The sequence below is a fragment of the Ammospiza nelsoni genome, chromosome 3, assembly GCF_027579445.1.
Source record: "Ammospiza nelsoni isolate bAmmNel1 chromosome 3, bAmmNel1.pri, whole genome shotgun sequence".
Classification (NCBI taxonomy): Eukaryota; Metazoa; Chordata; class Aves; order Passeriformes; family Passerellidae; genus Ammospiza; species Ammospiza nelsoni.
The window spans coordinates 93,797,353-93,869,441 of NC_080635.1; the positions used below are offsets into that span (position 1 = coordinate 93,797,353).

General features: G+C 39.7%; 1 protein-coding gene and 1 long non-coding RNA gene across 2 annotated transcripts in view; one reads left to right on the forward strand and one right to left on the reverse strand.

The window, feature by feature from the left end:
• Nucleotides 1–6,996: 6,996 nt before the first annotated feature.
• LOC132071723 (uncharacterized) lies at nt 6,997–41,720 on the reverse strand. The gene is made up of 3 exons (XR_009418181.1): nt 41,660–41,720; nt 38,513–38,632; nt 6,997–7,065 (listed from the first exon to the last, which is right to left on the reverse strand). It is a non-coding gene; the product is annotated as an uncharacterized LOC132071723 (long non-coding RNA).
• An 11,370-nt stretch (nt 41,721–53,090) lies between these two features.
• The window catches only part of HMGN3 (high mobility group nucleosomal binding domain 3), a 22,841-nt gene continuing 3,842 nt past the window's right edge, over nt 53,091–72,089 (forward strand). Inside the window, exons 1-3 of the mRNA XM_059469103.1 lie at nt 53,091–53,282; nt 67,688–67,738; nt 71,783–71,812. Coding sequence (XP_059325086.1) covers nt 53,268–53,282; nt 67,688–67,738; nt 71,783–71,812 — 96 coding nt within the window. The 5' untranslated portion in view covers nt 53,091–53,267. The remainder of the gene's footprint in view (nt 53,283–67,687; nt 67,739–71,782; nt 71,813–72,089) is intronic.

Below are 72,089 nucleotides of genomic sequence, written 5' to 3' on the forward strand. Positions count from 1 at the left end.
GGTCATTCCTTAAGCTGAAGGTCATTCCTTAAGCTGAAGGTCATTCCTTAAGCTGAAGGTCATTCCTTACTAGAAGAAGAGATTTTCAAACACCGTCTGATATGCTCCCTCTGAGCCTGATTCAAAACACACTAAAATACAGAGAACTCTTATGATTTAAAGATGCATTGAGTCAAGATTTTTCTGAACACAGTGGCTCTTCTGAAGAGAAAGGCTGGTGTCTTCATCATGCAGTAACTCTCTTTGCTCCTCCCTTTCAGAAAGAAAATTAGTTCCAGATCCAGGGTGTGGGACAGTTCTCACCAGGTGCCCAGTAGTGAAGAGCAGCTCATGTTCACCTGCATGCTTACAATCCCAATTACATTCATTGTGGTACTACAGAACTTACCTGGCTCGTTTTGCCTGCAGATGGTCAGAATATCAGAAATATTTTAACCAACAACAGTGAATTTAACTCTGTGTTGCTTTCCTGCAATGACTTTTTGGGGTAAATACTGTGGTGTAAGAGGTAGGAGAGGGCTGTGGGTAAACACTGTGGGTGTTTGTGACTGGGTACTTACTTGTCTTGTCCTACCTGTGGGTGGTGTTGTCTGTTTGGAAGCAGGTGCTTTGCTCCTGAGGATGACATTCAGGTGGATTGTTTATTTCCTGTGGTTGAGGATTATAAGGCATAAAACAATCATGTATCTGCTGCAGGTATTAAGGAGGGGACTATTGGTTTTGTTTCTTTGGAAGTCAGCTCATTAACAACTGACAAATTCCAGCTATTGAACTGAACTGGTGTGCTGAACTGATGTGCCCTGCTGTTTCAATTACAAATGTACAGTTTCTAAGCTGTTTTTTATTATCAGCCCCTTTTTAACCTCACAAATATTCACATCCTGTTACCAGCCTCTTCCTAAAGCAAATACTGTGGTGACTCACACCAAAAATAAAAGATGTATTTGCATGAGGAAGGTGAAAATAAGTTGATCTGCTGGAAACAGTGTCACAGATATAATTTCTCTTTTCCTCTCATGTCTGTCTATCTCTACAGTTTATTCTTTTCTCTTGCTGCATTTTCTAGTTTTAGAGTTACTGGCAAAAGTACCATTACAGATACAATGTGTGAAAGCACAGATAATCTTCTGATTGTGGGAGGAAATGTTTGTGTCCTTGTAACATCTGTAAGCAGCATTTCTTCTGTGGAGTAACAGTTTTCTGCTCACTAGAAGAAACTTTTGCAAGGTCTTGGAAGGCTCTGTACACCTTACAAATGGGCACATTGATCCCCTGTAGTCCTTTGGACCCCTGGTCTCAGCTGCTGTAGCTGGACAGTCTGCATGTTTTAGTGTTTTTTAGTGGGGGCAGTGTCTTAACAGCATTTGATTGACTGCAAAAAAAAAAAAAATTCCAGCTTTTGCAGTAAAAAGTAGGTCACAAAAGTTTTGATGACAATTTGTGTATGATTTTTTTGTCCAGTTGTAGGTTCTGTTTGATGTTTAGACTGTATGGCTATTACATCTGTTCTTGCTTTCCTTCTGAACCATCAAAGGTGATGGAAGAAATTCCTCCATTCCAACAGGGAAGGATCATTCAATTTTGATTAACAGTTTTAGTGCAATATTCAGGTTCATTATTACTGTCCTGGAAAAAATGGTCTTGCAGCTCTGATTCCCAGGAGAGTGGTCATCAAACAAAAGTATCTGAAGAGCATCTGATGAGGGTGGTCAGGTGTCAGGGCTCACCTGACAGAGAAAACAGGAAGATTTAGGAAGGAATATTTTTCTCTTTGAAAGAGAAAATGAACTGGTGAGTGTGTCAGGGCAGGTATAATAGATGTTCTGTAATCCAGAAGAAATGTAAACCACTGGAGGAGAACTTGGGAGACCCTTCACAACTTTGAACTGAAGCCTCTCAGCTGAGGTAAGAAAAGGAAAGTGGGAAATGTTTAAACACCTTTAATATTTTTCCCAGATCTGTGGAATATTTGGGCTAGCTAAAAAGTGGGAGTGGGGGGAAAGTGATTTTCTATAACCTTATGGGATCCTCTGTTTGTCAGTTTGCTTCTTCTATTGCAACCGTGCCTAAAGAGGTGAATTGCAAATCTGATGCTTCCAAAACGAGGACACTTAGAGAGGATGAGCTTAGGCTACTTGGTGGCCTCAAGTTCATTGCTGGTCCTGAGACAGAAGGTTCTATCCAGCCAAGCCTGGGCCTATTTGCACTGTCAGGAGGTGGGACAGAATATCTAATCTGGCATGTTAGGAGTTCCAATTTGATTTTGGGGCTGGTGGCTACAGGAGCATCAGCAGGGCTTTCACTGATACTTGTGGTCTGCAAAGTGTTTTGGGTGAGCCTTTGCTATTCAAGAGAATAGTAATAAATTCTGCATAGTGCTCTGAAGCAGAGACCAGCACAAACCAGTGTGGCAGACACAAGTGCCTTCAGGAGAGTCATGGTTCCAGCAAGGGAGGTTTTGTTCCCAGCATCGCATGGCTCCGCTGAGCCTGACCTACTCTTGTTCCAAAATGACAACTTTAAGCATAAGAGATGCCCCGGGTGACATTGCTCATTTATAAAATTCCCTTTTGTTGGATCAAATTTAATGTGGTCTCCTGTTTCGAATTATCTCTTTGATTAGCTGCAAAGTTTTGATGTCTGCAGGAGGAGAACAATTGCATCAGTGTGTGCTGTCAGCCGGGACTCGTGGCTGCTGGGGAGTTGCTAGGATACCTCTCTAAAAGGTACGATTCACTTGATTAACCACCAACCCAGTTTGCATGAGAAATATTTTTCCTATCTTTGTTTTGTGCTAGCATCAACTGTGCATTAGATGTGCACGTGTGTTTAGAGCAAGCTACAGGTAGATTTTCATGTGTGTCCATTTCCTCCTTTTGATATGCAATAAAACCCTCTCTGCTTCACCTCAAAGAATCCAGAGCAGTTATAGTAGCAATTCCAGTAATCTGTAAAATGAGCATTGCTTCCAGAGGGGAACATCAGCCTAGAGAACCAAGGAAAGGTTTGACTTTGGATATGCATCTTTGGCATGACAGCTAAAGCTTCACTTTATATGTGTGAAGATGCAAGGGAATTTTAGTCTCCTATGTATTATTTTCTTCCCCCACTCTGAGCAGGGGGTTAGACCAGGTGACCTGCCACTGTCCCAGCCAAAACTATTCTATGATTCTGTCATCCTTTCCACATTCCTCTGGTATTAATGCTCCCTTCCAGTGGAAATGCCTTGCACAAAGCTACTTTGTTACACTTGCACAAAGTTGTCTCAGAATACCTCCTGTATGCCCAACTGTTCCTGAATATGGGAGTATTGTATTCAGGATGCAAACCCGAACTCAAGTCTCTCTCTAGTAGCTGCTTCCTACATGCTTACCTTTCCAATGCCTTCTTTTTACCTCCATTTTCCTGTTTCCTGAAACAAATTGTTCAAACATTAGAACATCTTGCCATCATTTCTGTGAATCCTCTTTTGTCCCACAGCTCTCTTTCTGCATTTTCCCTCAGACTTCCATAAACTCCTTTTGCTGCTTCCACCATGTCTTTCCTCTGATGGACCATCATTCCTTCTTTCTGTCTGAACTGACTTCTGCTTTTCATCCCCTGAAGGATGAAGAAAAGGCATGACAGGGGATGTTCTCCCTATGTTCCCTTTATCTCCTATCCCACGGTTTCTTTCCCCACTCTCAAGCTCCCTAGGAGCTGTGTTGTGCTGTGTTCCCTCTCACCTGTGGGTGGAAGTAGTGTTGCAAGAGGGTAGGAAAGACACTGGAAAGAGATGTGACCTTGTTTTGGAGCTGAGTTGCCCACACATGAGCACTAAGAGGCAGGTGCTGGAGCACTGCCCAGCAAGCAGGTACCAAGACATGGATACTACCAAGAAGTTCTCCTCAACCTTAATTGGGGAGAGTGGCTGGCTTTGGAAGTGCCATTTGTGTCCTTTAGGAGCTGCCTATCTTATCCCACCTCTGCAAGTCATTAGGATTTCCTCACTGTCCTTTCTTGCCTTCGCAAAACTGCCAAGTGCTGCAGGCTGTTCTTCCCAACATCCTCCCTCAATGGCATGTCTGTTTTAGTCTGGGTATAGATCACCCCTGCTGTTCCAAGTAGCCAAAAAAGCTGCACATTGCTGTGCTAGGATCTTGATGACCTGCTAATCTGAGTGCCTCTGACAGCCCTTCTGCCAAACCTCCTGCTGCTCCCACATCCCAGCCTTCCCAGTCGTTTTTCCTTTTTGCTGTCTTCTTGTCTCCACTGCTGTGATATATTGGGAGTCATGGGACTGGGGCTGTGTGCTGCTGTGCTGTGCAGAGCTTCTAACGAGCTGTGAGCTTCACAGTTTGCTGCTTAATAATTCTCATGGTAGCAAGGATGGGTAACGCAGGTGCTGTTATTCACTGGAGATCACTTAATTACTAGTACTCAGCATGAAAAAATCGTGTTCAGATTGGCAAAGGGCACACACTGAACTCCCATACCTGACCTTCCTCTTGCTGTAAAGCTAACTCTAGCTTTGAATTCTCCGTTGAAACATCTTAAACTGCCTGTGTGAACCAAGCCCCTGAGCCTTGGGGAATGATCTTTGTTTAACAAGTAAGCATTAGTTTGACTGGTACACGGTTTTCCTTGTCTCATAACCCATCATGTACAGTAACAACAGCAGCACCTGCGTTTCAGAGACATTTTGACTCAACATTCTCTCTAAACTTACAGGTCTCATGCCACCCATGTGAAAACCCTGAGGAGATGAGAGGCCTTCTCCGAGTCACAGTGGCCAGTGGTGGAAGTCAGACTACGAATTTCCACATTGTCATGCATTATAAGTCACTGTCCTCAATTTTCTTTGTGTATGGGCATCCTCTATCCAAGTCTCACGTATAGTGCAGTTCTGGAATGAGTTGTGTTCAATTTTTTTTTTTTTTTTTGCAGAAAAGCATAAATCTAAGATGGAAACATGCCCAAGATTATTCTAATGTCTTCTGAAAATCATGTCTCTCTGATATTTTGTTTGTTTCTCGTGACTAGATCACAAATGCTGGCACCTGTAACATTTGTGAGCAAAGGATGTGGCTTCACCTTATCTGCTAAATCACAGCATCCTCCTACTACACCTGCAATCCAGTGGAGAAAAAAGCATGGTTAAAAATTGAGCATGATCAAAATTTAGAAGACTCACTGGAAATACTTAATTTTAAGCAATATTAATATTTTTATCTTCTCATCAGTTATAAATTACACTCAGGGTCTAGAGTTTCTCCAAAATGTAATCAAGTAAATCCTGATTTTAATGAGTGGCAATCACTAAACCTGGGAATAATTGTCCTGACTTTCTTAGCAGCGAAGCATTGCAGCACCTCTTGAATTCAACACAAGATTAATCTTCCTGGGGGAGCAGACTCTTGTCCTGGAATAATGTATCCCCATGTATAAGGTCTGCACATCAGTACATTGGAGATCAATAGTTCTTCTCCTGATTTGGCCAAATGATGGTGCAATCAGCCAGAGCTCAACTAGGAGATTGAGACAAAGTGTGTGTTGCTGTTCAAGGTACTTCATACTTCTTGGAAGGGAACATGTTGAGTTTCATAAGTGAATCACAAAGTAATTGCAGGCTCCTGATGGCTAAGGCTGAGACACAGCATTGCTTACAGTGCTCTGGTTGCTCTCTGGTGCTTGTTCACTCACATGTTTCATTCCTGAGTAGCTCTTGTAATCACTGGCTGTGTACCTGCTGCTGTGCTGTGTTATCACACACTCACACAAGGAGCAGGCTTGGAAGGCACCCCAGTGGGTAACTAGGTCCAACCTCCCGGCTCAGGCTGGGTCATCCTACACCACACTGCACAGGATTGCATCCACGTGGTTCTCAAGGAAGGCTCCACAATCTCTGTGCAAGAATTGTTAACTCAGATTAAAGTTTTATGAAGTATATCAGGGTCTGCTTTCACTTGTGCAGACTGTCCTGGTAGTTTGATGTGCCTTTCTTTCCCTAGCCATGATCTGAGGTCTTGGTCCCAACATTTATGTTGCCTGGGACAAGGATACCTTCTCACCATAAGCAATAAATGTTTGAAAAAAACTTTCCACATGTTTTGTTCCCAAATTCAGAAGATATATTTATGACTCTGCATGTTATCATCTTGCAGATTATTTAAGTTATTGCACATAGGCTGTTGCTGGGCTGTTCCATGGCTGCATGAGCAGTGGATCCCACAGCTGAGAAGCTTTCCTGTGTATCACACGAGCTCCCTTTAGAGGGCACCATTGACTTCCCTGAAGCCTACGTTGATGCTTGAGCTTGCTTTTCACGAGACTTGTTACCCCTCTCATGTAGGTTTCAATATAGTTTTGCTCTAAATATTTTGGATGCTCTAGGCTACTGCACATTATCTACCATGTGCAAATAATTGATATAAAATTCACTTTGTCTTAGACTTCTGAGGCCTTGGCTATGATCATTTTCTCAGCCACCAAGTAAAATGCTGGAAGGAACATAGACTCCAGGATGCTGAACTGTGTCTTCTCACAAAGACCTTAAGAGGACTAAAAGGCTCAGCTTCAAAACATAGAGGCCAGCACAAAAGTGAGACTTCACTTCTACTGTGTGGTCTGGGAGATGCAGGTTCTCCTGTCACATCTGTGTGACTGGATCTGCAGAGATGTAGTGGATTCTCCTTCCCTACAAATGTAGTTGTGTTAGAGCAGACAGGATGTTTCTGCCGACAGATGTTTCATTTCATCTTCCTCTCTCCCACACTCAGTTTCTTTCTTTGTCTGCTGTCCCCAAGGTGGGCAGGACGTGGCTGCAGGGTCATCTTACTTCATAAAGTGGTACCAAATGAGCACAGCCTTTGGAGGCTGTTTGTGACATGAGTTCCTTGCTAGAATGAAGGAAGTTGCTTTTAGATTTTTTAATCTACATTTCTGCTTCTTGTCTTTAATGAAGAAGTATGGATATCAGGGAGGTATAGAAAGGGCCTACAGCAGCCTCACAGCTTCAGGCAATGCATGGTTCAAGGGAAGTCCACAGTGATGTAAGCAGGATAATTGTGAAAATAAATGTCTTCTCTGCAACAAAAAATGAGATTTAATTTTAGAATTGAACACTCAAAAGGATGTAACTCATTTTTACAGACAATTATTGTAATTTCATGAAGAACATCCAACAAAGTAGTCATTGAGATGCCTACCTGGTCTCTCACTCCTTATTACTGCTTATATCCTCTTCAGTGCAATTGCATCAACATGGTCCTCATACATGGGTTTATATTTTCTCTTTGTGCAGTTAATTAACTGCAGGGCTGCCTGAGCCTTTCTCTAATATTGCAGATGACTGAGGACTGTTCAGTGTTTGCAGCACCTGAGCTGGGTTTTTGATTGTGCTCACAACATTGTCTTCTTCATTGGCTTGAGAAGTGCCCTGGCCCCCAGTGGGAGCAGCTGACAGGCACAGGCAGAGGGGCAGGGCTGGGTGCAAGGCTGAAGAAGAGCGTAGGTGAGGGTGTAACAGCCACCCTTTAAAGAACTGCAAGGGGGTATGGCAAGCACCACAGAGCTCTCACAGGGCAGAGGCAGCAGCTGGAAGGCAGCCCAGAAGATGTCCCCAGGTGTGTAATCCTGGGAATCTCACCAACCCATCACTTACCTCTTCTTCCATCCCTGTCACGGGTGATTTTCATAACACCTAGCAGATTAAACCTCTTATTCAGCAAACTCAACATAATTTTCTTTTGTGTTAGTGGTACTTACTGTTACACTGTTGCACCTCTATCCCCAAAAGCTTTTCAACCTCACTCTTGCACCACACTGAAAACACCAAATTTCTTCTGAAATATTACAAACTGTCTTTTTTTTTTCCCTAGTTAAATCATCAGACCCAAGTTGGAAGAAAAATCTAGTTGTACCAAACTTCTAGTTTATTTATGTAGTCATTGATGGCAGGCATGTTTACATCTCTGTGATCCTAAACCTTAGGGAATTACATTTCATTTCAAGGCTGCTGGGTCTGCAAAATCCCATGAGATTTTTGGCTTTGACTTAAAAATAAACAGGATGGTTTTTTCCTATGGTTGTGGAGCAAACCTTGAAAGACAGAAGTTGGGGACCTCAAAGAAAAAGAAAAGAAAGCACATTTAAGAGATAAAAATGTATGATTAAATAATAAAAGTTTCCAAATGCATATTTCATCTTGTGCCTTTCTTAGAAAAACATTTTCATTTTCATGACAGAAAGTGACAATGTATGATTTTGGATTACCTTGAAGGAAGGTTTCTTCAAGTGCCTATCAAGCAGACCATGAGTTTCAGGATGGAATACACCATAACACTGAACTCCGTGTTCTTCCTAAGTAATAGAGGATGTATCCTCTTTTAATTAAATAAATACTTATTATTGGTATCTCCACCTTGCAGGAGAAGAATACACAGAATCTGACTCTTCCACAGCTCCTGGCTCCCAGGTACATTAAGGGAGCCATGCAGTTACTGCACCCACTTTGTCCAGTTTCAGACTTGAAGGGCCATGTTTTAATCCTCACTCATATGGGAGCCAGTGGGGTTGGTGACAGCCTCTCTGAAATCACAGGTCCTTTGTACATTTATTCTTCTCTCTTCAAAAAGGTGAGAACAGTGGTGTGTCTCAAAGCATTACCAGTTAACTTTGTAATAATTGTAACCCTTTCTGTGATCTTCTCTCACAGTTCAATGGTCTGAGACACCTCAGAGTTGAAAACATTCCAGTTTGTACAACCCAAATTGAAATGAAATCAGCTACCTGGTGATCTCAGATGTTTCACCTGCTCTGTTTCAAAACCATTGATAAAACACTTGACTCTCAAACCAAGTTCAAGAGCACTCAGGCTCCTGATCTGCAGGGAAAGCAGTGGACAGCAGGTCTTGAAACACTCCTGAGGCCACCAAGAGTGGAGCACCTCTGGGTGAGAAGGGCCCAGTGGGCTGCAGCAGTGTGTGGGTGGATGGAACATGGGTTGATATCTCGTGTTTATGTGATATCTGGTGTTTATCTCATTGGCTTGCTGCTCATAGTGATCCTTCATGGGATGAGCTGGTGCCCAGCTGTCAAAAAACAGAACTAGCAAAGCAGAAGGTGGCCACAGACACAAACCAAACCTCAGCCTGGTGCTGGTTCTTGCACTTTCTAAGCAGTTCCCTGCCACAGGCTTAGCCATAGCATAAAACCAGAAAAATACCTGGCACCCTGGATACCTTGTAGGTTCCAAATTCTCCTTTCTACTACAAATTGCATGGGTAATCCTAGTCCTCAAGTGAGTTAACACAGCAGTTGAGAGAGAGGCTTTCAGCAGCAGAGGAGGATGCTTCTGTTCTCACAAGTACACCCTTGGCTCTCATCTTTCTGGAGGCTTGTCCCAAAGAGAGCAGCACTTCACCTGCCTCAGCCTGAGACAGGCTTTCTACAAAAGGTGTGTTCTCCTGATCTTCCTCTTCTGAAGGTCAGTCACTGTCAGTGCTGCCCTTGGATGGTCTGCAGCCATTGATGCCAAAATTATGAAATTGTTCCTCTGTCACTACATCTATAATGGGTTCTGCTTGGATTTTAAGCTAGACTTTCCCAAACACAGTTGGCTTACTCCATGAAAAGTCCCAATTCAAAAGTACAATTTTCTTTATTTAAGTGGAGGCTGTAAGTAATACAGCAAGAGAGTTGCATGCTTCACATTCTTGTAAAGATTTCCTTTTTACTCCATTTTATGGTCTTTTATAATTTTCATGCAATGTTTAGATGACCAGCACATGGACCTCTGTTTCAGTGTAACAGCAGAGAAGCAGAATGCACCTCTTCATCATAAAACCCAGTCCTGCAGAGAGACAAAGGAACATGGCATCTCCTCCTTAGCTTAAGCTGAATTATCTCAGTCTTAAGACTGAGTTGTCTGGGTTGCTTGTGCTTCCTTCTAGAAAGCTATTCTCACAGCTTTCTCAAGCCTCTGATTTTCAAAATTACCTAAATCGTACTCTTCTGTTTTTCTATATATATATAGATATACATATATATTAAAAAAAAAAATATATATATATATAAAATATATATATATAAAAATATATATATAAATATATATATATATATATATATATATATATATAAAAATACTCTAAGGTATTTTTATCTCCTCTAGAAACACGGCTCTGTGTCCCCTTTACTGTCCATATACCCTCCAAATTTGTATGAAGTCCTTTCCCTATGAGCTTCTCAGGCAGAGGTAAATTGGAGCAGGTGACTGCTAGAATCATTATTAAATATTATTTTGAGTTGAATTTGATACATGGATGTGACCAGCTTCAAAACTAAGGCAGCTAAGACCCAGGCATATGATCTGTGCTTCATCTCTTAATAGTGAATAATTATTATGTATTATTGATTTCTTATCAGTTATTGTACTTTACAGTATTTTGCTCAAAACACTAATGAAAATGTGGCTGCAGCTATATTAAAATTCTGTGACAGTTTTTCAAATATAATTGAATTTGTCATCCAATGTATTGCTGATAACTGATGGGACCTAGACAATCCCTGTAATTTCAGCTTTGTGGGCTAACTGCCTTTCACACCTAGCAAGCACAAAGGATGGTTATGAGGACAATTTCCCATTGTTTCTGTTGAGGGGCAGGAATACTATAATTTAAGCAACTGGTTTTAAATACAAAAGGCATGAAAGCTCTTGCTCCTACTCAGGGTGTCATGCCTTACACATTTAAAGACAGTGTTAATCTTTTAAGCCATCACTTTGCACTGAAGCTTCAGGATTAGCTCACCATCTAGTGTGACTCCTCAATTTCTTTTCCCTTCTCCAGGATGCAATCTCTGCTCCCATAAGCACAAATGTTCTTTTTCCAAGTATTTAACTGTTTGGCTTCACTGTAAATTAATTCTGTTTGCTTGTTTGTGCTCAGTTTATTGCATCTGCTAGAGGGAACACCAGTCTCTCTTTTCTTTTTTTTTTCTTTTTGCTTAACAATCCCCCTGGTTTTGTTGTATGTACAAACTTTATCAACAGTGTATGCTCCCAATTCACTGATACAAGTTAAATAATGGGAAGACACAGGGCAATGCACTAAAAATATGCTTCCTTAGTAAGGATTTTCCAGGAATGCTTAAATTTGAGATCAGTCAGTTGACTGTTTTTATCATCTACTACCTTAGCGACGATTCAGCAAAGGTGTAATCTACAATAATCAAAATTCCATACACACACACACACACACACACACACACACACATATATATATATATTTGTATTTGATATATTGAAAGGATATTGAGTTGCTTTGAAAAAAGACTTTGTTCTCTTATTTTCTCACTGGTATTGATTGCATGCCTCTCCTGTAATTTTTTTAATAATGAAATACCATATATACTCTTCTGTTAAATTTGCCAGAACTGATATTAGGCTGACAGAAGAATTGTTAATTTGGTAATCCTTTCAACATCTTTGACATACAATAACACATTGAGAGCAGCGCTGTGGAGAAAGATTAGGTGGTTCTCATTAATTAAAAACAGGACAAAAGCCAACAGTGTGGACTTGCCACCCTAAAAGCCAACCACATCCTGGCTGCATCAAAAGAGGGATGGACAGCAGGCTGAGGGAGATGATTCTCCCCCTCTACTTTTGATACCCTCCCTGGAGTGCTGCATCCAGGCCTGAAGTCCTCAGCACAAGAGAGACATGGACCTGTCAGAGCAGGTTCATAGAAGGGCCACAAAGATGCTCCAAGGGGTGGAACTTCTATGTGGACAGGCTGAGAGATCTGGGACTGTTTGGCCTTGAAAAGAAAAAGTTTCAGGGACACCTTATAGCAGCCTTCCAGTACCCAAAGGGGGCTTATAAAAAAGACTGAGTGACTTTTCACAGAGGCAGTTAGTGATAGGACAAGTGGGAAAAGTTTTAAACTGAAAGAGAAAAGATTTAGATTAGATGTTAGAAAGAAATTCTTGACTGTGAGGGTCGTGAGGCAGTGGAACGGGTTGCCCATTGAAGCTGTGGATGCCCCATCCCTGGAAGTGTTCAAGGCCAGGTTAGACAGGACTTGGAACAACCTGATCTAGTGGGAGGTGTCCCTGCCTATGGCAGGGAGGTTGGAACCAGATGATTTTTGAGGTCCCTCCCAACCCAGACCATTAAATGATTCTATGATTCATTCTTATATGTAGCTACATTTTCTTTTCTTCTTGCCTGTCTTACTTTTAAAGGCAAAAAATATGCTCCGAAATACAGTTTCTCTTGGCATAAACCAGCATATTTCCTATTGCCTTCTTTTCAGTTTGGGACTAGATGAGACTATCTAAAGTCTAAAATCAGATGCAAAACACATTAATGAATCATCCAGAAAAGAAAGAGCAATATGTATTTGTATATTAAGTCCATCTATTTCCAGGGAGCATCCTTTAATGATGAGAGAATTGCTTCTTTTCATCCTGTAGGTACAATCACTGCTGCTGTGCTTTTACACTTATGCTTCTCCACTGTGACACACTCTTCTTTCTTCATTAATTTCAGGTGACTGCTGCTCTTGTCTCTGCTCTCAGCATCTTTTGTAGCTATTTACAGACTAGGAAGGTTGGTTTGCTCTCTTCAGATTACTTTGGCTACTCCTGGCAAGATTCCAGACTTGTTTATCTGAGGAAGTAGTTGGGATCTCATTGCTTTTCTCATCAAACCATAGTGAGGTTTCCCTTTCACACAGAAATGTCTCAGACACATGAGAAGCTGAGAGCTAGAGATGGGTAGAAGACAGTTTCCCTTTGATGCAAAATTATTTCAGATTTCAAAAGCTCTCCTATCCTACTCTGGGACAAATATTTTTCCAGACAGACAAGCTGAGAGAGCTGGAGGTGGTTAAGTGTATGCAGACTCTGCCACCCTCTGCCAGGGCAGGAATTTGGTCTGTCCTCTGCAAGGCCCACAAGGCAGCTTTGAGGAGAAGTAGGTATAGGTAAAGAAACCTAAGTTTAGGAATCTGATTGTAGGTTGTAGAAGCATTTCAGGCATCTGAGCTTCTCCAGCTGGTAGGTGTCAATGGAGCCAGTTCAACTCCCTCTGAGGCAGGTGCCCTGTGCCAAGTAGACAAACTGTGCTGATTCACTGCTTGATTCAGTCACCTGCACTTTGAAATGCTCTCTGCTGCCTTGCCTGGCTTTGCAAGGGGCACAGCTCTCCTGCTTCCTGTGTAACCCTTGCATGAAATAAACATCCCTATCCTATTGGGCAGGGACTTGGACCCGAATCCATCACCTCTAAGTAAAGAACAAATTTCTTTCTCTGGTTGGTAGATATGTCATTTATACAAAGTGGAACAGCCTGGATAGCTAAGGAGAATTTGTTAGAGTGGGAGAAGAAGAAGGATCAGAGTGAGCAGTGCCTGCATCCCAAAAGTTATTGAGTATTGCCAGAGGAGCTATTACCATAGTTATTAGTACTAGAATACTTTAGGAAAAAAAAATGTTTGATAGCAGACACATTCAAAAAAAAAAAAAAAAAGCTACATAGAAAATTTATGACCTGATGTTCCTAATCAACACACTTGGAGTACAGTTCATGCTCAGAGCAGTGCTGAGAGTCTGGTTTATCTGCCTGCCTGGAGTGCAGCTCTGCCTTTGGGGGAATTGCTGAGCTGTGTCCCTTCGTGCAGCTGGCCCTGCAGCAGGGAGCTCTCCTGCAGAGGGGCCCCTCCAGGCAGGCAAGAAAGGAACAAATACAGGCAGTGGAGGATGATGGGGTGAGTCTGCTGTGGCACACAGGTGTTCTGTCAAGGAGATAAGAATGCTCCTTTTGAAAGACCAAGTTGGACTGCTCGCCCCTGTGTCCCTCACAGCTCCATGGCTGGCACCTTTGCAGGGACCATTTGAAGCCTTTTTCTGCTTTGAGTCTCCATTTTACAACTGAAGATGGAATTTTGGAGATAAAGCTTATGCTTCTAAAATCTCACTTCATGTATTATGATCCTTAGAAATTTTGGTGGTTTTTTTCTGGCTTAATTACACTATGAAACACACAAGACCACTTCTCACATCCTCTATTATAGCATGATTTTTTTTTTCATGGACAAGGAGAAAATGCAAATACTTTGCTTGGATTGACAGGGTGTTGAAGTGATGTCATATTTTCTCTGTTGTGATTTTTTTATTAATTAAGCAGTATTTCTGGATGTAATTCCTCAAGTTCAACATGATTCTTCATCTTCTCTTGAAATTATGCTGCTTTTGAGGCTTGTGAGTCCAAAATGGCCTGGATGCTGCAAGTTATGATACACCCTTTTTCTTCTTTTTTCTTTTTTTTTTTTCCCCTCTCCTTTCTTGTTGTCTGGGATAAAAAAGTCTAGGAAGTTATCAGCCCAAATACAAATCAGCTATTATATATCCACCCACCCCAGTGCAAGTTCTTTCAGTGTTACTGTTTGGCTTCAGTTCTCTGTTACCCAAAAGGACACAAGGACAGTTTTGGTTTTGTGTTTTTGAGGGTTGAATAAACTTGTCATCTTCCTACATCTATCCCCCAGCAAATCTGGAGTTTCCGCTTCCAGAAATTCTTTTGACATATTTTAGCTAACAAAACTGCCTAATTTTTGATTTTATTAACAGGAAATATTTACAGAATGCCAAATCTCTACTGAGGTCCTTCATTGAGGCTCTTCTTTATTACTGGGGCTTGGAACCCTGCATGTGTCCCAGGTCACCCAGTGTTCAGAGTAATTGATAGCCTTTGGAAACCAGAATTTTAGGAGCTGTTGGTCAGTGTTTCTAACAGAAGTATGAGCATTTTTTCATGCACAGACACTACTAGTTAAAATGACTCCTGGGAGGTATTCTCTTTTGGGTTGTGGGTGGCTGACAAGAAGGTACTATGGTTTTGGCAACTGTTTTCTGCATGGTATTTTTCCCCTTCCTTTAAAAAGTATGCTATCTAGGTATAGCCTAGGGGCATATCCTCTGCACTAAAATGAGTTGAATTTTTCCAACTGCTTTTCTTTTTTCCCTGACCCCATTCTATGTAGAATTTATCTTAAGAGCAGTAACCATCAGACTGTTCCCTATTGGTGAGCCAGTCCATAATGACAAGGACAAACCAGCATCCCTGCAGATCCACTGGGAAAAGGGAGAAGATTCAGCAGCTGCAGGACTCAAACAACTCTCTCTGCAGAACAAATACTTCCTTCCTTCCCTCTACAGAGAAAGAGAGAGAGAAAGAGAGAAAGAGAGAGAGAGAGAGAGAGAGGCAGAGATATACTTTTCTTCTTTCTTCTTCTCTCCCACCTTCCAGACCTATTCCTAAATGCCTCTCCATCTGTTTCTCAACAACCTTAACATAATTTCAGGCTGTCTTCTTCAACCACTTCTCTTTCTGGGATGCCCCAATGGAGCTCCACTTCTGCTTCTTTTCTCTCCTTGTGTAACTGCTGGCTGTTCTCTTATACAGCAGATATTTCTATGCAGGTGATAGAGGGGGTTTAACTTCTGTTCCTCTCTCCTCTACTCAATCCTGTCCTGCTGGCAGCTCTTGAATAATTATCAGCTCCCAGAGTGATTAACACAGATCTCAGCCAAGCCTTCTCCCAGGCTTCTTTCTTTGTGGGGGAAGATTGTGCTGGTCATCCCATGCTGCTGACATTAAGAGCCTAAAACGAGGGATATGCTTTAAGTCACACCTCCCATCTTCAGGCTCTTTCTGTGACTTTCATAAATACAGATGTTTACATGCCAAACATCGTATGTATCAAATAGGTTTATTTGTGGCTTTACTCTTCTAGGAGATGCAGTTTCACTATCCACCAGCTGGTAGAGAAGTCACAAGCAGGTGCCAAATGTGACAGCCCTTTCTTCCTGAGGCCATTGCAGACAACCAGATACCTTGGTGCTTTCTCACCACTTACAAACACTGTGCAAGTGGCATGGACCAGGCAAGGCTGGGGGATGCTCATTGCTCTTCAGGGGCTGTGAGGTCACAGGCAGAGGAGCACCTGGGGAGTGACACTGCTGTGAGCTGTGTGTGATGGGAGTCCCTCAGCCAGCTGAGTGGGAATGGCTGCTCCAACAGCACTGATCCCAGCAGCACTGATCCCACACAGATGCTGCAAGTCAGTTTGAACTGGTCAAACAGCATTGCTCAAGTTTTGGAAAGGTGAAAATTCAAAGTCAGGCTCTACCCATGCCATGCCACCAACAATCTCTGAGTTTTAAAAATTAATGGCCTTGTTATTCTGGCTTTGTGCATCATGCAATGAGATCATGATCCATGACTACAACTCCTATGCAATAAAATAATACAAATAATTAATAATAATAATAATAATGAGTTGAGTTTCATTACATGTCTTGCACTGCTTAAAATCCCCTGTGAGCAGTTACTGTCAGTGAGAATATTTAATGTCTTGATGCAATTTGAAAATGTAGTGCAAATGACAGTGTAATAAAACAAAGAACTTCATCAACTTCGAATTGAAATTAATGAGGACAGACCTTCTATTTTGTGCATAAAAGAAGAGACTTTTCCCCCGACCTTAAAAGCTGTTGGCTCCATCAGGGGCATGACTCAATTTGAATTATCTTCCTTTTCTACCTCAAAAAGATTTTACTGCAGAAAACTAGTCTTATTTCAGACAACCAGTAAATATCATTTGGATTTAAAAGTTAGACTTTTCTCTCGATTCCTGCAGAAATGTTTTCCCTATGTATTAGCAGATCTGTAAGAAATCATAACCATCTGTATTTTGTGACACTAGGAGCTGAAAATACATTCCTTATCTAAGAGACTATTTTCTACAATACTATTTCAGAAATTTATACATAGACCAAATCTTAACAAAAAAGACTCTGTTATTTCAAGGTCATTTTGAACCTCCATGGCAGAGGTTTGAATATTAGTAATGTCATCAGGCAGAAGCACAGTGCACTGAGGCATGCCAGCGTGTTTGTCAAAATGGCTGTGGAAGCCCTTTTCCCATCCCCTGGCAGCAGAAGGGAATAACAGAGCTTGCTGGAACTGGCCATTGCATTTTATTACCATGCAATAAGACAGGCAAATATAATTCTCCATGCTAACATTTGGCACTGGTACAATTTCACAGACCCCTAATGACTGCAGTGGAGCACAGTTCAAGCCACTCAGGTATCTGAAGTGTTCCTTGTCTTCCAAGTTTTCCAAGTTATATGTAATATCTAATTTTCTTGTAACTTTTTTGCTATAAAACTGGCTAAACCAAGAATTAATATGTTCTTTTTATTTTTTTTTTCTTTACTAGTTTGTACAGCTTTGCAGAGCTTTAAGAATGTCTAAATTGCTGCAAGCTTTAGCACAGCCATTTAGGTCATTCCACATTGCTATACTGCAGCTGTTTGCATTACATCTTGTGGACCACTTGTGAAGGGAAGAGTTGTTGTGATGTGCTGCACTGGCCAACAGCAGGCACAAATCAGGAGAATTGTACTTGGAGGCATATCATTAAATTTCAACAAACAGGCTAACTGGAGAAGTCATTCTTCCTGTGAGATCACTAAAGCTGCCATTGCCCATAAACTATTTAGAAGACCCGAGTAAAGGGCTACTTAAAGTCTTCAGCTGATAAGGCTTAATCCTGTGTTTTCTTATTCCTTTGTTTATGATTCTCCTGCTTGCCAGTGGTTTCTTCTCAGTGCCTGAATAATTTGTGTTCACAGGCACCTACTTTCAGGAATGTTGGAAAGACAGGATATTTAAAAACTACCTCCATCTAGTACCTACAGAGAGAACTAAAAGTCTGTAAGTTTTTTGATGCCACAACATAAATGGATGTTTATCTTGTGATAAAAGTATGCCACACAAGCCTCTAAGAAGGTGAGTTCAGGCGACAGTTTTTACCTCAGATACTGTTGGTTTGTTTCTTTTCATAGCAGTTACATACACTGCTTCTAAAAATAAGTTTTTTTATACCATCAGCCTGCATTCTGGGTCTAATTCAAAGACTGTGAAGAAAATTGAGATAATTCTAAGCAAAGATTTAAAAAATCTCTATAAATAGGATAGAACTTGTGATATTTTGTTCCATTTTACTTTAACCAAATGTGACGATATAAAAACTAAAACTTCTGTTTTCTGAAAATGTAATTAGTCTGCACCTTCCAGAGACAAAGGAAGCAGTGCCCAGAATCCACAAACTCGTCTCCAAAATGGTAACCCTCTTGGAACAAGAAACAGCTTGTCAAAATCCCATCTTTCATAATGGAATTTGCTACTTCTTGATGGAGAAGGATGCTTCCTGCAGCAGCATTATACACTTACAAGACATGAATCAATTTACATTTTAATCATGGGGGGCCCATACCATCAATTGGTGAGAGTGCTTTTAATTTACCTGAACTCAGTCATTGGGTTGATCCCAGCAGATTTGCTTCTACGGCAACACCTGCTTTTATCATATCATCTCTTGAGTATTCAGCCTCCATAAAAATAAATAAATTCTCCTGAAACTGTGCTAAATTCCTTACCAATGAATCTCCTTTCACTATATGAAATTCTAAATAAAAAAAAGACAGGTTTATTTTAAGCTTTTAACAGACTGTTGTAGTTAATCGTGTGTATCAGGCAAGAGGCTTGGTTGCTAAGAAAATCTTTGGCATGTTTCCATGGGATTTGTGTGTTATTGACAGAAAAAGTACCAATGATAGGAAATGCATCTGCTAATTTGAATAGTGAAACAAACAAAAAAAAAGAATAGAACAATTTTCTGCCCAACTTTTGAGTTAATGCAAGCTCAGGCCAAAAATAACATACTCCCCATCAATTTACAGAGAAGATTTTTGGCTTCAAAGACTTGATTAAGATTATAAAAAATAGAATACCCATTTCAATGTGGATAGAACATATGGATCTCTGGTTGTCAGTGGTTTCCCTTACACTGCTGCACAGAGTTTCCTAGGATGAGCTCAAAGCTAAAATACATTCTGGAGGTGATCTGCAGAAACACCCGGTGTGTTTGTTACTTCCAGAAGAAATATCAGCTGTATTTACACTGAACGTTCTCCCGTGTGCAGTTGTCTGCCATGTGATCAGGCAGACCTTTCTCCATAGTTTTTCCAGCTGTCCCAATTATCATGGTTCAGAAGAGAGGGAGAAAAACAGCCAGAGATGGGGAAGACAGAGTGGGGCCTCCTTTAAAAATCCCTGACAGTGTTTGCCTCAGGAAAGGACACAGCAGTAGGCATCCAGGGCTTTAGCTGAGCAAAGCCTGCCTAGAGGAACAGATGCCTAGTGCTGGGCCATAGCCTGGAGCTCAAAATGCTGCCAGAGAAGTATTGCCAGGTGCTGGAGCAGCCAGTTGCAGAGAAAGCCAGCAGCCCCAGTGTGGAGATGGAGCCCTGCACAGGCCAAGTTTTAAAGACTGGCTGACCATGAAAAACATACTTATTCCACTTTGAAACTTTTTATTTTTTGTAAAAATATGGGCCAGAGTCATCTGGAAGTCAAGAATCAAGCAATGGGTTAGATCTTATTGATGTATTCTCAGAAACCATCATTTTAATTGCTCTGTATTTAGACCCTTGGCTGCACTCCATAATCAGTGCATGACCCCATAATTTAGGATTTTGGAAAAGGAATGAGTCCCTCAGGTCTACAAGCCAAAGAAAACAGTGGATGTATTGTGGGAGGATATATTGTTTAGCAGGATAACATAGTTCAACAGAGTAGTGTGGTGGCCAAGGAGACTACTCTGAGAACAAAGTTCCTGGGCACCCTGAGAGCACTGATCTACAGTGTAAAGTTCATAAAATCTTGTGGAAAGTTAGTTATTCTGTGGGGTAATAATTTTATTTTGACTTCTTGAATTCCTGCTGCTTTTAGGCATCATTTTTTATTCCTGGACAAGGAAAATCAACTGTAGAGCTGAACTCTGTAGCCACATAAGGCATGTGTGGGGCTCAGTGGTTGCTACCTACAGTGTTCTTTTACCTTGTGAATGAAACCTGGATTTTTTGTTCTCTCTCATTTAAAATAATTATTTCTTATTTCAGTTTAAACATGAGAGGATTTTAAAGGCCAAGGAACAGGGTTTATGCCTCTAGTTACCATTGAGCTAATTAAGCAGCAAAGCAGTAGTGGGCAATGAGAGAATCTTATGGAGGCAAGAAAATTGAGAGTATAAGACTCCCTGTTACAATGCAGTAATAGCATTGGAGAGAATGCTTCATTTGTTGTGGATGATAAGCAGCCAGGAAAAATCTTTTCTGCTTTCTTTCTGCTTCTCTTTTTTTATCCACTCTGTGATTTTGGGCAAATCCTCCCAACTTCTTGGTCCCTTGGTTTTCCCTTTCTGTAAAACAACAAATCAAACTACTTTGCTAGAATTTTGGAGGAATGGATGTAGTGCTTTATAAATATGTAACGAGTTCTATTTTTGCTAGGAGGCAAAATGGACTACTATATATATAAATTTAATGTTTGCCACTGGCTTTGGAATTTTTTCAAGACATGCCAGTAAGAGAATATACTTAGAAGCTAGTCTGACATATCTCATTGAGTGTCAAAGGTTTGCATCAAATATTTGATTTGAGCTTCTCTATGAGTCTGTTTTTAAAACAGCACAGAGACAAGGCACATTTGCTTAGCCTACATATCCCTAGAAAGAAAAGGGATATACATTTTTATACCATTTTCATTTACTTATGAGAAGAATATCTATCTGCAATACTTCATGTATAAAATGCTTCATGGGCACATAACATATGTACAGAGCATATGTTTTAATTTTAGTTCAGTACAGTATTTCAAATTTAAACAAATTAGCCCAAGGCATAAAGTACTACCGACCATTTTTTCTGTTTTTAATACAAGCCAATTGTAGAGAAGCATTACTAATGAAAACAGCAATCATAAACCTGAGCATATTTTACTTATCATGTTAGTAACACAATATACCTCTTTTTTTTAATTTAGCTTTTCATATAGTGAAAAAAATTAATTGGTAATGATCTTATCCTGCTATTTCTTCACAGATTTTTGTCATCACTGTTTTAAGAAATTTTGAGTTGGTAGTACCATTAAAACATTCTTATTCAGGGCTATCTGCCTTCAACTTGCTCAGTTTCCATGCTCAGTAACCAGGAAACTTGGACACCACAATCCCTGAACTACTTCTAAGATAACTGCTAATGATAACTAGGAAAAGCAAGTCAGAAGGTTTAAATTTACTGCTCAGGAGTCCACATTTTTAATCCTGAGAAATGGTATCTATTATGTATATTGAACATGCACTCCAGTAAATTCTCCTTCTCCCATGAAGGCTTAGCTATACAAATAGGATGCTTTACCAGTTACAAATATTCTATGGCAATACCATAGGTAGTTGCATTGCTAGTTATATAAAATTTTATGGTGAAGCCTCTAGCTTCATTCAGAAGTCAGAAGTACCCTCTTGAGAATCCTCTCACTGAAGGGAAATTGAATAGTTAATATCATTGCATGTTATTGAATACTCAGCTACTGCAAAGAATTGTGTTAAGTCATTTGAATAGAGATAATAAATAGGCTGCTTTTTCTTTCCTGTGCAGCAAATGGGGCATTGTCACAAAAAAAGATTAAAGACCAGGTTTAAAGTCTATGTAAAGCAATACATTTAAGTCTCCTATCAAAATGTATTTGGGTACTCCTCCTTCTGTTCACAAGAACTCTTTCATCAGACAGGGCTCCCTACAGCATCCTCATTTGTGCATCTATCTATCTGACTTGCTCATATGAACCCTCCTCATTGGTACTAAGTGAAGGTATCTAGGATGGCTTGAGCAGAACTCATTTAGGTCTTTGACACCTTCTCAGGAATGACTTACAAGCAGCTCAGCTGGGAGGCTGAGGAGGAGGGAGATCTCTGGTGCAAAGAGGCAGAGAAAAGGAGGGAAAGGGAGGTGTGTCTGTATGGAGAGGGCACTCAAGGGGAATGAGGGTAGGAGAAGAGGAGTGAAAACTCTCCCATTGGCTCAGCTAGAACTGGAGGGAGATGTGCCCATGGCAGGGTGGGTCAGAAAGGGATCCAAAGGATGGACTTGGTGGAATTTATGTAGCTTGCTTTCAGGCACTCAGTTAAAGCTCTCCAGCTCAGTGCAGCACCAGCAGCACTAGCACACAGGAGACCACGAGTACAGCATGTGCAGCTGGGATCCCACCCTGACACTGCCTCCCATGCCACACAGAGATGCACACATCCACAAATAATCCTCTTCAGGGAGACTCCTACACCCCTTGAACTCACAACTTTCTCCCTGTTTCTCCCCCAGAAAGGAGAAGGCTGAGCAACTCACTTTTTACAATTGTCTTAGAGTGAGATACCTAAACTAAGGTCTGGTTCCAGATCTCTCTCCAGCTTGAGAGAATATAAACTCCAGTCACTCCTCTGAGGAATTTCCAGCCCTGTATGAATAAAGAAATATTTTAACTTGATGTGCCATTTTCCAGAAATCCTCTATTTTTAATATTTTTTTGAATAGCAGCACCTAAGTACCACCCTGAAGGGTTTATGTTCCCCCAGTGAGCACAGTGGGGTTCTGCAGGGAGCCCAGCCTTGTCAGCATGCATTCCGTGTGTGCTGACGATGCCTGCCAGACACACCCTCCCTTGGGGACAAACTGCCTCTTTGCTGTAGTTGAGCAGACACCAGACTACTCAGCCTTGTAGAGCTGCCCTAAAACAGGAGTGTGGCTTAGGTGTATAAGGAATGGAAAAGCACTCCCAGGATTAGAACAGATTCATATTCTAATTTCTGTACGAATCTTGTTTTAATTTTCCTTTTCTTTTTTATCTTTCTGAGATCTGGTCCTAAAACTCTTGCCTGGCAGCATATAAAGATGCTGCAATGGAGCAAGAAGTGGAATTCTATGTCCAGCTCTCAGATTAATTGAATACCTAATTTGTGTTTCAGCACAGCCACAAGTATTCATTTATTTATTGAAAGATGCATCAGTGCAACAAAATAAACTTTTCACATGAGCTCCCACAGACCTATTCTTGATTTATGGCATTATACTAGAAGCTCAGTCAAGCTAATTTTGTTCACCAGATATCAAGGGAACAAATTTTAAGTGCTCTGTTGAAGCGCTTTACTAGTTTGAATTTTATGTGAAAACCAACAGAGTCTACTTTGACTCATTCCAGTGCAGATGAGAAGAAACTCTACTGCAACTGTGGCACATGAAAAAGTGCCTGTTTCAAATAGTCATTTCTTAACACGGTAGTCACTTTTCCATCTCTCTTTGTTTCTTGGTTATAATTAATCTTTAAAAGAAGAATGGTCCAAATTTTAAATTTACTATAAAATCTATAAAAATATAAAATGAAGTATCTGAACCCAGGCCTTTGACAATTGCATTTATTACTGCACTATGACTGAAAAAGATTCTGGATTAGATACAGAAGGACAATTGACATCAAGCAGGCACTCAAAGTGCAACAATATGTATTAGAGAGGAAAGGCATTTGTGGGGCATTTGATTAACATACTTTTAATTGGACTTTCCTGCCTCATTGGTTTTATTCTTTCAATTTAGTTCAAGCTGCTCAAATACGTAAATAGGCAAGGCACCTACTATAATTAACACAATACACTGTTTGCAAATTACCATATTTCTCAGATTGTGTACACATAAATAGGATATTGTGCAAATATTGCTGAACTCCTAAGAAATATAAACAGGCAAGGAAAATCCATTATTGAGCAAGAAAAAAACCAAACAACCAAAGAAAAATAACACCAACACCCTCCTCTTTGAAGGCTATTTGAGTCTCTTGACCTTTGTGATTTGTTTTCAACAGCAATTTTAACTTTAGTTCTATATGTCAGTAAAAATTCATAGGATGTTCTGTCAATATCATTCACGCTCAAATTTGAGAGTACTAATGCTAAGTTTTGTTCCCCATGTGATGCTCTCTAATCATATAAAAGAATGTGTGAGATCATACTTGTATATCCAAATTCAAGAAACAACACTGAAAAGCAAGCATATGCTGTATAAAGGATGCCTAGAGCATAGAAACACAACAGAAAATGCTAAATCCTATTGCTATTTATGATGCTGAAAACATTCCAGGATTTTTTTTTAAGATCACATTTTAGGTGCTATTAATCTAGGATGTAATTAAAAAAGAATATTTAAATTGCACAATTGCCAATAAAACACATTAAACATTTAACAACTGAAAATCATATAGGTAATTTGGATTTGATACTTGCATTCTCAGAAAATGTGAATGGCATCTGGGCAATAAAGCACATGGACAGAAATTCCATAGCCAGGATATAAGCTGAGTGAAAAATTTGTTGTGTGAATATTTGGAAGAAAAAGAACAGACTGAAAACTGCACATCTTCCATGTTTGAGTGGTTGTCAAGTTTTACATGATTTAAAAATTAGAGTCAGTATAATATTTAATATATTTTTAGAGGTTTTACCCTTTAAATACTTTTCAGTTGCCATTTTAAAAATCCCAGAGTTCTCCTTTCTCAATAAACACTATTTATTTTTTGGTTTAGACTATGATTTACCTTGGGAGCACCACCTACCATTGAACACCCTCATGTACAGTGGCCAGGGGGAACACCTACAAAATTGGTGGTTCTGGTCAGATACACCTTAGAAAAATACACAGCATTTCATTTAAAATAAACATAGACCATAAAAGACACAAGTTCCAAAAGTTACGTCTGTATTATATGAGCCAATAGGGGAAGATATGATTCTTTTCCTCACAGAGATTAAGTAAACGTTGCTCAGGAGAAATCAAATATTGGATTTGTTTTATATTTACTACTCTCCATCCCTTCTTCACTAAACTTTGCTACATAAAAGCATAAAATTTTTATTTGCTTTTTCTTTATAATGTTTTTTTACCATTTCACCCACAAATTCAATTAATAGGCTTGACTAGTTATTAAAATGAATCTAGTTTCCCTTGATAATTATTCACAAATGATTTTACAAACATTCCTGGAGTCCTTACATGTTCTTTACTTACAGTTATGAAAAGCTAATAGTGTGTAAGATGTTACTATTTTCTCATCGGCAAGGAGGATTTTTGAAGTTCTACTCAGTTTGTGGTGCACCTGGGTATTTCTGGGGAATACCTGGATGTCTTGCAGGCTGACAGAGCACTGGGTGCTCATTATTGCCCTGAAACAAAAGGTTCTGCAATGTACACACTTAGCTAAAGAATTCATTTTATGGGGGAAGGATTTAAATTGAATCCTCCACATCTGTGTTGCAATCTTTTGTGCTGAGCAAAACAGTAGCAGGGCAAAGTGAATGTCCATTAGGAGGTAATAGCTGGAGAATGCTCCACTGCTGCTGTTTCTGCACTGATTATGTAAAACAGCTGTCAGTCAGGAAATTCCTTTGGGAAAACAGCACTTCCTTCTTTCCAAATTAATTACATTAAATGTGGTGAATTACATTAGGGAATGGGAGCATGCAGGAATGGTTGTAGGAAGTTTGCTTCCATGCTATCAGAAAGTTTCAATCCGCTGTTTTCATGGAGGTGCACAATGTAACTGAACTGTCCATATTAGTTTCTTCTCCAGCTGGAATGAATATAGAACAGACTTGGAGTTGTTTTTTTTTTAAATGCATGCACCATTGCTTTATTTTGAAGAGAAAAATCCTCACCTGCTTCCTTCTCAAAATCTATGTAATTATGTACATTTCTGAATAATTGCCTGTTACGTGTTTCCAACACACATATCAGAGTTAATGTTCCTGTTACTTGTATTTAAAACTTTTTCAGACCCACAGTCTTTTCAACAGAATTGCTTCCATACTTCTAAGAAATATGCTTCTCTGTGGCCCAGCATCCTTTTAACAGAGGACAAAAAAATTACACAACTGTTGACAAAATATTTTAAAATCTAAATGCTGATGAATGGCTCTCTTATCTCTACATCTAGATGTCTTAAGGAAAGAAAAATAGCTTCCTTCAGTAATCTCTGTCCTCTTTAGTTCCACATCTTGTGTCCAAGACACAAGGAAGACATTATAGGCTAGTTTTACTTGTGTCTACAAAATTTTCCAAACAGATTTTCAAAGCCTTCTCGAAACCACACCATTCTGATTGCTTAGATGCGGGCTTTTTTTTCAGTGTACACATTTGTTTTGAATTCAGACTGCCATAGCTAATTTCTATTACCAGTAATCTCTTTTACCACTAAACCTTCTCATTCATTTACTTGCTGTTTCACTTTGTGGTACAAATAGTTCAATAACTACTGAATAATAATAGCTGGATAAGTCTGATTGTATATATATATATATATATATATTTAAGTTAGCCGTTATTTCCTGATCCCAGAATGGCAAGAGGCTGGATATAAAGATGTAATTGAAATCTGTGTCACTGTAGTTATTGAAAAATATCATTATAATGTAGTCTCCACATGTGGGTTGAATTAAATCTGTCAAGTTTGAGGCCAAAATGAGTAGAATGTCACAATGTTTATCACTGTCTGTTAAGCATCATCATTCTCCCAGTCAGTCATTCCAAGCAATGGATTTCCTAAAGTTGTAGCTATAATCTAATATCATAAGTTTTTCCTCTGAAGTTAATGGATATTTCAGAGCAAGAAATGGAATTAAATATTTCAAATATACTTTCAATACATTTAGAACTGTCTGAAATCAGACTCTTCCTGCTAAATGAGTTTTTTAGTGTTCTAACACTAACAGTTTTCTTGACAGCCCTGAGCAAGCTCTGCAAATATTCTCTTGTTAGAGATCTCCAGTTTCTCCACATTTAGGTCCCACCCTGAGAGCACAAGAAAGTATTACCACTGTGTTCAGTGTCATTATCCAATATTTATAGAAATCAGAAAGAGTGGATGAAAATTCACCTTCACTGAAGATAATGTAGTGACATCAGCAAAACAGGATTTCACTCAAAATGCAAGAAATAGAGGTTTTTCACTTTTTCCCTATCTGGTTTATGCACCTGCAGTATCCTTGAGGAAAAGCAACACTTAGAGCTAATTTAAGTAATCAGAAATATTTAAAGAAAATTACTGTTTCAACTAGTGAATTGTAATAACTATACACAGCTGTTAAAATTGCTTATGCTGCACCAACACCAAACTCACAAAGCATCTGTGATGAGAGATCAATCATTTCCTGCTATTTATCAAGACATAGCCAATTAGAACAATAAACAGGATCACACACATTTTCGTGCTGTATCATCAATTCATCTCTTATAATATGTAGCTCTGATTGTAACCAACATTTGTTTTGCTGAATTCTGTCTAAATACTCTCTCAGCTTCTCAATTCAAAACTCCTTTAATGCATTTCTTCTAAAAATGTTCTAGTTTACCTTTTTCTACTGTTAAACTCACTCAAGCCCTTGAAAATTATTTGTAGTATATTAGCTTCTTGGCTTTCATGTCATATGGTGAGTGCTTGTGGAAAAAAGTGTATTAATTTCAATATTCTAAGTTCTTTTGGTCTGAAGGGACCAAAAGCTCCAAGGGAACACAGAGAACTGCTTCAAACCATTTTAACAAGTATTGTCATCTTATCTTAACTAGAAAGAAATCTTCATCAACTTCAGTGTCAGATAGTCCAGTCACCATTCACACAAAAGGATCTGTGGTCTCTAAGTGCATCTAAAATTCTGGCCATCAACATGGCTTGATTTTATTCAGTTTTAGCTCTCTAATAGAAGGAAGAGGCTTAGTTCTGTGATAGTTCTGTCTGTGCTAGTTCCCAAATTTCATCTTCTCTCAGTGAGGAGTGAGGACTCCTCCAAAACCTGTTTGATCCTCTCTGTCTCAGAAACTTGTTCTGTGTCCGTGCAGAAAGAGTCCAGCACTGCTGAGGCTGCTAAGGGTAAAAGAGATTCACTCCACAAAGCACAAGCAGATGAAGGCACACTATAGAAACACTATTGCTACAGAAGTACAATCAAGAAATCAAAGGAAGTTACGCAGTGCAGCAATGCTATTTGAGCTTTCTCTCTGGTTTGCACCACCTGTTACAACTGGCCACAGTCAGACTTTGCAGCTACAGCTTTCCAACAAACTTCTATTCACAACCACTGTCCAACATGACAGATTCTTCATTCTCAAGCATTACCTACACTACTCTTGTCCCCTAGATGTAGAGTTTCCCTCAGACTGTCCTGAAGTGCATGTTCAGCACACTTAGAGAGAAATCCATGCTGCTGTCTGTCTCATTCTGTTACTTATTGCTTTCACAACCTCTTATGTCATCTTCAAATAGTGTTAACATCAGAATTTTGTTGCAAGTCTGAGCCCCTCAGCTGAACCCTGTAGGACAAGTTAGAACCACCAGGCCATTGGTGATTCCAAATTTATGACTTCATTAGGAGATACTGTAAGTGAAAGAGTTTATCCTTCTTTTACTCCATATCAAATACATATCAGTTAACTTTGTAAGTGTGTAGATTTTTGTTGTGGTATATCAGGGCATGCATTTTTTACTTACTCTATTATCTTTACAGATTAAACATGAAATGTCACTTTAAAAAAATCAACAAAGCATGATCAAATCTATTTTCAGTGAAGTCCTGTTAGCTGGTATTAATTATGTTCCCTGATTTTAATTCTTGATGAATCAAGTCCCATATCAGTCATTCCATTAATTCATCCAGGATTGAGATCAGGATGTCAGAACTATAATTAGATGGGTCATCCTGTTTGGCTTTAGTGTAAAAACTGGTCACACTCTTCTCAAGTTGTCATAACTAGATTATACTCACTCTCTTCAACTGAAAAAAAAAAAAAAATCATTAGCTATGTGATTATTGCTGTAAATCAGAATTTCTTCAAAGTAATCTTCCAAAGCAGAGATATATAGCATTAGAGTATGACATTAGCTCACAATTTTCTTGTATCCAAGGGAAGCCTTCAGGAAGGATGTTCTCCATGCTTAGACTGACAAGGACTTGGCTCTAGCTTCCCTTCACAGCCTTTCTAAACATAATCTCTTGTGGCTGTTTGTGAAGATGTTAAGGCAACCTCATCAAGCACAGAGACTTCTCTCCTCAGCCTAATGAGAGAAGGGACAACCTCCACAGGCTCATTTCCAAACTGCAATCCAGCTGCTGTGCTGCCCCAGCTATCCTCAGCTGCCAAGTAGAAGATATCTCAGACTCGTGGTCTTGAATGGACAATGCTTACAATATCACAGAATCATTGAACCATTTTTGTTGGAAAGACCTCTAAGGTCATCAAGTTCAACTCCAAGTCCAACACTAAACCATGTCTCCAGGTTTCTTTGAAATACCTCCAGGGACAGAGGTAATCAGCATAATCCCCACTCAATGTATCATAAGGTACATCCCTGATCCCTTTCCTCACTATCTGAATTATGGAGTCATAGAATCATGATCTGGCTGTGAGATCTTTGGCCTTAATTTGTCCAGCCTCATTTGAAGCTGCCCCCACAGTCCCCTCTGGCAACAGAAGTTCATTACCCAAACATGTAAAGATGAACTTTTTTAAATTTGGGCTTTAAGATGCTCTATCCCTTGTTTCAGTGGATTTCTCTAGTTCTAGTATTGCAGGTTTCAATGATTAACAGTTCAGTTTAACTAACACCTACAAGATTCTTTAAATTCACCTTAGTTTTCTCCTCTCCAGATGGAAAAGTCCTGTATTTTCACAGTATTTTTAACCTCTGGAAAGGGAAGAATGGGAGGTTTAAGCCTGTCACTCTTCATTTTGTGCCATTTCCCACTCCAGGATGGCCATCCTTTCCTCTCATTCCATGTGTGATGGAAAACCAGATAGCACGGAAGCTACTGAGGGAAGTGGGAGGCAGGGGTTGATAAAAGAGGTTTGACTTTGCCTGTGGTTGTGGGGCAGCTCACAGCCTTGTTATGTGCAAGAACCTTGTTGTTGACAAGGCTCCTGTGTATATCCCAAGCTCTGTACCTAATCCCTGCAGACACCTATCCCCATAGGACTGCTGTTCTCAGAGGATTTGTGAAAAGGTGGTTCATTAAACCCAGAATGTTGACATAAATATGAATGAGAGCCTCAGTGCACTTGTTCCCCATCCCCCCTCTGACTGCTGGGACTGGGAGCTACTCATGGTGGTGCTGGTGTAAAGCAGCTTCTTCAAGGGTGACAAGTGAGACTCCTCACAATAGATCATCCTTTGAAAGTCCATCAGTTGAAGATGGATATGCCTCTTTGTCTTTACTATTTCTTTTAAACTGCTAGCGCTTAATGCTCTCTAGCACGTGCTTCATAATATATTTTTGGCCAATTTTCTGCTTGCCGGTCCGGAAAATCAGCATACAGTCATCTTTCAATATTGAGCTTTGTACACAGCTAATGTTAATGGAAAACAAGGGACTGTTAACAAAGACAAAGAGCATGAGCTGACATTATTTTCTTCAAGCTTCATTCAGCAGGAATGCCCTGTCAAGTGGAGCACATTATTCCCAAAAGCATTTTGAGAATGAGTGGGTGAACATCCTCTATCATTTTGTTATACTTGTCAAATATCAACTGTGCTGCCAGCAGGGATATACAGCATTAAGGGTGTGGCTAGGGGACTGAAACTCCTGAGCAAAGAGCAGCACAATACCTGTAATTTTTTTGTTAGCTCTTTGTAAAATAAACAAAGAATAATTTCAGGGAGTGAAAAGCTGGACAGAGTCTGGCTCAAGTTTACAGCTGAAAAGTATGCACAGGGAAAATAGAGGACAGAGTCCTCTGTAAGAAAAATTATCTGCCTGTATTTGTCATTGGATCTGCAGTACATCATTTACAAAAGCAAGGGTCTTACAAATGTTTCCTTAATGGTTTCCTAATTATTCTAATTAACGAGTGTCTACTAGGTTCCATCAGTCATCGGTGAACTCATGTGATGTGTTTCTACTGCTGCCTTGTCTTCAGAAATTCTGTAAGACAAGAAGTCAAGAATACAAAACAGTGATGAGGAAGGATACAGTGACTAGAACTTGACAGAAAATAATAAATAAAAATAATTATCATGATTCAAAATGTAGGTACAGTGTTGGAAAAAGGCAAAATGAGAGGGGAAATGGTTTACTGTCTTACTAACTGGAATGATTAGGTGTCCTGTGGATTTCTTCCTTTTTTTGCTGGTCATAGTGACAAAGAACAAAGACTTGAGCCTTTTCATTCTGTATATATTAAGCTATAATCTCCCATTTTAAAAGCAGCAGAGAATAACATATTACTTGGCAATATAATACCAAATAATGAGCAAATAATTCAGGAATAAATTAAAGTCCCACTGAACTCACATTGCTGCTTAAGCTGAGCAAGGCAAGCTATGAAAACATAATTATGTTTTGGGGGTTCATCTTGTCTTTCTGAGTAACTCTAAGTATGTATTTCACAAATCAGTTCATAGATTGTTTTATTTTCCTTCTTTTTTTTTAAACTTCCCAAAGTCAACAGAACAGAACATGAGAATATGGACAGTATAAATGTACCATGACACAGAGACACAAGTTCATGGGTTTTTTCTTAATGTCACTCTAGAAAGAGTACTCTGACATGTTACAGATTACTAGGACACAACAGCTTTTCCATGAAATCTTGCTTGTCTGAATCAGTTAGGTGACATCAAGGATTTCCCACTAAATGCAAATCAATAGAAAAGGGGAAAATTATAGTGGAAGAAGTAGGTTGTAAGAGGGAGAAGTTTGGGTCACAGGCTTTCAGATACTGAGGTTCTATTGCATAATTAATCTTCATCTTCCCAATAAAAAACAGGAATCTGCTGTAAAATACTACTGCCTGTTTTTTCTTTAGGAAGAAAAGTATTCATGGTAGGAGTCAAAGGAAGCAGGGAAGTCATTAGGAGATGCTAACAAAGTGGTTCAATGGGATCTATTCAGAAGAAGCCAGCAGTGGGGATATTTTGCTTAAAAGAGAAATGCATTTTTTCCTACCAACAACATCTGAGTCCCCAAAAATCATAGCTAATTGTACAATCTGATCCGTATTAACAGTGTGATATGAATGAAATATGCTCCTGAAATTCGTGTCGTTAACAAGGGTCCATTATCCTGATCACCTTAGAAAACCTGGGCACCAAGGTCAATTTCCAATTGATCAGCTTAGGCATGAAAAAAAGACATTGTTATACTGCAGTTAGCCTGAACATTAGCAGCACCAATGCCATTAATTCAAAATTACGTTATTTGCAAACAAAAGTAGCATCTCTATGATCTGATCACTGGTGTCAAGAGGACACCGTAAGCATAGCTGAAATTTTAGAGCAGGCAATAGCTCTGTTCAGCTCACTGGCTGAATTATTTTCCTTTTAATGTGCTGCTAGAGGATGTTCAACACAGCAAAACCAAGTATTGCATTAAGGCTTTGCTTAGCAAAGGCTAAGCTTCCCAAGAAAGGTGAATAACAATAGCCAAGAGGTAGAAATTCATTCCAGTGAAATCCTTCTGTCTGTTTCTCTCCACTTCAGCAAGAGCTTTTGAATTTTAATCACTTGGTCTGAATTTCACACACTTCTTTTTTAGGTTCAGTGCAGGACATGCAATATGCAGGCTACACATGGTTCATTCTGGACCCCAGGTATAATTCATGGTCTTAGAGACAGACCCATGTCAGTTTTCATTTCTCTATTTTCTTTCCATAATTACCAGTGAAACAATACAGTGATCCTAGGAGTAAACACAATAAAGCACTTCATTTCTGCAAGAACACAGAAGGAAACACTCAAGAATCTCTTTTCCTCTTCTCAGGCTTATATGTACCCATTGCCAAAGCTGAAGAATTTCTGCATCATCGTCTAGGACTGTACTGAGATGCTACAGTTATTTTTCCAGGGTTTTTTGTTGTTTTTTTGTTGGGTATTTTTTGTTTTGTTTTGTTTTTTGTGGTTTTTTTGTAATGTAGATTTCTTATATTTGCACACTTTCTATTCTTGAAAACCAGACCTGATTACATTTAGCCATTCTAGAAGCCATAAATGTTTTTTTAAATTAATCTCTGAATGCCTCAGACTCGGGAATTTTTATATATATTCAGTTAGAATTAATTACAGCTTAAATGTATGATTCTTGTTCCAAATAATGACTTCAGAAATGTTCCCTAAATCCTCAGACCTCTCCTGTCCACACTGGTGAGCTCACTGCAGACAGAAACTTACCAAGATAATACTGGAAAATTTTCTCCTAGCCAAAAATGCTAAAACTGATTCTACAAAAATCAAAACCAAAGAGAGAAAGGGACATCCTGTATCTCCAATTTCAACACAGAGGACAGGCTGATACATATGAGTTTGTTAAGCAGAAGGAGGACTTAGAGGATGACCAGGGGCTTATAGAGAAGACAGAGTTTTCTTCTACATAGTCAGAAATAAACATGAGAGGCAACAGGTACAAAGAGCTACAGAGAAAATCTAACTGAATGAAAGGAGAAAAAACCCCAAACAATTCACAGGAGAATGGTCAAGTGCCAAAGTTGCCCAAGTGGCTGCAAAATTTCATTTCCTGGAGATAATTTCAATTCAAGCGGACAAAAATCTGAGCAACTTAATCTAACTTTGAATTTAGGCCTGCCTTTGAGAAGGAGGTTGAACTGACTGACCTCCAGAGTCTGTTCCAATCTGAATTATGGTTATTTTGCTAAGCTACCCAAGCCAAAATTTTTTGTCCCCCTCTCATAAGAGAAGAACTTCAAACTCATTATTATCTACCATCAAAATGGTAGATAATATTATTTTCCTGTGTCAGTCAAGAATTTGTAAAGAATGGAGTGTATTAAACTCCTGTAAATACTTGTAAGAAGTACATTATCCTATTTGATAATAGGATAATAGAGGTTGATATAAAATAGAAGCTCAGTAGATGGAGACACTTCACACTGAAATGTATGCAATAGAGTAACGAAAAAGGAAGATGTTTCACTATATGTGAAGTCAAAGTTAGCCTGTGCAGATGACACCTGTTCTAGCAGTGTGACATTTCCAGCCTTGAAAAGGTGAATCTATTCCTAAATCAACAGGATGAAGATCATCTCTTTTACTACTAAGTTATTTTTGGTTGGGATTTCTGAATCTGAATGGATTCCCTGGAAACTTTTAAACAAACAGTGGCTGCAGGAGTTAAGATGGGGTGCTAATAGGTGGTTCCCACTGTGGAACACAACATGTGAGAAGAGCAAAGAGGAAGAATCAGTAGAGAGAGGGGTACATCTATGCTGGTAAAAAAGGGAGAACTGTGACCAGTGCTTGACCTTGGGGATAGATATTATGGATTAGCAAAAGAGCAAAAGTCCCCAGTGTTTAGCTCCAGCCTCCTCTAGAGAAATCAATTATGTACAAACTACAGACTTCTTGGCATTGAGTCTCTTCTGTATCTTACTTTACTATCTTATATCCACAAGATCCTATGACATAATTGTTATATTTTGTCTTTTTAAAATTTTAATCACAAAGTCCCTGAAATAACTTCAGGACTATATGTCAGCCTGTCACTTTCATGTCACTGGAGTATGGAACTGGAGGGTTTGTATCATGTTCTCTAGGAAGCAAAAGTGTAAAAAGCCTATTAGAGGACTTCCTGGGAGTTAAACCTGATAGTCTCATCCTAATTGACTGCTAGAATGATTTCTGGATTGAGTTACTCCCAAAACTGTGTCTGGGTTTTTATATTACAGAGAATGAGATAGAGTGGTCAAATGCAGAGCCTGGGGTAAGCTGACAAACAATTGCATATCCACATAGGCACCTTCCCCTTAGTTTCCCTAAAACTTTTAACAGGACAGCCATGGGTTCAGTGTTAAAGCACACTCCCAGGTCCTGTGTGTTTGCCAGAGTAGAAGAGTGTCTACGAGACCCAGAGTGTCTGCAAAGCAGACTGTAGACAAGAGATTTTTTTTTTAGATGTTGATTTGGTATCAGTAGATTACACAGTTGCTTTTTGTTTTTATATGCCCTTGCAATTGTTACATCTACTTTACAATTGGAATGAATAATTTATCTTTCTTTTGACTTAAGTATGATTTTAAAGTAACTGCCTAAAGTAACTGGTCAGTGGTCCCACACCTCTTTTATTTAGCAAGACATTTATTTAGATTGGTAACAAGATAACTGTTGGGGTAAATTGTTTACTTAGGATTTCAACAACCGTCTAACATTTCTGGGATAGCCAAAAGAAAAAGGACTGTAGCCCCACAGTAGCAGCCAGAGCTGCTTTGAGAGTTTGCATTACTGTGCTGGTACTGTCCAGGCACAGAGGAAGCCCGTAGCAGCTCCTCACAGAGAATCCCTTCCCTGGCTGACTTTCTCCCTCTTCACAAAAAATCAATCAAAGCAAAACCAGCACATTTGCAGAGATCAGGAGAGGAATTCGTGTACTCCAGCCATAGCTAGAAAAGTTGTCCAGACCACAGCAGGGTAGTGGATGCTGATTGCAGAGCATCCATGCTGCCCAGTGAAAACTCCCCAGGCACAGGCTGATCGTGCACACAGCTCACAGCACCTGAGCTGGGTCTCCATGGGGACAGCACAGTGACACTGGGAGTCTAAAACATCACCTCTGGGTGTCTGTGGTGGGATGAGGCTTTAGCTCCAAGTGTAAGGATTATGCTGAATAGAGCTCACCAGAGTGTTGATTTTATAACAGGATTGTCAAAGTACCTGTTGTCTGTTCTGGGACTTGGTGCCGCCCAGTGGAGTTTAGGGATGTCTTGGACCTCCTGAGATAGTGTTAGAAGAATATGAAGGCTCAAGCAGGGGAAGCCTGGCAACTCTGTCTGCAGGGAACAACTTCTGTCACAAATGATCACCAGAATTACCCCAGAGAATGGTAGTGCATCCAAAATAATCCAGGAGCAGATTTGCCGTGTGTACTCACATTTCCTGGAATCTGCCTCTTTCAAGGTCATATCAATACCACATAGTCCTGTGGTCATCTGATGGACACTTATGTAACAGCAGAGATTCCTGTTCTTTGTTCCCAAGCCTATTTCTTTGCATGTCATATTGCTACGTGCCATTCCATCCTCAAACTCTTCTCCAGTTCTCTTTTTTATCCTCAGATTCTGTTTTACACTGTCAACATCCAAATCCTTTTCTATGTTAATGTTGCCTCTCAATTTTGCATCATCATCCCCCATTAGGGAATGCACATTTTCCCATGACAATACATACTACATGAAAATATTAAATTAGAGATTGATATGGACCAACACACTGCAACAGACCAACATTTCTCCTGGAGGAATTTGCCACATACTTCCCTGCAGTATTATGACTGTTTTCAGCACAAACTCCTGTGATCTGTGTTCTAACTATCCTCTGTTCACTTCTTATACATAGCCCCCCCTTCATAAACTGATGTTTCTCTGAATGGGATAGACAGTGAGTAAACAACATCCAAGTGGATTAAAGCTATGGCAGTTCAAGAGAAAGATAACACAGAGAAAATGGTTTTGTCCTCAAAAAATTGTGTTGTCATCATATAATCTACTTCTGATGAACACGAGCCACATTTTGTTCCATTTATCCCAGACATGCTGGCAAAGAAGCAAGTAAGATCAGCTTTGCTACATAAGATCTTCTGCTTTCTTTTGTGTTTCTCTTTTTGTATATAAGGATATATCTTAAATCTACTATTTTAATTGCATTTACAAGATCTTGTTCATCTGAACATCCAGCAATTTTTAATTTAGTCTATACTTTTTGGTCTCCAGGAAAATGTTCAGTCTGGTTTTGTGTTTCACTAAGAGTGTCTACTTCTTTTCCTGATACACTTTTTATGTGGTTAATTGTCCACCTTGATTCTGAACATTTTCATACAAGTTTCTGTATGAAACTTGTATGTCAGAAATAAGTTTCACACTATTTTTTGCAGCTTTGACTTCAGAAAAACCCAGTTCAAGCATTCCCTTCTCTTAACCACTTCAGTCCATCCTGCCTCACTATATAGATTTCTCAGCTTATGAAACTTTGCCCATTCAAAATCCTCACTGCATGTACAGACCACTTTTGTTAGTTCTTCCATTTCATCATCAGTCTTTGCCAGAAAGCAATCAGCTCCTTGGTGAATTCTCTTAGCCTAAAAGATGATGAGCTTTGTTAATTCTGGCTATGGTTTACATGTCCAGATGAATGAGTCTGAATGAAGTTGTTTTACCTGAGGCACCTCCCCTGCATTTGTTTGCAGAGAAGATGAATGCAGTGCCCCCAGCTTTCTTGTCCAACTGGCATGTATAGGCATTTGTTTTAAAATACAAGATCCTGTGGAAGGAGTCATGTAAACATCTCTGTCTGAGACAGTCACTGCAGGTTGCTCCCTGAGTTCCTGAAGAGAAGCAGACATTTTAAGGCTGCAAACCAGAAATAAATATTTCTAGTCCTACCAATGACTAATTTTGCATAGAGAGGATAAACATTTATCTCAGAAGTAGCTTCTACAAGGCACATAACTGCTGTTAAATGAAATTAATCAAAATGCTGCTCTGCTTTAACCAGTTGCTGTTGAAACAAACTATTACATCCATTTTAGTGCTAATGAGGTTGTGGATTCTCTTTGCTATCTATTAACACTGCTGGAGGCAGGATACTGGTTACTGGGACCTTTGATATGATACAGTGTGGCTTGTTCTTATTGCAGACATTTTTCAAGATAATGATGTCACTTAGATTTTGGTTCACTGATAATTAATAGTAGTGAGATTCACTTGCTAGATAATAATTAGTATTATCCCTCAATAGTCTTTTATAAATTAAATACAAAAGACAATGCTTGCTCAAAATGAAGTGCTGGTCTAAATACCTGCCTTAAATTATATATTAGATTTTGTACAGAATGTGATCGTTTTGGGAGACCTCTATTAGTGCATATAAGATGATGCATATTTATAGAATGTTCTCTACTAAGTTGATGTGCTAATAAACAAACACAAAAGTTTTAAAAGTTCACTTAAATTAAAAGTTTTAAAAGTTTTAAGTTCACTTAAATTTGAATGGCCATAAAAAAAGCTCACAATTGCTTTCTTCCCTCTGAATCATCCTGATGAACCCTGTTTTCTTCTATTCTTAGTTAAGCAGCCAATAAAAAATTGGAAATCTAACACATCTTCCTTCAAGCCAGGAATGGGTTTTCCTCTGATCATCCATACAAAAACTTACTACTGAAAATACTATTCTAAGAGGAAATAATGCAATTAAGTATTGGCTTTTGTTTGGTTATTTAATCATTAGGTCCAACATATCTTTTCTTTTAATGCCCCGATTTGTCAATAATCAGATGTGTAAAGTAATGTTATTTCCTGAGAAATATGTCTTTTACTGTAAGGCTAAGGAGAGCAAAGAAAACTGCACTGAACTTTTAGATAGTAATGAGTAACCTTGACATCTGAACCACTTTATGATACTCTTTTATCTTCAGGATGACATATAGAAGAACAATAATACCAATATTAGGCAGTATAGAAGTACCATCTGGTACTGACATTTTGACATAAGAAAGCTTAAGGTGATATACAGACACTCAGTGCCAAAGATTACCTGGTTTCCACAAGCTCAGCTGACGCAACAATCTGGTGGAAGTAGAGGTGAATTTCCCCAGCAGCTGATGTGCAGTGATGAAAGGAAGAAAGACCACTTCCATTTCAGAAACAGGAATTTCTACAGCAGGAAAGTTGCACACAGACAACTGAGCTGTACAGTCATGATGCTTTTTAGGTAATCATCTTTCATTAGTTTAAGCCTTCCTTATACTTGTGAATATTTTAGCAATATTCACACCAGCATTTAGGTTGCAAAATTTGCAGGGGTATTAAAAAATACTGATTGTTTTTGTTTTTTTTTACCAAAACTGTGTCTCCATTTTTCCACAATATTATAAGCTCACTATTGTCTGGTTTTCACTTGTGATAGGTAAGTCTTCACATCCTTTCTAATTATTGATTAGAGACAAAACCTTTAAAACAGCTAGGTAGGAAATAATAGATAGCAAGTACTATTTGGGAAAAAACAGGCTGTCTTTTTATAAACACAAAGCTACATCCATGAGGAATACAGTCATGATTGTGATGAGCCTTCCAAACCCCATTCCTTCAAAAAACATTTAGATTACAAGCACAATTGTACAAGGCAATTCATTGGAATTTGAAGGTTCATAAAATTCGTTTTCTGTAGCTTTTGGTATAAAACTGGCATGAACTTGAACATTACATGGAATGAAAGTAGTCAAAACAGATTAGATTTTATATTTGGTTATATCAAAAAAATAGTTTAGCCTGAATTACCTGACATTAACAAACAAAACTCAGAGCTACTTAACATAAATGTGCAACAACTCTATTACACACATTACATGGTATTGTCAGTAAGTGATCTTTGAAGATTAGCAGCCAGGGAGCTTAACAATCAGATGCATTAAATTCAGATGTCAAGTAATACAGTGACTCACAAGAACTTAGAACAAATTTAGGAGAAAAAATCCCAAGTAATTCCAGATCAGCACATGTATGAGGAAGAGCAGACTTCTGCCCATTGCTGGTGTGGTCTCAGGTACTAATCTGAAAAATAAGTGGGAGTGCTTTCAAGGTTCCTAGATAAGAACACAGGAGGCTGAGAGGTAGGAAAACTGAAGCATTCTATTATTTTTTTCTCCTCTTTAGTTTTCCTCTGTCTTAAAATATAGTAACAGTGCCCCAGGCCTTTGAGCATCCTGTCAATTACTTTGAAGTTTAACTAAACCAAACAATACAATCAGTTCATGCTTTACTACCAGGTGGTAGCTCCATGCATCTGTCTGCATGTCATTCCTCTCACCACTCTTCAAAGGGAAGCTAACAAAAACTGGGGTGGCAGGAGGCAGCATCCCAAATTCTGCACAGAGGATACACTCCCCACCAATCTCTGTCAGTTCTGCTGCACTCCAGCCAACCCAGCAGATCTCCAGATTGCAACCTAGGCTCTCTTAGGTATTGCACATAGAGATATCCTAGGACATACTCGGCTCATGCTACTTTTAATTTATCTCACTATGCTAGTTCAGGAGAGTTCTACTGAAGCAGAATCTGGTGGATTTACTCCTAGTTGCTTGAAGATAGAAAATAATAATGGAATTCACAATTAGACAAATTGCCAGTTTCATTACTTCTGACCTCCATATCTCAGCTCCAGATAAAAGAACTATTGCTCCATAGTCTTAGATGAAAATCTATTTAGATCAAGGCTCAGCAAGAAGCCTTGTACAAACCTGATATATCTATTTAGAGCCATGACACAGAAGAGCAATTTATCAACATCAGTAAATCTTGATGAATGCCAAGAGACCCAAGCCTCCTAAATCAAATGAGGGCTTCAGCCAGGTTTTGTCTAATAATTGGTTGCTGAAAGCTGAATGTGAGGTAGGACATAATTAATTGGATTCTCCCTCCTTACAGCATAGCAAAAAGTACAGACTGTGAAGGTTTAGGATGTCAAGCAGGAACAGGAAATTAGCTTGCAGAAGATATAGGAATGGAATTCTCACCTTCTTCAGCAGGTAAGATCACATAATTTTTTTTGATTGACTTTTCCAAACACCAAAACTTATTTTGAAAGTCAAGAATTCTGCACTCCATCTGCTAGTCCATTGTCCAAATACTGTAAATATTTTATATCTACTTGGCAAACATGAGAAATCCATATTTGGTTTAGGTACTATATGATAATTAATTCCACCATAATGACGTACTGATCTGGAGATTAAAGGGCTAAGGGACAGTTTGGGGCTTATTAAATGAATCGATGCACTATTTCAGCTTGTGAAACAAATCAGACCTTGTTCTGCCAGAGAACAAATGCCATTTTCCATGACCATGAACATATGTAATGTTGGCCAAGTCACTTAAACTTTCTTTCTGTTCCCTTTCCTTAAATGGGAATACCACTGCCTGACTGCAATGAATTTATGGACAATACATTTGTTTAAAACTATAACTATGCTGTAATAGAGGACCTATGTAAGACTCTTCCAAATAGAACAGTGACATTTTTATTTCTCTCACATTTAGTCAATGTATAGAGCACGTGGATGAACCTGCAGGACCTGTGGCATCCAGCAGGTAGCAGGAATAACTGAAAAAGGGAGAGCCATCTTTATGCTCCTGGTGTTTCCTTGGGACATAGGTAATACAAGAAAAGAAAATGCTGGGCTCTGCACATAATGTGTTTGGGTTTTGCCATCAGGATAAAAAAATTACACACAAACACGCACATATATATAGAGAAAAAATTCAGAGAAATAAGTGAGCTTGCTTTCTCTTATATCAGTTTCTCCTCTGCAGAGGGAAATGGAATCCTAAGAAACTCATTTTCCTTTAATTTGCCAGAAGACAGCTTTGCCTGAGAAACAAGCTTTCAAGCTAGAAGGCAGACCAGCTCTAATATTCACCCACCAGTAATCCCCTGTAAGGATTATACATTTAAAAAGGAGAAAGGTGTACATTTTGTGATGATCCTTTTACTTCTCAGCATTTTTCATAGTTGTTCTGTCAAAAAGTACTGCTTCTTTGAGAACACAGTCCTCCTGTAAATGTGCAGGTGACTAAGATTGTTGATGCTTTTCAAAACCCACTGGTAAAAATCCCCAGAACTCAGAAAAACTAATTCCCAGGCATGCAAGGCAATAATAGCCAAGATGCAGCTTATGCAGCTTACCTGTCTAAAATGGAGGACTTCCTGTTGTAAGTTGTTAGTCTCATTCTTGAAAGCAGTCATCTCACAGAAAAAAAAAAGAGAGAGAAAGAGGTGATACGCAGGCAATGCAGGCAAACCATAATGAATGTTGAATTTCCACTGACTTGTGCCAGCATGTTGCTTGCGCCAGAAAAATGGCAGAAGATGATGTACAACACAATTCGTGCCTAGCTAGTGGAAGAAAAGAGAGATTAAAAGAAAAATTAGGGAAAGAGTAACCGGTTTCTTATTTTCCACACAAGAAAAGCCCGTATAACCTGGGTCTTGTAGCTACATATAAATTCCAACTAAATTCCTGTCTCACTGGCTGCTACTGTCAATAAGAAGCAGGGCTGCTACTGATATTTCTGCAGGCAGCCTCTGTGCTGCGAGAGGTGGACACTGACATCCTGCCATTGTGGTCTAAGTGAAACTTAGGGTGAGTCTGTTCCCTCTGAATGGCAACTCCCCAAAAGGTGTTTGGAGCTCAGCATTGTGCCTTCCCCTGCATGATTTACACTACCCTTTTCTGGGCTCAGTCAGCTGTACGAGGCAAAAATGAACACTTCATAGGCTGAGTAAAACTCTCTTGAAAAGGATGAATGTAACAACTACTATTTGTTCAAGTTCATAGTTAGGAACTGCACGAGGGGCCTCACACCAAAACACTGCCACACGTTACCACTCCAAGCAAACGTGTGCCCTGAGATCCCACCCAGAAATTTGAACTATCTGGGTGGAGGGCTTGCATAGGTGGAGTTTCTGTGAGTATTCTTGTGGATGGGTATGGTGGGACAGAGAGAAAGAAAAAGGGAGAGGAAAAGAGAAAGGCAGGGGGAGGAAGCAGGAAAAGAACAGAGAGGATACGTTAACTTTATTTTTCTTTTTTTAAGCAGATGTGAGCTTGCTTTGGTTGTGCTCCAAGCAGGCACACTTCTTGCGCCCACGCTATCAGCAAAGGCTCAGCAGCCCAGGCTTACTAACCATGGCTACACTGTTTATGGTTTGGAGGTGACTCATACCCACCCAGAGTAAAGGCTGTTAAACAACAATGCAGTTAAAACCATAAGAGACCTGAAAAAAACCACCAGACACAGGCAGAATAAGCAAGTTGATTCTCCTCAGAAAAAAATAAAGGTCTTAGACTTTCAGTGGGGCACTGTCCATAAAAGTTTAAATTAATCTTAGCACTGAGCTATGGGAATTTATCTTGCAGTTCTTGTCCTTCAATCCAGTAATTTAGCTACATGTACATTCTGGCAAAACTGCTCTTCCTAAATATGAAACTGGAGCACACTCTTCAGTTATCTGCTCCATAAATGAACTAATCCTTATTATTAACTGGTTTTGCTGACATCAGCTTTCAGCCATGAGATTGTGTTTGTCTCATTTTTCTGTTTTCTGACATTTCATCCATATTCTGTGATGCTGGCTAAATCCAGCTGATGTGCATCAAATCAAATACTGATATACCCATTAAAGAAAAAATCAATTCTTTCAGGCTTCAAACTTGGATAAGGTATGTCCAAGTCTAAAATGAAAATCTGAAACAAATCTTTCAGCTTTCTTCTGAAGGTGTATGTGAAGCATAACAGCACCTATGTCACATCTGCACCACATGAAGTAGCAAAATTGTGATGTTTCTCTATCTCCCCAAGGAGACAGAGGAAATATAGTCAGGAAGCCTAGCTGACCTTAGAGAAACATTTAATATCTGCTTTGACAATTTCTGCATTTTATAAGAAACAATCAGTGTAGAAAATTCATTAAGAGTTCTTGGAGCAAAAACTAAAAACCCAGATCTCCTCCCCTCCTGGTAAAGGCTCAGAAGCCTAGGATCACATCTTCTTTTCCACTGGGTGGAACTCAAAGGCTTTTTTCTGGTGCTGATAAATTACTGGCAGCTGCAACTCCAACAGGTGGCAGGTGCTCAGAAAACACAGCTAAGAGACCACTGATTTCAAGTTTGTCAATCAGCTCCTATTCTTAAAAAGACATTTCTGCCACATATCCTGAAGAGAGGAGACATCCCTCTTATAATGTCAAGTACCCAAGTGCCAGAGCAGAGCTGGAATTACCATCAGCACTGCTTAGGTGTAGGCAAGCCAAAACCCTTAGAGCGTGCTGACCAAACCTCCTAGTGCTGCCTTCCTCTGACCACACAGAGCACAGGAACCCAACATGACTCCACCCAACAATTGCACAAGACAAAGAGATTGTAACTTTCAATGCTGTGATGTTCACTTATAGATATAGATGCAAGCTCTCAAGAAAGATATTGATTTTTCAGCTATGGTGGTTGTATTGCATTTGTCCTGAAAATATGTATCATTTCAAGGGCAAACACTACAGGTCTTTCCATGTGTTGATATGTCTTATGAATGTCTCTGAACCCTACATTTCAACAGCCTTCTCCAAGGACAAAAATATAATAATTCTGTATCTTGTTCTTTGAAAATTTGAACCTGAATAATTCAATGAGAGGTTTGGTGTGTCTTTTCCCCTTAGTTTTAATAAGGATAGGATTTCATTCTTCATATGCATCTCACAGTGTAATGGTCAAACCTGGCAATATTTCTAGTCAGTGATGGAGAGCATGTCCATGTGTTCCCCACATAATGAGGAGTGTTACATTGGGCTAACAAGCAGAGCTGACTGAAAGCTGGTTGCTTCCTGCTGAAGCACCAGAGGTATTACCTCTGCATTACAAGGCAACAGTGATAATAGTAAATTCCTTTCTCATAATTTAGCTGCATACATAGCTGTAGATAAGGTATTTAAAGGGAAACAAAGAAGCAGACAAAGCTGCAGATGTGGGCTCGAACCTGTGACCCCAATAATTTCCTTTCTAAGAAAACTTCCAGTTAAGAAGCCAGAGAAACCTTAAATCAACAATGTAACTTTTTAGCATATATCTTATTCTGTATCTAAAGTACAATATGTCATATGCAACATATAATACAATAGCATACTACCGTATATCTTATTTTACATTTTTATTACGTGTACATTTTGTATAGATATGCATATATAAATAATTGCATGTTTAAATATAAAATCAAGTTAATAGCCTAATTTAAGGGAATAGCACTCAGTAGAGCGGAAAAATCTCACCTCCCCTCCTCTTCAAATACATGTCTCTGGCATGTAGAGATACTACAGCAAAACACTGAGGCAGTTTGACTTTAAAAAGTGTAATGTCAAAATGCTTTCAGAATCCACTAGCATACTGCACTCCAGCAGCTTTGATTTCTTCTCACAAGAGTTAAGAAGAAATTCACCTAATCAGTACAGCTAGGCTCAGTTTACCAACTTCTTTTAATACTTTATCACCTTTGTTGAAAACTGCACTGTGAACCCTCAAAATCAATCATCACAACTCCTGCTGGCAATTAGGATTAAGGAAATTAAGCTCAGGAGACACACTAGTTGTACATACAAAGCTGATCCCCATGGGGGAGATTGCTTCACCTACCAGAGCCTGCCAGAAACATCTCTTAAGGCTTTACATCATCACCACACAGGAAAAAAACCCAAAAGTTCTATAAAGTGGCAGTATGATATATGCGAAAGATGTTGATACAAGTTGTAGGCCTCTGTAATTTTTAGTTAGAGAGCTCTGGTTTTAGCATTGCTATATCAGTAAAGCCATACCAGGTACATTGCCTCAGCTGTTGATGCCTGTCTGTTAAACAAAAATGAATGAACAAAAAGAGATCATCAGTCAACGCCAGATAACTCTTTTCTCACTAAAGTTCTCCAGTTTAAATTCCAGATGCCAAAAGTAGCAAGTACAGGATCCCTTCAGCTCATCACTGGAAAGACTTGTTACTGTATTTGCTGACTTTCACTGCTCACCCAGCTGCACGGGTTCCCCTAGGACCACAATGCCGGTGATGATAATAGTTCAGCCTTTGGGGAATTAAAAAGCAATATGAATTTTTGGAAAGACTGGGTTCTTTTCAGTTCTAGTTTAGTTTAGTTAGTTTCAAAGCCTTTACAGAATGAGTCAAGCAGGTTTGTAAACAGTTCATATTTTCAAATGCTTTATGTCTTTGCAGTTGGGAAAATATTTATTGAAGGGCTCAGCTTTGGCCTCACTTTGCTTCTATCAAAGGTAATGGTTTCAATGTTTTCAGTGGCAGCAGATAGTTGACATCAAAGCTTTGGGAAATCCTACTTTGGAAAAACAATGATGTCTCCTGGGTCTGAAGACAATGTGTAATGTAAAGTTTTGGGGGTTTGGGGGATGGTGATGCTTATTTCAGCTTTGTTTGGTTTTACTTATCCCAGAGTGTAAGGAGCAACATGTCACAGAAAAAGGATGGACTAATTATATTCTCATAGATAGTTTTACTAGAAGGAAAAATTATTAGACTTTTATAATTCAGGAAAAAAAAAAGTTCTGCATGTAACTAAAAAACTAAAGAATGTGTGCAAGCATGCTGTAAGGAAAAACGATTTGTAAAGACAGCCATATCTAAACTGCCAAAATTGTTATAAATACATCTGATTAGAATTTACCATGCCTGCATGTGTATACACGGTATTTTGTTTGGAGGTTTTTAATAGTGACAAAATTTCACCAACAAATGTTTTTTCAGCACAATGACTGTATCCTGTTTACTATACAGAACCATGCATTCCTGCAGTAATGGTTTTCAATAACGATTCCAAAGCTGCACTCTTGAAATTTTTTTTTAAATAAATGTTTAGAAGCTGCAATTTATAAACTCCATAAAAGTATTCATTATCTTTATTTCCTGGATTTCCTTAACTGTTCCTTGGGTGTTATGACTAGACTTTGATATATCAACAAACATAATTTATGGCATAATTGGTGTCTGGTTGATATGTTTAGTTACTGGTTGATATGTTTACTTATAGGTTAATATGTTTACTTACTACATTATCTAGCAGTTGATTTAGAATTTCCCATTTAAATTACCCTGTCTATTTAGAGGCCTCATTTGACAAGGTTTCCCATTGCATTGTCTTTTTCTTCCCATCAGCTGAATCAATAATTTATTGGTATATTTTTCACTAAATAAACACAAAAACTGATAAGCACAGTTAGCCCAGGAAAACATATGCAAGGAAAATAGAAATACTTATTATATTTTTACACAACTTCCTTGTTACAAAACAGCCAGTAAACTAACCTCTACATCCCTAGTGCAGCCTTTCAAAAGATTGATCCATATTTAACATTTAACAGCAGATTCTTACCCAGAAGCTTCAGTGTAAAGGAAAGCAAAGAGAAATTTCATTGCTGCAAACTCAGGAGCTCTGAGCCAGACCAGTGCAGCTACAGTTTGTGTTCTTTTGCATTCTCTCCACTTTTTAGTTTGAGGCGAATGAACTGATTACAGAGAAACTCTAAGAAAAGATTGAAGAGAGCTAGTAATAGGGGGTGCAGAGAAACTGCTTGTTTTGTTTGGCTGGTCCAGAATTTCAACAGAACTTTAGGAGCATTGACTTCAGCTGTTCAAAGTGTCATTAAATGACAAGCTCAGAAAACATTGTTCCTGTGTTGCAACATTTTGTTATTAGTCAAGGTGTACTCCCCACTTTTTCAATTAAGATGAGCTTTATACAGTGTCTATATAAAAAAAAAAAAAAAAAAACCAAAAAAAAACCACACATTTTAGGAACATAAATAAATGTATACATACCACATTTAGAAATTTTTAACAACTTTTAAATCAAATTTTAGCTGATCTAATTTGGCTTTTTCTAGTAGTAGTCCCTACATTTAAATTCTTACTGATTATTGACTGCAGGGTTTAATGCTGTGGGACAGAAACACTCACTAGTTTGATTTTTTTCTCATTGTATGTTAAGAAAGAACCTACCATTAACCTGAAGTTGTCTTAAAATTTATTGATTTTGAAGTTTAAAACACCCTTTTCCCTATTTTTGTCAATCAGATGTATTATTTCAGAGAAATCATGGAAATGCTTCTCTATACTATCAGAAAAATAATAATCTAGATTTATGAATAACTTTATTATATTTATGTGGGTTTTACAATTGCAAAGGGTGATTCAGAAGCTTAGCAGGATGAAGTATGTCTCCTAGCCACTCAACCAACTCTCTGTGAAAGAGGATGCTCAGGGACGCTGGTTTTCTGTGGCCACACTGCAAGTTCTGAGTGTAGCTAGGCTACCAGAAGAACACTTAGGGAACACTTAGCTGCTCATTGCCACCCCCACCACAGATTTCCACCTCCCAGGTTCTGCCAGTGTAACTTGTCTGGCTGCTCCCCAGCCTGTGCTGAAATGAGCCAGGCCCACTCACTTTCAGTGACAGGTCTTTGCAGGTCCACCTTGGTTTGCCTGAACTAACACAGAGAGTAAGTTTTTGGAAGACTGGGTCAGCAGGATAGAGGGCAGCACTTTCCAGAGGATTTTTATGGTCAAGAGGTGGAGGTGTCCCCTGAACTATCAAAGCTGCCACTGAAATGGGGCAGGGCTGCAGGTGCCTTCTTGTCTGCCAGTGAGAAGGCAGGATAAGTGCTGTACTCCAAGCCAGATCCAGCAGAAGCTAAATGAGGTCTACTGCCCCAGCTACAGATTACTGCCCTCCCTCATTAACTGGATCTTAGCATTTCTCCCAAACCCACACTGTATCTGGGATTGCTTTTAACCTCATTTTTTAAAGTAGTTTGATTCATTAAATACCTCCAAACACTTGTATTTCTAACCTAACCCACTTTGATAAGTAGTGAACTAGGGTGTGGCCAGATAAATTGATATACTAGTAGGTCTGATAGGGATCTCTGGTTTCACCTGGTTAAGTGATAGGTGAAGCAACACCTGAGACCTTTGTTAAAGCCTTCTGAAGAGCAGCTATGTCTTCTTTTGCCTGCCTGATATAAACCTCCACCTAAAAATCACTTTAGGATGCTTTTCTAATTTTTTAGCTACTTCATTCTAGAAGAGCTTAGACATGCTAGGAATGAATGTGGAAAGCAGTGTATTCCAGCTAAGTTTCCTGCATTCATAAACCAAATACTAACATCACACTGGAAACATGAGCATATATGTTTAGAAAGGGCATAGAACTAAACACAGAATGCTGAAGGCAGGGCTACTGCAAGTAGAATTACCCAACAAAAGGTTTAAGATGATAGAATCACTTCTCTGAATTCTCGTGTAACTGAAATGAGACTCTTCCCCTGCTCATGTAGATGAATTCAAGGTTTACCACTTTTAATAGTACTTTATCTTAAAAGGTGGAATCTTTCTTGGACCAGCTTTTGCATACAAGGAAAACAGAAGGTAAGACCTTAGACAAGGGAGAGAAAAAGCATTGTGATAACATTATCTGTCTCAGCTTAGTGTTCATACTAGTACTTAGAATGCCGCAGCTGGTGGTGTTGCTGAAGCTGAGACAGATGAAGGCCTTTGCTCTTACTTCAGCAAATCATGCAAAACAATGAGCTTGTATATAATAGGCAATAAGTTGTCTCATGGAATTATGTAATAGTGTAAGAGAGCTTGACTGGCAGACAGCTGCCCTATGTGACAATGGGCTGGATAACCATGTGGTGTGCTTCTTACTTAACTTCAATGCAACTGAGTGTGGTGTCTGACCCTGCTTTCAGCAGAGGGTTGGACCAGACAATATGCAGAGGTCCCTTCCCACTTCAGTCATTCTGTGACCTTAAAAGTTGTGTGAGTCTGTCATCTTGAATGCTGACAACTCATCAGCTGCTCATGGTATGGAAGTGTCCAATGTAGTCCAAGTTCTATGGTGTATATGGTGTTAGCCCACTTCTACTCCAAACTTCATTGACCTAATTCCTCTTGATTTGTATGGGAACTGTCTATACCAGATGCTCTGTTCTTGCTAATAATCAGGAAAAATTAATTGCAAAAATTAAAAAAATAGATTTCTAAATTTAACTGCCTTTCTAATATGTGTGAAACTGATTGCATTTTTGTTGATTGGTACAGTAGAAAAGTTGGCTTTGTTTTCTGTTTCATAGTAACTAGCTACTAAATATCTGGTTTTTTCTATTCCCTGTAGCATTTGTGCAGAGGATTATTGAATGATAGTTCAAGAGGTTTAAAGTGTGGTTGTAATGCTTTGAGGTGGTAGAGATGTCCCCAAAAGAGAGATAGAAGCAAATTTGCTGAATACTATGATGTGTTCCAAAAGCTTGATAGCTTGAAAAACATCATTATAGTAGTTTGGAGTGCTTGAACATTTGTCTTATTTGAAGATAAAATGTAAAGCTGTTCTGAAATTTATTTTAAACGGTTTCTGTGAGTTTCTTCCTAGCAATTGAACTGCATGACAGGTTTATTTTCAAAGGTAAATGTCATAGATTATTTTTACTTACAAATAACAATTCAGAAATTACAGAAATTTCTAGACAGCAACAGGCATTGATAATGATAATAAAATAGTTACCAGACTTCAGAGTGCCTATGTTTGAAGGAGTGGAATGAGAAGCGTGTTGAGACTGCTTAGTTTGTATCTCTGTAGCCCCTTATCATCACAATTTGGGATTATTTGCCTACAGCCACATACTCATTTACGAGGAATCAACAACAATGTCTCCTTTGATGGCTCCAAGGCTATATTTCAGGGTGGCTCTGTAGAGCAACCAGCATACCTTTGACACAAAATGTGACATAGGGCCACATTACTTTGATCTATGTCCTTCTTAAATGTTGTTATAAAAAATGATAGTGTGTTACATTGCATCCCCTAATTACTTAAAAAAAGAAGCAGTTGTGAAGTTAAGCTATAAACTAATTTCTATGACAACCAAAAATATGGTCAAAACATGGCTTTTCTAGCAGAGCCTACATCTGTGGTACAGAAGTTTCCACCACACACTGGAAAGGAGAATTTTTGCCTTTTTCCTCTGAAATCCTACAGATCAGTGTTTCTCTTGTTAGTAACAGAGCTTTTCAGACAAGAGGCATTTTCAACACCAGCAGGTCAGGTATGATGGAAAAAGACAACAGCTGCAGAAAGATAAAGCTACCTGATAATTCCTGTGCTTTTTAACTGAAAGCTGTAGCAGCAGGCCAGCCAGCCTGAACATAAATTGTGTTACAGAGAAAGTGCCACACAGACACAGAGGGATGAGTATATACATAGTATAGAGAAAAAATTTGCTGCTATTCTCAGGTTTTGAGAATTTCACCTACTACCTGCCACTGTCCAGAGAACTGATAGGACCTGCAGTGGCAGAAAGCAAACTGAAAAAATCAGTATTGACACAGAAAATATTGAGGGAATGAAGAAAGAGACCAACTGGACTCTTCTACCCATCAGCAACTTCCCTGAATGATTGCACCCTGAGGTGCAACATTTCCATTGAACCTGAATTTGGTTCAATTGAGGAAAAAGAGCATCTGTAAATAAGTTATTGGTTCTATCAGTGCTTTCTCTTGCTGTCTCACTGCTAAAATTTTGCTTTTCCTTCTTACTGTTCATTAGTTGTAGATAACTATAAATTAAGTATCAACAGGATTGCTTCTCCCCTTTCCATAAATCCAGGCGAAATTACCTCTTCAAATCTACTGGACTTCCTCTCTGCCTGTTACCAGGCTCCTCCTGCTCTCATGGAATTGTTGTTGCTGTCTCCTAGCTGCAAATTTAAAGAAACTGGAGTGATTGTGGAAATGGGGTGGGGACAGTTTTAGAACTGAGCTTATGCATATGCAGGGAAAGTACCAGCAAAGGGTTCCTGGGAAGATGATGGAATCTGTGTTTGCAGAGACATTCTGAACTTGACAAAGTCTTCAGCTGCCTGCTCTAGAGGGCAAAGTAAAGTAAACCCTCTGCAACAGACGGTTTTACTTGACATCCTCCTGAGATTCCTTTCAACCTGAATTATCCTGCAAGGCTAAAAGTAGGGAGACAAAATGGAAAAGGCATATAATCAAATGAGGAAGGTAGCAATAGAACTAATCAAAAATTCTAATCCCCCTCCCTCAAAAGTTATTTTGGTTTGGAATGAGATGTTGGACTAATCCAGACCTTTTTGATGGCATAGGAATAAATCACTGCACATGTCCATAACTCTCCTGTGGGTGACATTTCATCTGTGTTAATGGAGGGCTCGCTCTGTTTTTGCCCTCTGAATGGATGGTGCACAGTGAAGCTGCAGGGGGTTGCTCCCATCATCCATGGATGACTTAAGATACCTGGGAAAAATGGAGAACAGGTGGGAAAAGGAACAGGGGAAAGTAAAGTTACAGAGTAATTCTGACCTGTTTCTTTCCTATGTTACTTACTACTCAGGCAATATACTATGTTAAGGTGGGCCCGAATTTCTGATCAACACAGGCATCACCTGTTAAAGGCCATATTTCCAGTCTTTCTGTGTGGAACTATACCACTTTGTACAAACTATTTAAATATACACGAATAGCATGTAAACAAGTGGGTGTGACTCCCTAATTTGGTGGTTTACACATTAACTGGGAGCAAACCCAGCTGAGTTACAGCCTCAGTGAATTATTAATACAAATTATTTAATTAGTACAAATTGTTTAAGCTCAACAAAGCTCTTGAAGCCATATCAACAGTAGGATCTAACCTCTCCTGCTCCAGAGATACTGCAGTTTGTTGTCAAAATAATGTTGTGGGAGAACAAGAAGTATGATTTCAAATGCCCCCGGGTAAAGAGGGAAAATTAGGTCTACGACTGCTGCATGATGCTCCACGTACATCCTAACCACAGCTCTTGGTTAAAAGGCAGGTGGCCAACCCCTTGGAAAATCTTCAGGTTTCGGTCTGCTTCTTCTGCAGGTAGGGAGAGGGATCTCTTAGTTTCAAGATGTGAACAAGTTCATCACTTTTCTTTTTCTCATTAAAACTAAAAGAAAAAAAAGGTAGGTGGCATTTGAACTTCAGAATAAGAATTGATTATCCCACCTTGTAACGGAGTGTTTTTCTCAGTGGCACTGGTTTGTCTTACTAGTAATTTAGCTGAGGAATGTAATGAAGAGACCTGATACAACAGCATGCTTGCATCTGGAGCACGAATGGATGTACACGGCAAAACAAACCCCCGGGTTGAAAAAGGCAGAACAGTAGTGATGGAGAAAGACTGCGGCTGATTTCAGTCGAGGAGGGGAAACCGGAACCTAGCGAGAGGAGAAAATGAAGCTAAATTTAGGCAGGCTGAAATAATGCACCTGTGCAAGGACCACTGCAGAGGTTTACGAGCGGATGCTGTTCCCCGGACTCACCGCACGCAACTTGCCCGACGCGCCCAGACCTCCGCCCGGTTCGCCTTCCCGACGGCTGATGGAGCATCCCGGGCCCGCGATTAGCCGCTGCCGCCGGGGCGGGGGGCGCGGCGCCGCCGGGGGAGCCAATCGGGAGCCGCGGCCGCGCCGCTCCGCCCGCCCCGTCGGCGAGGCGGGCGCTGGCGGCGGGGGCTGCCGGGGCGCCGGGGGCGGCGGGGCGGCGCGGCGGGCACCGGGCGCGGGCACAGCTGCGGGCACCAGCCACGCCGGTGTCGCCGCCGCTGCCGCCGCCACCGCCGGGCGGATCCCGCGCTTCTGCCGGAGCTTCTTTCGGTCGCTTTACTTTGGCGGCCCGGAGCAGGGACATTATGCCGAAGAGAAAGGTGAGGCGCCCCGGGTGTGCGGCGGGTCCTGCCTCCCCGGGTGGGGTCGGGGGGCCGAGCGGCGGCCGGCGGGTGGAACGCGCCTCAGGGGCCGGGGCCGCCCGCCGCTCTTCTGCCGCTCTCCCGCCGCCGCTCCGTGCTGGGCTTCGCGGATGGCTGCCGAGCCCGGGCATTTTGCTGCCTGTTGCAAGCCCCCTCGCACCCCACCCCGCCGCTCCCCGCCGCCTGTTTACTTTCCCGGTGCCGCGCGGGGCGATGTCGCCCCGCTCCCCGGGGGGTGAAGTCGCTATCACAACTCCAGCCCCCACCTTCCTCCTCCTCCTCCCCCTCCGCCGCCGGGGAGAAGCGCTGCAGCAGCTGCGGCTTCGCCCCTGGCCCCCGCGGGAGGAGTTTCCTGCTCGCAAACTCCGGCGCCGCGGCGGGGAGGAGGCAGCCCCCACCCGGGGCTGCCGGATCCCGCCGCCGCGGCTTCCCGCAGCGCCGGAGCGATGGCTCCGAGTAAAAGGGAGGAGGGGAGAGGCAAGCCATGTTTAAAACAAACTACACCCTTCTCCTCGCCTCCCGCGGCAGACCCGTATGTACCAACTCCGGCGCCCATCCGGGCAGGGCCCCTGGGGGCGGGGGGCGGCGCCTGCCGAGGGAGCGCCCGCGGCCCCCGCCGCGCCGGGGGAGCCGTGAGGGGCTGAGGGGGCCCCGCGGCCGCCGCCGCCGCCGGCCGAGTCCGGCTCTCCCAGCACCTCGGGGCGGGCAGCCTGCTCCTCGGGAGGGAGCCGGCCGTGAGACCGCCTTCCCCCAGACAGAGAAACTTGGGCGGCCCTCGAGCGGCCGGGCTCGGTGCTGTGGGGATTTCTCCGTGCCTGCCGTGCCCGCTGGGAGCGGAGCCGGGGCTGCGCGGCCGCCGGGAGCGCTCGGCGCTGGCAGAAGGCGGCTGAGCCCGGAGGGTGGCGGCCGGCGCCCTCCGCCCCTGGAGGGCCCCGGGGGTGGGCGGCACAGGGAGGGAGGCCCTGCTGCCGAGATCCTCGTCGAGAACTTGCCGCCTGCCTTCCTGGGCGCTAACAGAATGTAACGGGAGACTTGACACTAATACGTGCAATGACAAAAAAATTATAGCTGCAGTCCTTTAATTTTAACTAGGTCAACCGAAGCAAGGCAATTTGTGTTTTTCCCAAATGTCACCTGTGACCTCCTAATACACCGTTTCTGGGCATGGGCTGAAATCTGTTTTAATAAAGTTAGAGGTAGATGATGCCTTCCAGGTAACTTGGTGTTTGCTTGTCCTTTGCTTATTCCTTATGGGAGGTATCAAAATGTCAAATTGTCAAGTATGCTACTGAATTATTTAATTCGTAGTTGAGAGCCTCATTCTGGTTCTGAAAATGGATACAACTGTGGGGTTGGTTGAAATAACTGGGCTTGAAGTCAGTGTATGATGGGCCTTTTTTCCACTTGCTCTTCTGTCATTGCACCCTCACGTGCTTCTGTGCTTTTAGTGCTCTTGCTTGTCGCCAGGAGAAACTAGAAAATTATCTTGTGTCCATAGGAACCACATCCCCAACTTTTGAAACCTTGTGAACTTCCTACCTTGTTTACTTTGCTCTTCTGCATTCTTACACTACAGATGTTTCACGCTGTCCTAAGTGTGGGTAGAGTTAAAGATACTCCTGTAGGTTTTTGTGGTCTGTTGTGAAATGTTTATTAAGGGAAACTACCTTACAGTAGTAAATCCATAAGAAAATCTCTCATTTCTAGAAGATTATTTAAAATAAGTAATAAAAAGATTGTATATGGGATGAGAGCAATGGAGACGAGTTTTGACAGCATAGTAAGTTTTATTTTAGTTAGCATTGTATTGGTAAAGGTTTGCATTTAAAGATTATGTACAAAGTGTAGGTTTTGGGAAGCACTGGTTCCAGGGAAAGTGTGTGATTAATGGCTTTGCTTTTTAAGAAAAGTGTAATCGTAGTATTTTACAATAGTCAGTTTTATTCCAGAATAACATCCACAGAGTGAGAAGTTGGTGATGCAGCAGTAACTGAATAATTACACCAGCCAATTTTGACATGGAGACAAAACCATCACATACAACTAGTAGTCAGTTCTTCTCTTAAAATTTCTAAGGCTTCTAACGGGAAAATTTTGTAAGGAAATAAACATCAAAAGTCAAAATGAGAAATTTTCACTGTTACAAGGGTAGGTAAATAAATAATATTGCAGAAAGGGCTTAAATCCACCTGTATCTATTTTTGTGTATTTAGTTATCTAAGCTGGCTGGTTCTTTTTTGTTTGCTTTTCTTTTCATCTCTGATGTTTCTCATCTCTGTGTAAACTCAAGTCACTTGCTAAGTCCCTGGCCCTATGTTCATTATGAATATTATGAACAAAAAAGTGTAAGCTGTCTCCCCTTCTCTAGAGGGCTGTGGCATAGCATATCAGGGTATCATTACTCATTGCTTGAGGGTCACAGAGAAAAGAAAGAACATGTTCTGTGTTGAGATGGTGTTAAATACTGTGCTAAAGCAAAAAGGGGTTGAACTCTGGACTGCTCCTGTCAGATTTCTGTACCCTTCATCTGCTGTAATAACATGTTGTGGTGTGAACGTGGCCTCTCTTAAGAAGAATGGCATGCCAGTGTGGGATAAACCAGAATGCTTGTTGTGGTATTGCTAGAAAGAACGCCTTGAAATGGCTTGGGGTGTTTTGCTCTTCACTTGTCTTTGTGGAATTAGCTCTTGGGTCATATTGACAAACTCCTTGACCTTGAAACAGCCCAAATAAACATATCTCAGTGTTATCCATAAAAGGATGAAGAGCCATTCTGTACCTGATGACAAGGAGAATCGTGGTATGGTCACTTACAAGTGCATAAGCAGACATCAAGATGAATGACACTTCTCCTGAATGTGCATCATGTCTAAGGGACATTAATAGGTCAGGTGATGACTTGTCCAGTATTGGATGGGGAGCCTGTCATTTAGTGGGGATTGCACTCCAAAATGACCCAACTTGCTCTTTAATCTGAATATCTGAATCTATGCAGTACCACCTACATCTCACTTGTTGTTTTGAAAGCACTTGGAGTTGGATCAGATATGAGGACTAAGTGCAACCTAAGTCATCTCTTTTTTTTATCATTTGCCATCTTTGAATATTGTTATTTTTTCAAATAAAACAAAAATATTTTGATGTAATTGGCCATTTCAGTTGGTTATTTGTTGGCTCCTTGTAGTCAGGAATGCAGTTTCTGCAGTACAGTTGATGCTGTGAAGATGCAGTAGAGACCATCTGGGACAGGTTCCTGTTCCACTATGCAAATTCACTTTTTTTGAAGTCAGAGGTACTTGGTTATATTTACTGCTGAAAAACAAGCCTGCTGGGTATTTTGCTTGTAATGCAGCTTCTTTAGCAGAAGTCAGAGGGGACCACATTGTTGTCTTATCGTAGTGCATTTAGTTACATGATCGTGTGATTTTTTTGTGAGACCCTTACTGATTATTTTGCCAGCCAGGTATCTAATCAATGTATTTTCTCACCTTTGGGGTTAAATGCATGTTCTTACAGGTACTAACCCAGAGCTGCTGAATTCCTCTTATGCTTCTTTGTCTGGACCTAAACTGAGTTCTCTTTGTGAAATTCTTCTATGTGTTTTAAGATTTTATTTCTGAAATATCATGAATATTCAAAGAGAGTATCAACCATATTTATCCACCAATAGGGGAAATGAGGCACAGAAATAAATTGCTTAGTTGTTGGAATGGTCCCTTTATCTTGAATTCTCAGGTTAAGATGTCTGTCCTGGCATTTTATTCCCACTAATAAGCACCTCCTGCACTTTTGAGTGGCACATTTGTTGTTACTTTGCCAAATTTGTCTTCTTGCTTTGTGCTGTGTACATAGAAACTGGGGAACTTGCAATAGTAACCAGTTCTCTAAAATTTTGTTGAAGGAGCTTGTATGTGATCAGACAATTAAGTAATGAAGTTGAGGTCCTGCTGGTGACAGCTCTTTTTTGCTTTATCTCTGAATGATCTTGCTGTTGCTCTTTGGTATGTGGAATGAAGTCTAGGTTTGTGCAAAGCATATTAGCAGTTGAGTTTGTGCTCATGGTGCAGCAGTGTGAAGTATACTCAAGTTGTGAGCAGCTCCATTTCACATCCCTTTCCATGTCCTGATACTTCAGCTGTGATTCAGTCTGCATCAATGTGATACACTATATGTAACATAGTGGATTTTTTTCAAAGGGTCTCTTCATTTTGAAGCTGTTTGACTGGAAAGGAGCTCCAGTGATGTTGTGGGAACCTGCATCTTCCCAATAAATTGTTTCAACACCGGGGCTGGAAGCTCTTTCTCTGTAGCCAAGCTGCTCTTTAGTTTATCCTAGAACACAAGGGAGTCTCTGTGAGACATAGAAATGGGGGAGGTTCTGGATTTCATTTCACAGTCTGTAGGTGATTATAGAATAAAAAGGAAAAGGGAGTCAGTACCAGATCCAGATGTGTTGGCTGCTGCCCTCTCCCCACTCCTATTCTGTCCACTTCTTTCTCCAGATTTTAACTTGGATTCACTCTGCCTTCGTGCTGACTGCTTCCTTCTTTCTCCCAGTCCATGAGAATTAAAAGCAAAAGTCAGAACTCTGAAAAAGGTAGTTTCTCCTTCCACATTTTCTGGTGGGTCACTCCTGGACCATTCAGTAACTACTGGAAAACAGGCTAAGCAGCAACAGAAGATGCCCTTCTTTGCATCTGTCACTGACATGCCCTGACTTTGACAAATTTCTGTCTAATGTGTCAGCAGAGTCCTCAGGTGGACTTCCACCTTCAGCATGCCTTGCAGGGACAGGTAAAATGATTGCTATGCAGAGATGCACTTTAAATTCAAGCAAGACAAGCAAAACAGATGTGTCAGAGCATCTTAAAGATTGCAGGAGCCTTGTAGTAGAAGGGAGATGGATGTTTTGCCACTAACAATTTTAGAAATTTTACTGGATTTGTAACTATTGCAGAATTTTAAACCTTGAGGTGTTTAAAAGCAATTGAAAACTGCCTAGTTGGCCTGCTTCAAGAAGGCAGACAAAGTCAGTTGACCATACTGACTCAAAGGATCTACATCTTTCATAGAAAAACTAAGCAGAAAAGATCAAAAACTTTTATCTGCTTGTGAAATGCTTGGATACAAAGCAATGTAGCAGTGTTCAGTGGCACTGAAGAAAAAACATGCTTGAGCAGTGCTGCTATGGCACATTGCAGTAAATGAAGTTTACAGGACTATTAAATACATGCAGCAAATATTTTTTGATGTTTTATATTAGAGACTTTTTAACTTAGAGCTTATTATGTAATCTTTGCTATTATTATTATTGTTGTTGTTGTTGTTATTCAGTTATGGACATTAGAAGGTCATTGACCAAGGATTTAATGATCTAAAACATTTCTGATAATTTTATACCAGTCTGTAAAGATCTGACTCATTTATTAGCAATTGATAGCAGTGTATATAAATTTTCTTCTCAGACTACACTAAAATACCATTGGACTTAATGGACAACCTAAAAATTCCAAGGTTTTCACTGAATTGTCAATTAAAAATATTTCCCATGCTTCTTGGGCACATAAAGCATAGTAGTACAATCTTTGTAAGTCATCAACTTCAAAATTGACTAGGTGCATATAATCTTTCTGTACATGATAGTTCAACACTCAGATATGGGCAGTGTTCTTTTGTGTGCTGGAGTATCAGTATTGTTAAGTGTAAAAAATAAAAAGCCCTGTGTGTAAATGGAATGTAATTATATATGTAAGTAGACTATACCTATGCATTATTTAGTTTAAGGTTGCTTTTCTTCTGTGCTGCTTGGAAAACTTCACTTTCTCTGCTGTTTTATACCGAAACAGTAGAGTGTATGGGAATGGTGTGTTCCAGCATGTATCATTCCTTTAGAGAAGGTCTATGAAGTTGAATTTTGCTTGACAGGATTGTGACATTGTCTTTTGCCTAGATGTAAGTAAACCAAATTGAGAGATTTTTCTTGGAAGTTAGCACTTGGTATCATCATGGCCGCCATCTACTTCCCATTCTTTACCTGCACTAATCTAGCACTGTGATTTATCCCATGATCCAGTAGCCAAAATGGATTCAATATGCTGGAATGACCTTTCAGGCCATGACTCTTAAGGCTTGTCTGCCTTAAGGTTGGAGCATTATTTGGATTTTTTTTTTAATTCTGGGTCATTGAACTGATCCAAGTTAGAGATGGTGCACAGTGGCACAATGAATGTGTGGTGACCTGCTAGAAAGCAGTAGGCTGGCAATGAGCAGCTGGCTGCTTGCAGGAAAGAGGTATGGTCTTATACCAGTTTTATTGTCAGCAAAATTGGCAGTGTGGGACTTCACAGCTTCAACAGCAGTTCAACAGATACTTCAAGCTGATATATACAGGCCAGAAGCAGAAAATCCAGATGCCCATTCCTGTCCTTATTCTGATTTAACCTGTGGGATATCATATTTGTTTGAGGTAGTTTTTGGGCAGACCTGACTGCTGATCTGGTTTCCCATGCCATGACACAAAGAGTTAAGCTGGAGTTGGCAGGAATGATTAGGTGGGGAAGGGCCGAATTCTTAGCAGCAGCCAGGCATTCATCTTTGATTTGATTGTCCCTAACTCTGAGTTTCTAGAGGAGTATTCTTTAATTCATTAGAATAATCAGAGCAACTCAGTGCTCAAATTGTATGCTTGCAGCACCAGAGGGAGGAGGCATCAGGCTTGGTTTTTATTTTGTGGGTTTTTACCCCATTGGAAGTTACCAGATTTTGGAGATACTTCCAGTAGTAAAGAGTGGGTGTTCTTGGTAACAGTGAAAGCTGCAAATGAAAAATGCCGTGTTCCCTAAGAACATTGGAATCTGTCTGCAGAAAAGAATTGTGTATGTTCCCATCACTACCAGCTTTGTTGGGGCTGTTGGTATGTTTGCTCATCTCACAAAGCTTTCTCCATTGACCTAATGCTACCTGAATTAATTGTAGCTTCCATTACTGCAAATGAAGATCTAAGGACATTTTTACCTCTGCTGTGTCTTGCTCCTCTCAAGCAGAGTTGAGATGTGTCAGTGGTCTGTTTGTAGAAGGAAACCATCCTTTATCTCTTCTGCATCATTTCTTCCTTATCCCACCTGTGCCCACTTGGAGACTTTTTCATTTATTCTTCTCTTGAAGCTGCATTTTGGTTGCCTGTGGAGCTCTTCATTCTGGCTGTTGTAGTAAAGCAATGTTGCTTTTAATCACAGCTGTAATTATTACTGGGATGTGAGAGATGGGTGTATCTAAGGCTTTGTACTAGTTGTGGTTTTGGTACCTGCTATCATCATCTCAGAGGTTTGGTGTTCTGTAGTACCAGTTAGCTGAAGCAACAACAAAAAAGGTCCTTTTTCTAGATTATTGTTGTTTTTGTCACTGTAATGTCCTCTGGTAGAAGAGGACTTAAACACCTCTTTTCAGTCCTTCACAGTATTTTTGTTTGTCAGAGGTGGCTATTTTAAGGAAACAGTTGTTATTGAAAGTAATTATCTAAATGTAATTTCTATTTTTAGATAATTTTTTTTCCAGAAGTACTGTGTGCTAGTTTTACTTTGCAAATCTGATCAGTTCTATTTAAATACAGATTTTGGAACATAATCTTGAAGGTTTAAGAAATTGCCTCTATATGTAGACTTGGATGAGTTCAGCAGCTTCATCTCACTTGCAGAACTGTCATCAGCTTTGAAAGTTAGAGAAGTAATATTAGGGACTGGATTTCATCCATCATTTTTTTTTTAATCTGCCTTTTTATTTTATGGTGGCAGTAAAATGGTTAAGCAAATATAGAGACAAGAATCTACTCACTACCTAGCTGAATTTTCACATCTGGTGTTCAGGGGTAGCTGAGCAATTTCAAATGCTTGGTGCTCTCTGCTCCCATGGCTGATCTGTATTTTTCAAAATGCAGCTGATTACTTCACTGTCTGAAAAGTGAACTGTGTGGCTAATTTTATATTACAATGCCATATATTTTTTTTAAGTCTGAGACTCTAAAAACTCTTCTTACTTTTTCACTTTGCCATAGGTAGATGTCATGTTCAAAAACTGACTCGAGGGAAGAGGAACTTGGAAGGAAAAATAAACCAGTTGTGAGATTTTTAAAAATGTCCTATCAAATATGCAATGTGTTTTCAAAATGAATTTTGCAAAAATGCAATGCGTTTTCAATTATATTTGTCAGTCTTTGACCCTCTTTGCAGTGGGAATAGAAGAACCTCAATCTACAATGCAGGAATTTCCTCTTCTGGAAAAGCACTTATTCTGTCTGCTTTTAGTTATCTGGAAATACCCCAGTTCTAATTTGATTTGCTGTCTTGCCTGGAAGTGCATAAAGCTCACAGAAATCACCTGTCTTAAGAATTAAGAATGAAGGAATTTAATAAAAGGCATTTTCTGCACCTACTGATTTTATTTATGGCCAGGCTTTTTGTATTCTTATTTTCTTGTATATTCTGTGAAAATGCATTGCATGTCAACAAGTCACTCTGCTTGGGTTGAATCTTTAAGCAGGAGTGGAAACCTTGATCAGGAAGTGTTTCCCCTGATTTTTGCCAGTTAACATGTAATTAGCATATTAATACAAGGGATATTAACGCTTGTCTTCAAATTTAAACCTTTAAGTACCATTCATCTTTTTGGAGCTTTATGATCTTGACATTCTCCCCCAAAGAATTAGAAAATTAGGTATTCTTCTCTTAATAGATGTAAGATGGAGGGATTTAAATTCTAAAAATAACATTTTATAATATTGTAATAATTATTAACAAAAATATTAAAATATTATATACTTAAATAATAAATACTTAAACAGCATGGGGTTTTGTGTAGTTGGTTTTGTTCGTTTTGAGGACTTTTATGAAAGACTTATTTACATGGCTATACAAGAAAACCCAACCTCATTTCTTGGAAGAGAGCAAGATAGATAAAATTTTGGATAAGTATTTAAAAAATCCAACCTGTCACTAAACAGTTTTATGCTGTACTTCCCTTGTGGTTCTGGCAGATTTTTTTTTTTTTTTTGAGTAGCAGCATGCATAGTTTTTTCCTCATCCAGGATCAGACTTTTGCTAGGAAAAAGAAATGAAGCTGTGTCGTGTGAAGACTACCTGATTTCTTAAAGCATTTATTAGGGGGAATTAATTTTACTTGCAAAGCTAATTCACATTGGCTTGGCAGTGAGCACTGTTCTATCCACTGAAAACAGATCAAAGAACTAGTTGTAAACAAAGGTTAATGATAAGATGCTGGAGGAGCTAAATGAGGAAACAATGGTTAGGAGAGTATTGCAGGAGTTGGTTGGTGTTAAATTAGTCAGCATGTAGTCTTCATTAATCTAAACCAATAAAGAAATAGCGTTTTAATTACATTTATGAACTAGCTAAAAATTCAGAGCTGCTCTGAGGAGAAATAACAAGAAGATATAGCATGTATGGGGAAACCATTCATGGCATTGAATTTAGTCTAATAGTTAAAAACAAATGAGGGGTAGAAAAAATTTTAGGGAAAGAGTGCAATAAACCCTGAAAAAGACTTCAGACTTGATACATCTGCTCCTCTTGCAATGTGCTTTTTTTTTTTTTTTTTCTCCTTTTCCAAGCTTTCACCTTATTTTGGTTGGTGAAAAAAAATTGTAGGAGGAATGACCCAAAGCATTACATCATGGAAATTGCAGCTGCAAGAGTGAGCCAGGAAATCTATGGGCAAATCCCCTTGCAGGCAGTGTATCAAGATGTGGCTGAACCAAACAGCTTGCAAAGAAGGGGAAAAGTGCTATTCAGAATGCTCATGTGCTAGCACAGTTAAGGCTTTCTGTCTTTCTAACTTCTTAATATGATAGTTAGAATGAAATTTGCATCTGCTTTTTTTGTTTGTTTTGTTTTCATGGGGGTATGAAAGGACTAATTTCTCTCCCATCAGAGCCAGGGTGTTGAGTTTCGGCTTGTAATAAAATCCTTCAGAGAATGAACCATCTATTTAATTTTATACCGACCTTCTACTGACTGTTACATCTCACCTACTTGTATTCTCATTTTTCAGACTTTTTAATGCACTTCTTTATAATAAATCCATTCATAATAGTGCAAACAAAATATTCATCCAGAAGCTGGACATTGCAATTTCAAATGCATATCTTTGGATCGCTCAAAAGACATCATCGGCTTCACTGCTTTGGATTACTCTCATTATATACTGCTTGTATTTCAGGGTTTTGGTTTAAAAAAATGAAGCTGTATGTTTTGTGGTGCATCTGTACCAAGTAGCTTTGCCTCAAGAACAGTAAAAACAGGAAATTGACCTGTGTTTTCTATTAAGTGTTTAATTAAAACAGTTGTCTAGTTTTCTCTTTTCAACCTAACAGTTCTGTAATGATGTTGGCATTGCAGATACTGCAGTATTGCTTTGGTGTGTGGAAACACTGGTTCTTATTATGTATACTTCACAGCTGGTGAAAGAGCTGTGTATACAAATAAACTCAATATTAATATTCCTTCAGGGGCATTTTAGCATTTTCTACCATCTATTAATATTCCTTTGTTTTTTCCAATCCACTCAAAATAATTTTCTAGATTGCTCTTAAAAATAGCTGGGGTAAAAGCAAGTGGAAAAATAAAAGCCAATTGCTAATAGACAGTCTTAAGGTTTGAGAGTTATGCAGCTGTGACAGATCTTGCAAAGCTTAGCTGCAGCTCAGGTTGCAATCTTATTGCCAATATTTAGTGCTAATGGAGATGTGACACAATGTGTGGTCATCTGAACCTAAAACTTGCTTGTAGTTCAAATGTCAAAAGCATATTTAGATATTTAGAGATGGCCAGTCATCTTCTTTCCTTGTGTGTACCTCCATGAGGAAAAAAAAAATCACCGTTGTCTGTGTCCTTACTTGCTTTTTTTATGTTTTGTCTCTTATAGGCATCTATACAGTATCCCAGACAGCAGGCCTATAGGGACTGCTTTATAAATGTAATACAGATATATGATGGAGTACAGCTGGAGAATTACTGAGGCTGGAGTGCTGCCCTTGTCAAGTGGTTCAGGGCTCGTATTGGTCTTGGATTTTGCAGCACAAAACTTGCAGTGTGGGTATTCCTGCTCCTGACTGGTTTAGGATGTACAACACAGTATCCAGGGTGCATTTTAATGTGGCTGGGGTGTCATGTGAAATATGGTGAGCCATTGCATTAGGTCATGAGGAAAAATGTGCCAAGGGGAGGGGTTACTTAGTACATTTTGTTGCTTTGAAACCAGAGGTTCTTCAGTAGTTTGTCACTAGGACAAAAAATGGGGGAAGGGCTCTTGTGGAAGAGTTAAGGAAAAAAGGTTTTGGTGGTATCTACATAAATGTCGTATGACTCCAGATAGGAGTGCAGACAGACTCTGCTTGTGGCATGCCAAGTTCTTTGGGAACTATGCTTGGCTCAAATCCATTTGTGTACAAATCTCTCTTTTCCCTGGGGAGAGGAGAAAGTATTGCAAAAACTGGTATGAAGAACCACATCAGCTGGGACTCATCAGAACTCATAGAGGGGGGGAAAATAAGTTTCTGTTCCTCTTTTAACAAGTACATTGTAGCTATATCTGACATGTATGTTTTTTTGGTGTGTCTATCAGCTGCAATACACAGAATAGATGGAGTCCCAGGCTGCCTGCAGCTGCCCCGTGCCACTGCATTCTTGTCTGTTGTACTGGCTCAATTGTTTGTGCAGCTGTGCACTAAAATGATTCTGCTGGAGCAGGGAAGACTATATATTTATGATTTGTCTATATATTATAATATTTATGCATTTGTTAAAGCAGCAGGCTTTTTTCAGCTGGATCAATTACCTTACCCATGACATGGCCTCCCACACAGCTCTGCCAGCGTAGTGGGGAGCCAGGGCTGGGAGGATGAGCCCAGCCACCAAAGGCCTGGACTTGCAGAGATTGCAGAGAGGAGGGAGCAGGAAATGGAAATGAGAGCATGTCAGAACCCCTTGCTGCTTGTTCACACCTCTGAAATTACTATTATTCTCCATGGAGAAAAGTTATGTGGCCTTCAGAATTGCTGGTGGATTTTCTAACTTGGGATGGCTGCGAGAGCCCAATGCTGGGCTCATTAATTATCTGACTTAATTGAAGTATGTTATGCAATATATCACAGTAGTTAGTATACAGAGGTTGTGGTTGCATTAAGAGTATTTTAATATGATTTTTCCCCCCTGTAGTTAGCCTCATGAGCAGTTTTTTTGATCTGTTTTCTAGCAGTAGTATTGGCATCTAAAGTCAGAGTGCCCTGTCTGACAGAAATATGGGAGAATCGTCTTTTTTAAGTGTTAAAGAGAATGGGGTAAATTGCTATGTGTTTACTGTGCAGTGTTGCAGATGGAGAGTTAGCCCTTGAGCAATTCCTGCAAGGCTCTTGACATGTGTCAGTGCCATCTTGGGATAATTTAGCCCTCTCTCAAAGCTCTATGGTTCCTAAAAGTGAAGCAGGGTCAACCAGCCTGATTGTGGAGTGTCAGTCAACTTCGTTTAGCTTATGAAGAGTTTTTTGGCTTGGCTTCCAAAGGAAATGGATTATACCATCTTTCTGTCCTTACCCCTGAAAATCTGAAGTCTCTTGACCATTGCTAGGAAAAGATTATAAAATCTCAGAGAACTTCCATATAAGTAGGTTCTGCCCAGGACAGGAAGGATGCTATTTGAGTTCTCTCTTGGGGAAAGGGTGCAGCACAAGTTTGTTAGAATTAGGAAAATTCAAATGGGAGAAACATCTTATGATGTTTCATAGCATCATGGACAACAGACAAGCTCTACCCACAGCATATCCTGTATTGTGAGTCAAAAAGCAAAGTTGTAGAACGCAAGACTTTGTTTCTGACAGGAATAATGGAATAGCTTGGTTTTGTCTTCTTTCTCACTTCTGATGCTCCCAGTGTCACAACATCAAGCTGTAGTAACTCCTTGGTAACCAAACTGAAAGACTTTTAGATATGCAAGCCTGAAACGATCGTGCAGGTGACTGGTGAGGCTGCAGTTGCATAGGGAGCAGTCAGGCTCCATTTTGGATGCCTGCCTGTTGCTATTCTGAGTTGCTCTACGCTGCGCGATGCTGCTTAACTTCCTGCTGTTTTCAAGCTACTTACATGATCAGTCCTCGGCTTTTTTGCAGCAGCAGCTGCTCTTGTGGCATGCTTCTTTTCTGTCGGGAGAGTGCACAGCAACAAAGGCACGTTTTATTCCTGGTGGGGGGATGTCTTTCTCTAAGTGTGTTAGAGCCCCGTGCCAGGAGAAGGCACTGGTCAACTGCTGCAAATGAGCCGGTCATTTTCTGTGCTCCAAACCACAGCTCTCTAACTCCCAGACATCTTGTGGCAAAATCTGTGAGGAAGTTGGAATTAAGATTGAAATGGAAAGAAAAGGGAAAAGATAACCAGCCTGCTTCCTTACTGATTGTAAAACAAAACAACAACCAAATTGCCTTCTCTGCTGCCTGTAAAATGCCTTTTTGAAATATGCCATTCTTGTAGTTCTCCTCTAACTGCTGCTGCTCACTTTTTATCCAGCAATTGCTTGCTCCTGCCTAGAAACACAAATGTTTGCAAAATATAAAGTTACACATCTTGAGTTGTAAACAAAAGAGAAGCTTGATTTCACCTGCCCCGCCTTCTTTAATTTAACCAACCTTTCTCTAGTACCTATGCAAGATTAGTTTTACAGCGTTCAAGTTGATACTTTGTTCTTGAGAAGATGCATGTTTGTCCCAAGTTTTCCTGTCAATATCTCAGTATTTTACTGATTTATGCTCTCCTGATGGAGGAGGTGAGATATGATGTAAGGATACTTTCAAAACTTCCAGCTGAGTGAGGGTGGGAGGAAAAAGGAGTAAAGAAGGTAAAGAAATAATTCACTTCAGTAATGCTATGTATTTTTTGTTCATCTCACTGCATCTCATAACAAGTTATATTCATGTTTGGGAAAAAATGTGTTAAATTTCTTGGGGATATCAAAAGCCATTACAGAGCAAACCTCAGATTTCCAGTTCCTACTGTTGTGCTACCAACAGCTGATGAGATGGAGCTTCCACTGGAGCCTGTGGATGCTTTAGTTCATGGTCTGTGGGGACTCTGAGGGGTGGTGAGTGGTGTGATGTGTATGTACATGGTGCTCAGGCCTCAGCTAGTTTTGGTAAGGAGTCTGGTTTGAGTACAGTGCTGCTTGCACATACAAATGCAGATGTGTCAGGCTGCTTTAGGTTGTTGCAAGTGGAAGAGCAGTCAGTCTTCACCATAATCTTTGTTTTGCTGTTGTCTGTGCTTTTAAGTCTGTAATAAAACCACTGATTTAATATTTTGTTTCAGTCCCCAGAGGGTGCTGAAGGCAAGGATGCAGCAAAAGTAACTAAACAAGAGGCAAGTATATATATTTAATTTGTTTTGGCATGTAATTATTTAATTGGAGTTTTGCAGTCATGTGTATCAGAAGACTATGCGTTTCTCTGGCACTTCTGGTGAGCTGTTTTCAGTGGGAATAAAGACAGTAAACCACATTTGTACCCTATCTGGCTTGATTTTGTCTTGGGGTACTGAGGATTTATAGAACTTATTAGTACACCAAATAAATTTGAGAAAGTTTTAGGGCTTTCATGGACAAACTCTGGTGGATTTTGTGTAGTGTGTTACTGCCTGGAACTGTTGCTCTGCCTCTAGTGGGTTGGCAGAAGGTTAATGCACACACTTCAACCAGTCTACTTCAAAACTATTCTTAGCTTAAGTGACTGATGGGAGAGTGTCTTGAATTAAGATACTAGACTCTAAACTGGAGCAGCTGACACATTTGTGTGTTTTCTTTGACTGGATTTGTTTAAAGGACACAGTACATTCTGTTAGAGAAGATAGCTGGTGATATCTTGGTATCTACAATAAAGTTTGCTAGTTTGTTTGTCATAGCCCTTAATGTGAATTTTAAAAACAGGTAAAGAATTACGAGAATTTGTTTTCTTAGGTTGCCTTCTTTTGTGGCAGACAAACTTAAACCAGGACCTTGAGAAGAATGGGGCAATATTTAATTGCTCTCTTTGTAAATCTTGGAGCATATTTGGTCAGGAAAATAGCAAGTAAACAAATGGCATGTGCTGTAGTTTACTTCCATGTAAAGAGCACTTTTTCATAAGATTCCCCAAGCAGGATCTTAAAGAAACTAGCTAGTGTTGAGGATCTTAATAAGAATTTCTAACATGTAACCTTATGAGAAGAGAATGGAGGAGTGAAAGTTAATTTTCATAAAGGAGGAGATTATCAGTGGAGTACTGGATTTTTTTTTGGGGGGGGGCTTTTGCTGCTGAATATATTTGTTAATGATCTCTAGGAGAAAAGGTACTAAAAATTTACAAAGTTTGCTGTCAGAGTAGTCAGAAGTGAGAGAGGCTGAGAAGTCTGTTATGTCATTGACAAATAACTGAGCAATAAAATAGAAGAAATTGAGTATGGAGAAATGCAAATTAATACATGGGGAGGGGAAGACCCAGTGGTGGTCACAAAGCTGTTAATCGGGGGAGAGATTGTAAAATCACAGTGAATAGTTACTAGAAAATGTCAGTAGTTCTAAACAGAAAGCAACTAGAACACAGGAGAAAATGCCAGAGGAGAGAGTAAACATCAGTGTACCACAAGATTAATTTTTTTGCTCTCAGATAAGGGAGTACTAAATGGAGCTCTCCTGATAGAGGCCATGATAGAATTAAAAGGATACCAAGTACAGTAAAATTACATAAAAATACAGGGACAAATAGAGGATGTACAGCAGCTTTTAAAAAAAGGTAGCCCAAACTAAAAACCAAACAACACAGTTTTTCTAGGATTCTTCAGCTTTTATATAATGGAGTTGTGGTAAAATAATTAGTAACACAAAGAAAGGCAGTTAGGGAATTACTCTTCATGAAAGCAGTAAATAAGAGGAATCTAGTGGAGGTAAGAGGCAAGAAGTTACAAGGAGAGACAGCAGAGGGTGAAGATTTTGCTTTTTGTTTTCCACATGGTGCATAATCCCCTTATGGAACTCATTGACATGGGATGTTATGGAAACTGAAAGTGTAAATGAGTCCTATATTATTAAAGAGATTTGTCTAGAAAATAACCCTTGGGGACTATTTAAACACATGATGTGATTATGATATCCAGGTTGGAGAGCTGGCAACTTCAGATTGCCAGAAGCTGGTGCAGTGGGAGTGTGTACAGAGTTGTTCTGTCTGCTCCTTTTCATAGACCCTTTCCATAGATGTTTGCTAGTGGGCCAGTGTCAAACAGACTCCTGGGTCAGCTGCTAATTTCTGGGTTAGTACAGCTGTTTGGAGGGGACTGAGGTTCCCAAAGCACATGAAAATGTGACCTTTGCTGACTTGGCTCTAGTTCCTTTCTTATAATCAGATAACACAAAAATACATACAAACTCCAAATGACAATTAAAATTATTTAGCTGTCAAGGATTTTTGAAGACCTTATGGTTTATGCTGGCTTTCTTGTGGCAAACAAGTTATAAGAAAGTCAGGAAGTAGGGGAGAGAATTATAACTTATCTAATTCAACATATTAGGCTTTAAAAGGTAGATGCTAGCAAAACATTTCAGTTCCTAAATGTTAAAGGGATAGAAATAATTGCTTAAGAAAGCAGATTTGTAAAAGATGATCCCTTGAGTTAAGGGTTCTTTGATTACCTGACCAACTGAAATGTTTTGTTTATCCTGTTGTAAAATAATGGTGGGCTGCTTCTTTAGTGGTTGATATGTTAAATTGCCAAGAAAAGAGAAGTTTACCTTTTTGCTGTTAATGATGCATAAATATTTCATAGCTGAAAATATCTATTTTTTTTTTTTTTTTTACTTCTATTTTGCTGGATGCAGATTTGAACAATTCTCTACTGCTTTCCACTAAGAATTCTTGAATGGCTCCAATGAACACAAATTACAGCATTCTTTAGGTATTAACAAGGGCTTTTTCCTGTTGCAGGATGTGCCGAGCCATGTTTTTTCAGCTCAACTTAAGAGCTTAATATATAATTAGAAGTATTTTTCATTCTCTTTTTAAGCTGAGTTATGTTGGATATTTGTTGCAGTTTAGTTGTCCCTTTATTTTGGCCACAGGTGTAATTCTAGTTTTATGAGTAGACCAGACTTCAGCTCAGTTTATTAACCATGCTGTCTAACTGGGTGAATCTGATTTAAGTAATAAAAAATATTGTGAATGAGCTAACAAGTATTTTTAAGACTTCAGTAATAAATTTATGACAAAAAGCAGGATGAAATAAAATCTAACAAGGAAAGTATGTTGAAGTGATAAAGAAAGCTGGAGAGAAGCAGAATCTCTGGCTCAAGTCTTTCCTTTTGAGATTTGTGTTTAAACAGAAGAAATAATTTCCCTCTCTCATCCTGCAGCTGTCTTTGTGCACCTGGACTCTCTGAGCAAGTGTGTGGAGAACTGAGGAAGTGGAAGGACTTAGTTTCACGTTTTGAAATTTTAGCACTCTGATGTCCTCTAGAGAAGGATGTTAACTTTATTCAGCTGTTAATCAGATGGGATTTGTGCCCACTATTACAAGTAACATCTGCTAGATTCTAAAAACATTGTGCTAAGTGTGTATGAAAAAGGTTCAGTCCTTTGCACAGGTAGTCAAGCTTACTGGATTTGTGAACCTTTCACAGACCAGGAAGGGACTCAGAAGTAGTTGTAAAAGGAGTGTGTGTGTGTGAGGTATTGAACTGTGTGGAGCTTTTGATGCCTTACAATTTTAGCTTTTATACTTTCCATGCATTTGTAATCCTGCAATTCTTTAGTGTATAACCCTAAACTCCATGTAGGATGTTAGCTACTACTTTCCCATTTTGGTCAGACAAAACAATTCCTCTCTAGGGCTAGAAGTCAAGGACACCTCACTGTCTCAGGCCCAGAGAGATGTAAACAAAAGTGAGTTGGGAAGGAGCAAACTTGGAGTAAATTACTTCATTACCTGAAGCTGTAATTGGAAGATTGACCCCCAATATGCAAATGGACCAGACCTATGAAAGTATGAAAACCCCTGACCTTTCATCCATTAAATTTAGATATAGCCCCTGGGGGGGCTTTATCTCCCTGAAATGTACCTGAAGGCCATCAATAAACATAACACCTTTTTACTCCCTTAATTTTGTCTGACTTATGTTTTTAGCTAGTCCCAAGGAGGCATCAGTTTAGATGGTATAATTCCTGCACAACTTTTATTTCTAACTTTCACATCACTCCGTCCCTTTAAACTTTTAAGTGTCCAAGGTGATGAGATGTGAACTGTGTTTGGCAATAGACACAATTTTATAGATGCATATTTTATGCTGTCCTATGGAATGACTGATACTATGTTGCTTTGGATAGTTTTTCCTGTAAGCCTGTAAAAATGTTCTTTTTTTTTTTTTTTTTTTTGTCCCTGTAGCCCACAAGACGATCAGCAAGACTGTCAGCTGTAAGTATGTGTAGTACCTCCTGGTGAATTCTTTTCTAAGCACATATGGTTTCTCAGACCAAACAAGTTCTTTACATTTTGCTTGATTCGATTTTTATTCTTGTGAGGGAAATTTAGGAACTCTAGCAATTAAGTTATCTTTGTTTTCTTGGTTTCAGGTTTTCAGATTGTTCTGACAAAAGATATATTTCCCCACTTCAGTGCAAAACTGTCTGTTAGGTGCAGTATTGACTTTATTTCATTTTGCAGGCTGATGTTAGTTGTGGAAATACAGCTA